Raw genomic sequence first — 64,159 nt, forward strand, 5'->3', positions numbered from 1 at the left:
TCTGGGAGTTCCCCCATCCTTCCCCCTCCCTTCCCCCCCTGGTGGATTCCTCCACCTTGATGCAGTATTACAGTTCAAATTCAATCAAGATTCTTTCTTTGCAAACATATACCAAGCGTAGAGTCCAGCTACTTATTGTCCAGATGGGTTGAACAGTTTCTTGGGGAGACCATTTCTGGTCTGAAGTTAGAGCTGGTAGAATATCATCACAGTCGATTAAGAGTCCCAATATAACATCAACAGCAATTTGCAATATTATGGAATTCACATGGTTTTGAGTAACCAGTAATCACATTTATTGTTTTGCGAATGATGAATCATCCCTGCATGCCTGGGATGAATCCCACCTGGTCTGGGTGAATAATCTGCCTGATGTGTTGTTGGATCCTGTTGGCTAGTATTTTATTGAAGATCTTTGCATCTATGTTCATCAAGGATATTGGTCTGTAGTTCTCTTTTTCTGTTGTTTCTCTCTCTGGCTTTGGTATTAAAGTGATATTAGCTTCATAGAACGAGTTTGGAAGAATTGCCTCTTTTTCTCTATTGTTTGAAAAAGCTTGTGTAAGATTGGGGTTAGTTCCTCCTTGAACGTTTGGTAGAATTCAGCAGTGAAGCCATCTGGTCCCGGGCTTTTCTTGGTTGGGAGGGCTTTAATTGTTGATTCAATCTCAGTGCATGTTATTGGGCTATTTAGATTGTTAATTGCTTCTTGATTCAATTTTGGTGGATTGTGTATGTTCAAAAATCTGTCCATTTCCTCTAGGTTTTCTGATTTGTTTGCATATAGTTGCTTATACTAGTTCCTGATGATTCTTTGTATTTCTAAGGTATCTGTTGTTATATCTCCATTCTCATTTCTAATACTATTGATGTATATTTTCTCCCTCCTTTTTTTAATTAGTGGAGCTAGTGGGGAGTCTATTTTGTTGATTTTCTCAAAGAACCAACTCTTTGATTGATTAATCTTGTGTATAGTCCTCTTGGTCTCTATTTGGTTTATTTCCTCCCTTATTTTGATGATTTCTTTTTTCCTACTAGTCTTAGGATTGTTTTGTTGTTGTGTTTCTAGTTCCTTCAACTGTAAGATTAGCTGATTTACTTGGTGCTTTTCTTGTTTCTTGAGATAAGCACTAATTGAAATGAACTTTCCTCTCAGCACCACCTTGATTGTGTCCCATAAGTTCTGATAAGTTGTGTTGATGCCTTCATTTGTTTCAAGCAATTTTTAAATTTCCCCTTTGATTTCCTCTCTAACCCATTGCTCATTTAGTAATATATTGTTCAGCCTCCATATGTTTTCCTTGGTGTTTCGAATTCTTGGTCTCAAGCTTCACTCCTTGGTGGTCTGAGAACGTGCATGGTATGATTTCCACTTTTTTAAATTTGCTAAGACTTGTTTTATGGCCTATAATATGATCAATTCTGGAGAAAGTTCCATGTACTGATGAAAAAAACGTGTATTCTCTGTCAGTAGGATGAAAGGTTCGATAGATGTCAACTAAGTCCATTTGCTCTAGAGTTTGAATGAGTTCTATTGTTTCTTTGCTGAGTTTCTGGTTTTTTGATCTGTTCATTTGTGTTAATGGGGTATTAAGGTCCCCCACTATGATCATATTGGAGTCTATTTCTCCCTTTAATCCAGTTAATATTTGTTTCACGTAGCTAGATGCTTTGGCATTTGGAGCATAAATATTTATTATGCTGATCTCTTCTTGCTGGAGGTATCCTTTGATCATTATGTGGTATCCTTCTTTATCTCTTTTGATGCTCTTCACATCAAAGTCTATGTTATCTGATATAAGAATGGCTACTCCTGCTTGTCTTACCTTACCATTTGCTTGAAATATCTTTTTCCATCCTTTCACTTTCAATTTTTTCTGATCTTTGTTGGTGAGATGTGTCTCCTGTAAGCAGCAGATAGTTGGGTTTTGTTTTTTGATCCAACCCCCAATTTATGGCATTTGATTGATGAGTTTAAGCCATTTACATTCAGCGTTATTATAGATAAGGGACAGTTTGGTCCTGTCATTTTAGCGATGTGTTGTTCTAAATTAGGTCTTGTGTTAGCATTTTAGTTGGATGTTCTCCACATTTGCCTTTGTTTCTGATGGTTGCTATTTCTTTTTTCTTTCATAGGAACTTCCTTGAATATCATTTGTAGGGCAGGTTTAGATGAGACAAAATCTTGAAGTTTTTCTTTATTGTGGAAGAATTTTATTTCATTTTCAAAGACAAAGGAGAGCTTTGCAGGGTAAATTATTCTGGGCTGAAAATTTTTCTCTTTTAGAATCTGGAATATGTCACTTCAGTCTCTTCTGGCCTGTAACGTTTCCTCTGAAAAGTCAGCTGTGAGTTTAATTGGGGTTCCCCTATATGACACTTGATTTTTTTCTGGTGCACATTTAAGGATTTTTTTCTTTTTGTTCAACTGAAGAGAGCTTGATTATCATGTGTCGTGATGAAGTTCGTTTTTGGTCAACTCTGTTGGGAATTCTGTAGCCCTCTTGTAAATTATTTTCTAATTCTTTGCTCAGCTTAGGGAATTTTTCCTGTATTATTTCATTGAATACACCTCTAATCCCAGCTTCTCTTTCTGCACCTTCTGGAACACCCATAACTCTTATGTTAGACCTTTTAATCATATCTTTTAATTTTTGGATACTTTTTTTTAGCTTGACCTAACTCTGCTTCCAGCTTTTTGTTTGTTTCTTCGTGGTGGTAGGAAATATCTTCTAATTCTGAAATTCTTTCTTCTGCCTCATTCATTCTGTTTTTGAGACTCTCCACTGTATTTTTAATTTGCTCTACTGTGTTCTTCATTTCTGATATATCAGGCTTAATTTGATGTATTACTGCTATTTCTTCTTTGAACTCTTGTTTGTACTTCTCATTGTTGACCAGCAGCTTTGCAATGAGTTTTCTGAGTTCTTTGTCCCCCATTTTCTCAATGTCTTCCTCAGTTAACTCTGAGAATGGGCGAAGCTTTTGCTCCTTTGTTGGAGAGACTTCAGTAACATTCATAGTGTTTTTTTCTTGTCTTTTACCTTTTGTAATTGCCAATCTGTTTGACGACATCTCTATGGTCTGTTACCTCAGGTGTATAAATTGACTTTAATGTTCAATCAGTGCCCTGAGTTTAGGAAACACAGCTGTCTTGAATAATTGCTTTGTCCGTGGCACTGATTTTATAGGCAGCCCTGAGCTTGTCGCCCCCTGCTAGCCAACACGTCTAAGTACCACCTGAGGTCACCCTGGGCAGACTTGGTGGCCAGAAAGATCAGGGGGCTGTCGCAGTCAGCTCCAGGGACTACACAGACCCCCCAGACTGCAAGATTATTGCCGTGGGCTCAGCTCCGCGCAATTAACCAACAACACGCCCACTCTGGATCTCCACTTAGGGTTCACACCTGCTGTCCTACCACCCGATATGGCTCCAGGTGGAGAACTGCAGTTGCTAGTTTTCAGTTCCAGGGACCACACCGACCCCGCAGGGAGCAGAGCCGGTGCTCCCCTCCACCCCCAGACCAGATCCGTATGAACAGTCAGAAAGGGGCCTGTGTGTTGTTCTGTCAACTTCGCTTTGCGCCTCTCCACACAAGGTGGCTCCCTGAGTCCCCCTCTGCTTGCAGCTGGTCCCAAACACCCAGCTCAGATTGTCAGGTCCCGGACCACACTCGCCTTTCCAGCTCCCCACACAGACCCAGGCTCTAACCTGGCAGTCACAATGTCCGTGTGGAGGCCACCGCCGGATGTCTGGCTGGCGCTGGAAACGGATCGCTGGAGCCCGGATCACCGGAGCCTGTGGTTCCGAAGGCTGGCGAGTCCCTGGTCGGCCACAAGGTCAGTCCGAATAAATCTTTTTCTGCATTCCTTGGTTTCAACCCTCTTGCGTGGTCCTCACAGCCAACAGCGAAGTCGCTTCCAGCTGGCGTGACGATGTACACCAAGTGGCTTCCTGGCAGCTCCAAAGGGTAGCTCTTTGCGGATGGTCACGCTGGCTTTGCGCAGGTCGCGGTTATCCTCCTGCAGCGCTTTGCCTTGTTTAACATTTTGATTTAGTATTAGACATTTTGATTTCCAAGTTCCCGGTTAGCACTGCGTGAGCTGAAAACAGCAGAAGTACTGAGGTTTATTCCAGCAGGGCAGGAACAGGGGGAGACCGGAAGCAGGAGAGAGCCGCACCTGGAGGCCTTTTCGTCTCTCAGGTGAGCCCCCCAATTCTGGCTCTTGTGAGTACCAGTGGATGCTGGAGGTCAGCCCTGTCTAGCGCACCTCCAAACCCAGGCCAAAGGCATGCTGATGGGTACTGCAGCCTTGCCCAGCCTGGTCCTCCCACAACCCTGGTTCTCACATTCCCCAAAGGGAGCTGAAGCCTAGCAGGAGTGTCTCATGGTTCTCCTTCCAGCCTTTCCCCGACCCTGGATTTTGTGTATGTTGGTAATACTCCAACCCAGTCTGGCATGCCCAGCCCCAGTCTCAGCTCTTGCTGGTGGGTTTTGCAGCCTAGTCTAGCTGGGCACGGCCCACACCTATCCTAGCTCTCATTCTGCCAGTGGGTGATACAGCCTGTTGCAGCCTGGCCTCCTCCCAGTCCTGGCTCCTACAAATGTCAGGTGGGTTCCTGTCAGGTGAGTTCTGTGGTCCAGCCTGGCTCAACCCTTTACCACTCCCCAGATCTGCAAGCACCACACAGGCAAGCCCACAAGTTTGGTTCTCTCATGTTCTGGTGGGTGCTATAGCCCACCCCCTGCTCTGACACTAGCAGGCAGGCACTGTAGCCTAGCCCAGCCAGGCATGTCCACCGGCCCCAGCTTTTGTGTGAGCTAGTGAGCAGCAGGCAACGCTGCATAGCCCAGCCCAGGTCTCCCTCGTGGTTGGGTGCCTTAGCCTGACTTAGATATGCCCTGCAGCCCCGCCCACCTGCTAACCTGTTTGTTCTCAGCTCCCTCGTCTACCTGTGAATTCAGTGGTCCAGACTGTGGAAGATGCCAGAAGTCAAGCCTTCCCTGTGAAACATGGCCTCAGGTCTTCCCATTCCAACACGTCCCCAAATCCTCTTCCCTGGGGCAATTTGCAGCGCCTCTCCTCATCTAAGGGCCAGGGTGGCATGTCCCGGCCTGGCATTCCCCGCCTTCCCCACATATATCTTTAAGAAAAAGGAATTAGAATAGGGAACTATGCTGGCAAACTGGTATAGTTCACACAGGTTTGGCATTCACCAATTTGGCTCAGAATGCCCACCAGCTACTGGCTGTTTTTTTTTTTTTCCCAACAGTGTGACACTTGCCTAGGTGCCAAGCAACCTAGGCAGTGTCTACAGCTGGGGGAGAAAAATTATTTAAAAAAAAGAGTCACATCATAGTGGCAAGGAAAATGTTTGCACACAAGTCCTTTAAAAATTATATATACATTCTTTTTAAAAAAGATTTATTTATTTTTATTGGAAAGTCAGATATACAGAGAGGAGGAAAGACAGAGAGGAAGATCTTTCGTCCTATGATTCACTCCCCAAGTGGCTGCAATGGCTGGAGCTGAGACAGTCTGAAACCAGGAGCCCCAGAGCCTCTTCTGAGTCTCTCATGCGCGTGCAGGGTTCCAAGGCTTTGGGCCGTCCTTGACTGCTTTCCCAGGCCACAAGCAGGGAGCTGGATGGGAAGTGGGGCCACTGGGATTAGAACCGGTGACCATATGGGATCCCAGTGTTTCAAGGCGAGGACTTTAGCTGCTAGATCGCTAGGCCACTGCACTGGCCCTGGTTCAAAATTGGCATATAAGTGAACAGATCTTTGAGCAAAAAAGATCCACAGATGACAAACAAGAGCATAAGAAGATTCAGTTTATTTTGCATTTGGAAATCCACAGTAGTATGCAACAAAATGCTCTTCCACACTTTTTAGCGTAGTTAAAATACAGATCTGGTAATATCAAGTGCAAAGACAGAGGAGCAGCTAGAATCCTCACACATTTGCAGGAATGCAAACTGTATAGTCACTTAGGAGAGGAGTTTAGAACTTTCTTATACAACAAAAAAAAACACTCTAAGGACCTATAAATTCCACTTGAACGTGTTTACCCAAGGAAAATGAAAGCACCTGTGTATGCAAAAACCTATGTGTAGATGTTTACAGCAACCTTATTTATTTAGTTTTACATTTTTATTTGTTTATTTTGGAAATCAGAGTTACATAAGGAGAGGGAGAGACATCTATTCACTGGTTTACCCTTCAGATGGCCCAACAGGCAGTGCTGGGTCTGCCCAAAGCCAGGAGCTTCATCCAGGTCTCCCATATGGGTGACAGGGCCCCAGAATCTTTGGACAATCTTTCACTGGTATTCCCAGGCCATCAGCAGGGAGCTGGATCAGAAGTGGAGCAGCTGGGACATGAACTGATGCTCATAGGAGACGCCAGATGGTGGCTTTGTCCACTGTGTCACAGTGCCTGCCCCTTCAACCCTATTCAGAATCCCCAAAGCTGGAAGGAAACTAAAATATCCTCAGCAGATGAATGCATAAAGCAAATGATGATACAGCCATAAGAAGGATATGTTTCTGATAGCTGTGACCTGGGTTAATTTTAAAAGTGTTATTCTAAGTGAAGTGAGTATATAAAAGGCTATATGCTATGCGATTAATTTATGATTTTCTGGAAAAGTGGGAAGCCTGTTGGGACAGAACAAGTCAATGGCTCAGTTCTGGAATCCGAATAGGACTGGACATGATGTTCTTCCTCTCGGTGTTCTTTAGAGAAACCAGTAGGATCTATGTGAGGATGCTGAGAGGGTTTCATTTTGAAAGAGTGGCCCATGTGTTTATTGGAGGCCGAGAAGTCCCACATCTGTTACATCTAAGCTGGAGCCCAGGAAAGCCAGTTGTTTTGTTCCATTTGGGTTGCCACAGCCAAGATGGGGTGACTCATAGATAGTGGATGTTTATTTCTCACAATTCTGGCAGATTATCAGGAAATTGGATTGGAAGAGCTGAGTAAGCTGGGGCTCAAACTAGGCACTTCAGTGTGGGATAGAGGCATCCAGGCAGCAACCTAACTCATTATGCTGCAATACCTGCCCTGTTTTTCTTTTTACATATTTATTTTCTGCCGGGGCAGTGGAAGAGGATAAAGGGAGAGAAAGAGATTATACTTCCATCTGTTGGTTAACTCCCCAAGTGCCAACAGTGGTTGATCCTGAGCCAGGTCAGAGCCGAGAACCCAATCCAGGTGGGTGGCAGGAAGCCAAGTCCTTGAGCCAGCCCCTTCTGCTTCCAATGGGTGTGCAGTAACTGGAGACTTAGAGCCAATATTTGAACACAGTGTGGGACATAGGCATCTCAACCACCATCCTAACTGCTAGGTCGAACACCGACCCTTGGATTGTTCGAATTCCTTATATATATCGAATATAACCCCCTTTAGCAGATGTATGGTTTGTAAGGCTGTGTTTTGGTACTTGAAAAAATATAGTAGATGGATTTTGTGATATTTTTATCTTACCCCAGACTTTTTTAAAACACTGATTTAATGATAGAGTTTTTGTATTACAGGGGTTCAACCATAACCCTGTCCTTCTCTTCCTATTTTCCCTTAAGTTGTCATAATAGCATAGTCTCTTAGTACAAGTTACAATTTTTTGTTGGCTTTAATAGTTTTTCCGTTTAAAATTTCTTACTTCTATTTGTTTTATAACACAGTTTAATAGACACTGGGCTTTCCCATCCCCCTTTCCAAGTTCCTCCCCCTCCCAACTGATTTCCCCTTTACTTTTACAATGATGTCCTTCATGAACAGTCGTAAGTCATCATGCTGCCACTGAAGTGTCTCCCGACAATGCAGGCATGGACCGTGTCGGAGGGTCCCGCACCCTGCTGTCAGGACATCTTCAGCCATTTCACTGGGAGTCCATCCTTGTCCTGGATGCATGGAGACATGCTGCTCTCTGTCTCCACCTCTGAACATATCTGATTCCACTATACTTCCATTATCATCCCTTTACATACAGAGCCAGCGTACACAGTCCACAACAGGGGGAAAAGTAGTAAATTGTCATCAACATGAAGTTAATGAACATGCAACACAAATACCAATGCATTGCTAGAGTGGTGAAAAAGAGAATCAGGAACCCTCATGTAGGAATAGATGCCAGGGCGTGACCCATGTGGTGCTAAAGAAATTACAATAAAAAGTAGAAAATCATTACTCATGAGATGTAGCAATAACAGTGATAAAAGGGACATCAACAATCTCAGGTGTTTACAAGCAATTAGTCTCTTATGGAAGATTGATTAATGAATCACAAGATCTTACTGAGAAAGATACTATTATTTGTATAACTAGGAAGTGTGAAAAGGTAAAGTTCATAGGAAAAATAATTTAACGCCATAAAACTGCAAATTGAAGTAAGAAAGAGTCCTTCCCTGAGAAGATGAGCAAAACACCCCCTAGCCATGTTAGCACTGAGCATCAGCAGGACACAATCTGATAAAATTAGAGAAGAAAGAGAAATGGTTCTGAGCTTTTGCTCTCTATGTGGGCCTTGACATTGTTGGCATGTAGGGATTGTAATATATATATATAAAATTTTTTTTGGTCTAGGTATATTTGGAAGTTTCATTGGGAGTCTACCTTCATTCCTTAGTAGAGATGCATTCTGTTGATTTGGCTGGATTCTTGGTAGTCTGGTCTCTGTTCCATCCTTCGTTTTTGGGGTTACATGTGTTTGGTTTTGTTGTGTATTTTTGATGGATGTTATATTAGGGCAAACGTGATATCTGACTTTTTGGGATTGGCTGATTTCCCTTAGCATAATGGTCTCTAGTTTGGCCCATTTAGCTGCAAACAGTTGTATTTCATTCTTTTTAATTGCTGAGTAGTATTCCATAGAGTAGATTAGCTAGTTTTTATCCAGTCCTCTGTTAATGGGCATCTAGGATGCTTCCATGTTTTTGCAAGTATTGATTGTGCTGCCATGAACATAAGGGTGCATGTTGCATTGTCTCAGGACCTATATATACTTCCAGAAGTGGGACTACTGGGTCATTTGGTAGGTAAATTTTCAGTTGCCTGAGTATTCTCCATACCAACTTCCATAGTGGCTGTGCCAGCCTGCAATCCCACCAGCAGTGGAGTAGGGAGTACATGTTACAAGTTTAATTTAAGATATTTAAATGTATCATGACATGGTAAGTATAGACAAAGATGGAAAACTTAGTGTTGTAATATAGAGGTATATTTGTAAGTCTCATTGGGTGTCCTGCTTTAAATCTGTGGTAGAAACACGTGTTGCCTGGTACCTTCCTGATATGCTAGTCTCCCTTGGATAGTTCAGAGAAACTGTGGTCGCAGACTTCACTAAAATCATACCACACCCACCAGAGTTTCAGGACTTACAATTTCAACAATGTTGACTTAAAACAGTGTTTCTCAAAGTGTGATACAAGACCATTTGCATCAGAATCACAGGAAATGGGGTGGGAGAGGGGGTGCTTCTTGCCATGTTCTAGGGAAATTTTGAATCTCTTGGAGATAATAACTAGAATTTTTGATTTTCATCAAGTCGCCAGGTGGTTCCTGTGCCCATTCAGGTTTGGTGATCACTGGTCCTGCAGCACACTGGGTGTCCTATCAGTTTTCAGCTCCAGGCTGTGGGTCATCCCTGGATTCATTGTGTAGAACTGACCCTAAGAAGTGTCTATAGGGTGCTCCTCATGATTTGTGTGAGAAATCACGTGAGAAGTGGGTTCCAACTCCTAAGAAACAGACGTGAAGTTTAAGGAAGGGAAAGTCCTTGTGGTGGCGTTTTCTTGGTATCATGAGGTTAATAAACTTCTGTCCAAGGGAGAAGCACAGAAGAGGATTGGCTCCCTCTAGTGGTAATGTTTTGCTCAGTTGACCCTGAGCAAAGAAGTGCAAAAGAAATTCAGCTTTTCCACGCACATGTTGAAAAACTCGGCAAAAATGAAATGATCCTGAATTAGGCTACACAAGCTAGAAGATTATTATCAGGAAACATGTTCTCATTTCCTTGGAGGAGGAGGAAAAACCCCACATTTTCATGAGAAATGGATTTTTGTGTGTACTTTTGTCCTTTATTTATGTATTAGAAAGGCAGATTTACAGAAAGGAGAGACAGAGAAAGATCTTCCATCCACTGGTTCACTCTCTTAATGGCCTCAATGGCCAGAGCTGTGCTGATCTGAAGCCAGGAGCCAGGAGTCTCCTCAGGGTCTCCCACATGGGTTCAGGATCCCAAGACTTTGGGCCATCCTCTACTACTTTCCCAGGCCACAAGCAGGGAACTGGATGGGAAGTGGAGAAGCTGGAATACGAACCAGCGCCCATAAGGGATCCCTGTGTGTATAAGGTGAGGATTTAGCTACTGAGCCTTAGCATCAGGCCCACAGATAATTATTTTCCATGTTAACTAGTATAGATGTAGTCACATATAGAGACAACTCACATACGTATGTATATGAACACACATGCACCAGATAACCTCATGAGGGGAACTCCATTATTTACTTCTGGAAAGTAAAAAAATGGATTTTAGAATAAATTAAAAAGTAAGATGCTTTACTTTATTAAAGCATGGCTTTTAAAAAATAAAAATGATTTACATGATTAAAAAAAAAGTCTGTTGTTGATAGATAAAGACACCAACTGGATGTGGAAGAAAGAGATCCTATACTCTGGTTCCAAGACAAGTTTCATTGACTTTCGACGTTTTTTTTTTTTTTTTTTTCTGTTTCATGAATAATAAATAAACCAAGTTTGGGAGAAAAGTCAGAAGCGTGAGTACTTTGAGTTCCAGGTACGAAGTAACTGAAAGAAGCAGGTGCAGATTTTTGAAAAATCTTCTCATTATGGGGTGGCGTACCCTTGTACTGGACACGTGCACGCATGAAGAGAAAGAGAGAGAGAGAGGTTGAGGTATCTACCACCCCCTGGTTAATTCCCCAAACGCTAGTAACAGCAAAAGCCGGGGCAGGCTGAAACCAGGAGCTGCACTAGATCTGGGTTTTGCATGTGAGTGGCAGGGATCCGCCTTCCTGGGGATCATTGTTGTCCCCCAGCCTAGGCATTAGCGGAAAAGTGGAATCAGAGGCGGTGCTGGCTGTTAAACCCAGGCACTCTACTACGGCATCCCAAGCAGTGTCTTAACTGCTGTGCCAAAGGCCCCCCCATTAGTGTTCCCGAGTTCTCTCAGGGCACATTAAAGAGAGGGGTCTCATGTTGTAACAGGTTAAAGCACATAAATCCAAGGGTTTTATTTTTTAAATAAAATTCTTGTTAAGGTGGCAAGCTTTTATATAATTTGCTTCCTCCTTGAAAATTCACTAAATTGGGAAGTGAAGAGACTCTTGCAATGTGTTTAATTTGGTTTCATAAAAGGCCACTCCTCCTCCGCTCAATTGCTGCACTAATCCTGCACAGCGTTGGTCTTCCAGACAGTATTTGGGAAGAGCAGGAAACATACACTCTGTTCTGTTTTCCTTGTAAAATAGAATTCTTTGAAATAACTGCAGTTATGAGCAAACTTAGCTTTTAAGAAGCAGTTATGTGTCGCACAATGGAATGTTATCCAACAATAATAGGAAATGAACCATCAAGCCATAAAGAGACACGGAGGAAGCTTAACTGTCGATGGCTACCTGGAAGGAGCCAATTTGCTGAGGCATATAATATATGGTTCCAATGGCATGATCATTCCAGAAAAGGAAAGTTATAGGGCAGATAAGCCATTGGTGACTGCCAGGAGCCGGGGAAGGGACTCAGGGGTGAGGAGAGAGGACCCAGGGATTTTTATGATACTGTAATAGTGACGGCGTGATTGCTGCATGGGTCAAAACTGATAGGATGGGGCTGAAATTGTGATCTGAGAGCCATGTCTCTGAAATGTCATCACTGGAATCGACAGGGCCCAACTTTGGTGATACCATTGCATTGGCACACCAGCTCCTGGTGCTTGTGTACTGCTCTCACCCTCCGGAGCTCCTCAACAGCCCCGTTCTTCATTCGGCCTTTTAAAACGCCCAGATAAGCTCTACACAGATGGAGCTCAGCTTTCTGAGCTCATCAATAGTGACTGGATAAAACCTGTTTTCACCCCTGGCTGGTGTCTGGCTGTGCTGGTCTTCGACAGGCCTTGGTACTCGTTGCCTTCCTGTTCTGCTGTGTGGAGGCCATGCTCTGGTCTGCGGCTCATATTGAGCTTCCCAGATGTCACTGCATTTGCTTCTGATTTTCTCATCACAGCCGAACTTCTCCCGGGAGAACTACACCCTCTGTGCTCTTTCCTTTGAGACCCAAGCAACAGACTGGAAATTACCTAGGCTTACTCCTTATTATCTATTAATCCATCAGTAACTCAAAGGATTTCATGCTTTTTTAGTCTTTAAAAGGGCCAGGTGGGCCTGGTGCCGTGGCCTAGCTGCTAAAGTCCCCGCCTTAAACACGCCGGGATCCCATATGGTCACCGGTTCTAATCCCAGCAGCTCCACTTCCCATCCAGCTCCCTGCTTGTGGCCTGGGAAAGCAGTCGAGGACGGCCCAAAGCCTTGGGACCCTGCACCCACATGGGAGACCTAGAAGAGATTCCTGGTTCCTGGCTTCGGATCGGCATAGCACTGGCCGCTGTAGTCACCTGGGGAGTGAATCACCAGATGGAAGATCTTCCTCTCTGTCTCTCCTCCTCTGTATATCTGACTTTGTAATAAAAATAAATAAATCTTAAAAAAAAGGGCCAGGTATTTCTTTGGAGTAGTTATTTTTAAAAAAGCAAAACACATACAGGTTTTATTTTATTTTATTATTTTTTTTGGATACTGAGTGGTGTTTTTGCTTTTGATTTGAACTGTGATAGGAAGCAATGTGGTACAGAGAAAAGACATCAGCTGGAGAGACCTGAACGTTGCTGCCACCTCTGAGCCTTCATAGAGCGACAGTGGATCCTTACAGGCACCTGTACCCTGGGAGCATCAGGCTTTCATCAGTGAACATGGGAGCATTTGCTGTCTTGAATCCTTTGGAAGGTAACACAGGTCTATGCACGAGTATTTATTAAATGGGTCCACTAAGCCTCTGTGGCTTTAATGTTCAATGGTTTCAACCATGCTGTCCTCCATTTACTGTATGGCTCTGTGACCTTGTATTCTGCCCATTAGCCTAGTTAAACATCAATAGCCGTAACCCTCAATTGATAGGCATTGTTTCTAAACCTTTAACTTTCAGCTCACTGTGGTGGCAAGAAAAGCAACTGAGGTCAAGAATTTTCTGGAAGCAGTCTAGGGTAGGGGTTAGAAGAATTGACTTTGCAACTGAGAATGGCCACATTAATACCTTGGTTCTGCTCTTTTGTAGTTATTTAATTCTTGGTCATTTATTCATTGTTTCTATATTTACTCATCTGAAAAAAAGTCTAGAAGTACATCAGGTTTCTTTGGTAAATGCTAATTACTTTTACTATTTTAGGCTGAGTTTTGATAGGAATTTCTTGTACCTTCTAAGTCACCTCTTCGATACTATGCCATTGGCATTGATATTTAGATTTATCCTGATTCATGGCAAGACTTACACGAGTCTTGAAGTGTAACAAGTGATGGCAAACAATCACAATTTATTTTTCCACACAGTTCAGGAAAGTGAGATCATCCGGTTGCTTCTGGCTCAGGATGCCTCGTGAGACTGGAGTCGAGATGTCAGCCAGGCCAAATGACTCAGTCCCTGGAGGCTTGTCTGGCATTGAGGGCTTGCTTTCCAGTTTCATTGATGTGCAGTCTGGTAGCAAGCCTGACCACAGGGTCTCTCTGCAGGGCTCAGCACACCTGACCTCTCCCAGGGCTGAAGGAGGGAGAAGGCTCCCAAGACCAAGTCCATTTCAGCAGTGAGGCCCCATCACTTGCTCAGTGTTCCATCATTTGTGTGAAATAGCCACGGTTTCTTGTGGGAGAGTGACGGTGAGGAGCTGGCGATCACCTGAGGCTGGTTGGCAAAGATACTTCAAATACTTTAAATATCCCAAATAAATGTCTGCAGCTTAGGCCCTGCAATGGGATCCTGAGTTCAAATTCTGGTGTTATTATTAATTGCTTGTGGGGGCCTTGCACCAGTTATTTGGGCTTTCTCAGGTCCGTAACCACACCTACCTTCTAGGGATGTTGGGCGATTGAAATACGGTAATGAATAGAAAACATATATATTTTATCTTATTGCTAGAGCACAGGAAGTTCTCACTGCCAGCTCTTGTTATTCTTAACATGCTACAAGGATATGTCAAGAAGTTCAAGCAAAAAAGAATTAAAAGATAGGGATTCGAATTGGTGCCTGTATAGAATGCCATCATTGCAGATGGAGGCTTAGCTGACTATGCCACCATGTCAGCCCTGCAAGTTAATAGAATGATCTGGAAAAAACAATTTACCCAAGGTGGGACTCAAACCCATGACCCCAGAACTAACAGGCCATAGTCTACCAGCTGAGCCAGCCAGGTAGCCAAACCCATAGTAAATTCCTCATATATTTACGAAGGCACAAAAATGAAAGCAGGGCGGGCACCTGACCTAGCAGCTAATATGCCAGTGAGGAAACCCGTGTCCCACTTTGGAGTGTGAAACTAATATCCAGCTCCAGTTCCAAATTCTAGCTTTTTCCTTTTGTGTCTCTGGGAGATGGTGGTGGTGGTGGTTCAAGTAGTTGGGCTCTTGCCAGCCATGTTGGAGGAGTAGATTAAAGTTCTTGGCTGCTGGTTTCAGCCCTGTCGCAGCCACAGCCATCACAGAAATTTGCAGAGTGAACCACTGAATAGAGTCTCTGCTTCTCAAATAAAAAGACAAAATCATAATATAAAGTAGATGTATTTTTAAAAAGATTTATTTATTTTTATTGGAAAGGCAGATATACACAGAGAAGGAGAGACAGAGAGGAAGATCTTCCATCTGTTGATTCACTCCCCAAGTGACCACAATAGTCAGAGCTGAGCCGATCTGAAGCCAAGAGCCAGGAGCTTTCTCGAGTTCTCCCACATGGGTGCAGGGTCCCAAGGCTTTGGGCGATGCTCGACTACTTTTCCAGGGCACAAACGGGGAGCTGGATGGGAAGCAGAGCGGCTGGGATTAGAACTGGTGCCCATATGGGTCCTGGCATGTGCAATGTGAAGAATGTTAGCCACTAGGCTACCGTGCTGGGCCTCAAAATAAACAGAATGGTAAAATAATATGCTTTTGGAAGATATTTAGCAGGGTGTGGTAGGTTGGGCTTAGCTCTAACATTCAAAGATTTAGAAATCCCCGCATTAAGAAGCAGCCAGCAGGTTGAAGCATGCTCAGTTTGTCACACCTTAGATCTCACTGGAAACTCTCATTCCCGGGGTTTCAGCCAAGCTAGCATCCCGGTCCTCTTCTTCCCATTCCAGAATCAGTGAAGGATTTCATCTGACTTGTGCAGATGCCATTTTGGAATGTAAATGTGCTTTGCAGGAGAGACTACTTGATATTAATATATTCACAGCTCACATTTATTCAGAAATAAAGCAACCTTTTGTTTCTTCATTGGTATCTTTACTATGAAACTCCAAAAGGATGAAATTTAAGACAAGTCCACATTGGTACGTTGGAGCCAGGGCTCAGGAGTAGCTCTGGCGTGGCTGGAGGATTATAAGTGAATTTCTTGTGAGGCTAATGGAGCTTACGCCTCAGGATTCTTCATTTACTTGAATCTCTTCCAATGCCTTAATGGAGCGCTTCCAGTGTATTCACATTTCCACATGTTTTTGTAACGTTTGTGAAAGCGAAACATGGCAACCACAATTAGTGAAGGCTCCTGTTTCTTCCTAGTCTGATCTGCCTTCCATGACTACTCCTCAGTTTAGGTGGTTTTCAAGAGTTACAGACATTAAACAATTATTTATAACTGTAATTAGAAAACAGAATAGGTTGACAGATAAATAGACCATCTGCTGGCTCACTCCCCAAAGGCATGTAACAGCCAGGATGGTACCAGGCTGAAATCAGGTGTCAGGGTCTCAATCTGGGCCTCCAACATGAGTAGTAGGAATTCAGCAACCTTCGGCCATCATCTTCTTTCAGAGGACACAGTAATAAGAACTGGAAGTAGAGGTAGAACTCAAACCTGGGGCCTCTGATATGGGGTGTGAGCATCCCACACAGCATCTTAGTGTGCCAAAGGCCTAATCCACCAGCAGTATTGTGCCAAAGTGATACTGAGTTGGAATATGTCTATTTTGGCTCTAGCAGCATATATTTATATGGTTTGGAATTACTGCTATGTATTGATGGCAGAGGTTTCATATGTCAGATATTGATAGAAGATGCAAGTTAGGTTTGATAGTCATTTGCTTCACATTTCATCAGCAGACTTTGATCCCTTTGCTTGAAGGTTCAATAACGTGATCCTATCAAATTCTCAGCATTTGATCCCAATTCTTACCTTTCTGCTGGGTCCCAGCATTCTCTCTCTCTCGGTCCCAACACCTCCCCCCTAAACTCCCCCGTGTGTGTGTCTTTTGCCCATTGCTACCCTACTGTACAACATACTTTCTCCAAACTGGGTTTTGCTGAACCATTAGCAATGATTATGCGTAGGGCTGCAGTCAATCACATATATAGGGGTCTTTATTCTTTTATTTGAAATTCTGGAATCAGTGAAGATGAAATAAAATGCAGCCAGGAATATATTGATAATCAAGTGACTGATGCGTTTCACCAATTCCTGGAGTATTTATTGCCCAAGAAAATTGGAAATGTCCTGAAGTCTTGCAACTCAGCTAAGCAAGGAAATGGACAGTGATTTCCCCCTTTTAATTATGATTTGAAATATTTACATGACATTATGAATAACAAGTTGGAAGCTGTAGGGAACTTTCCTGAACTATCAGTGATGATGATGTCGATGTGGCCTTTGGTGCTGTAGTTAAGACTTCTTGTGACATGTGCATCCTCCAGCCCTTGCTCCCCCGTTGATGATCTGGCTTCCAGCTTGACCTGGCTGGGCTGTCGTAGGCATTGTGGAATGAACCAGTAGATGACTCTGCATCATTGCCTCTCTCTCGGTCTCTCTGACTTTCAAATAAAATACACAAACAAAATTATTTATTTATTTATTTATTTATTTATTTATTTATTTATTTATTTATTTAAGATTTATTTATTTTATTACAAAGCCAGATATACAGAGAGGAGGAGAGACAGAGAGGAAGATCTTTTGTCCGGTGATTCACTCCCCAAGTGAGCCGCAATGGGCCGATGCGCGCCGATCCGATGCCGGGAGCCTGGAACTTCTTCCAGGTCTCTCACGCGGGTGCAGGGTCCCAAAGCATTGGGCCGTCCTCGACTGCTTTCCCAGGCCACAAGCAGGGAGCTGGATGGGAAGTGGAGCTGCTGGGATTAGAACCGGCCCCCATATGGGACCCCGGTGCGTTCAAGGCGAGGACTTTAGCTGCTAGGCCACGCCGCCGGGCCCAAATAAAAAAATTTATTTTATTTATTTTAAAGATTTATTTATTTATTTTGAAAGTCTGAGTTACAGAAAGAGAGGGAGAGCGAGAGAGAGATCTACCATCCACTGGTTCACTGCCTAGATAGCTGCAAAGGCCAGTGCTGGTCCAGGCTGAAGCCAGCATCCAGTAGCCAGGACCTTCATCCCGATTTCCCACACAGGAGACAGGGGTACAAACAGTGGAATATCTTGCTGCTTTTCTCAGCTAATAAGCAGGGAGCTGAATTGGAGGTGGAACAGCCAGGAAATGAACTGGGGACCATATGGGATGCCAGTGTTACAAGTGGCAGCCTTACCCATTGCACCACAACCCCTAACTCCAAATGAATGTTTTTAAAAGGCCTTTTTGATATGCCAGAGGGAAAAATGTTTTATCTTAACATTCTTACTATGCAAGGTATAAAAATGTTGATATCTAAAGAAGCTGAGAGATACAGTTTCGTAGATGGATCAGTTCACAAGACTACTGTGTTCCCGGTCAGTTGTGTCTTGGGCTGGGACTACAAGGGTAGGGGTATTAATATGGGTACGGTATGCCTAGGGGTAGGAGTAAGGTAGGGGGAGATGGGGAGGGATAGAGAAAGGGAGAGGGAAAGGAAGAAGAGAGAGGGAGAAGGAGAGGGAAAGGAAAAGAAGGAAGGAGAAAAGAGGGGAAAAAGGAGAGGGGAAGGAGGAGAGGGAGGGAGAGAGGAGGAGAAGAAAGGGAGATGACCATAGGCTGGTTCATTCCCAAAACGGCTGCAACAGCAAAGGCTACACCTGGCTAAAGCCAGCAGCCGCTAACTCAGTTAGGTCACCATGTGAGTGGCAGGGACGCAGCTGGTGGAGTCATCACTGTTGCCCCCAGCAGGAGCACCAGCAGGAAGCTGGAATCTGGAGTGAATCTGAGGTTAGACCACAGGTTCTCCATTATGGGTATCCCAAGTGAGATCTCACCTGCTATGCCAAGTGACGACCCTATATGAAGTCTTCAAATGTGTGTTGTAAGAATGTTCATGGTGTTGGGCCCGCGGCGTGGCCTAGCGGCTAAAGTCCTCGCCTTGAACGCACCGGGGTCCCATATGGGCGCTGGTTCTAATCCCGGCAGCTCCACTTCCCATCCAGCTCCCTGCCTGTGGCCTGGGAAAGCAGTTGAGGACGGCCCAATGCATTGGGACCCTGCACCCGCGTGGGAGACCTGGAAGAGGTTCCAGGTTCCCGGCATCGGATCAGCGCACATCCGCCCGTTGTGGCTCACTTGGGGAGTGAATCACCGGACGGAAGATCTTCCTCTCTGTCTCTCCTCCTCTGTGTATATCTGGCTGTAATAAAAAATGAATAAATCTTTAAAAAAAAAAAGAATGTTCATGGTGTTGTATAATAACTACAGTGAGAAATACACGGAAGCATATTGATTAATCACATTTTGGTAGACATATTAAACAACATTAAAAAGATTGTGGAAGTTTATTATGGTAGAAAATGATTTGCATGTGAAAGAAGGAAGTTGTAAAAAAGTGTGCACAGTAGGATTTGGTTGTGGAAAATGGATATTTATAAAAAGCCTCAAAGCAGGTGCTGACTAGTGGGGCTAGTATGATGGTTCTACTGGCTAATCCTCCACCTCTAAGCACCGGCATCCCATATATATATGAATGTTGGTTCATGTCCTGGCTGCATTGCTTCCCATTCAGCTCCCTGCTTGTGGCCTGGGAAAGCAGTCAAGCATGGCCCAAAGCCTTGGGACCCTGTATCCATGTGGGAGATCCAGAGGATGCTTGTAGGTCCTGGATTTAGATCAGTTCAGCTCTGGCCATTGCCACCACAAACAAACAAATAAACAAACAACAAAATAAACCTTGAATATGTAAAGTTTTATTTAAGATGCTCTCCACAGGGACATGTTATGAGAAATGCATGTTATGGTGTGGCATCATAGAGGATGATCGTATACAAACCCAGATGGCACAGCCAGACCATGCAATGTGGCCTTTTGATGCAATCAAAAGATGCAATAAATGCTAGATGTATAAGACTGCTGCTAATGTTACATGACATACTGGTTTATTGTAAGCTTTATTTATAAGTAAAATGTGCTGTAAAATAATAAGACATACAGCATAATAAATAGATTAGTGAAGCAGTTGTTCATTGTCAAGTGTTATCTACTGTACATAGCTGCATATGCTATGCTTTTATATGACTGGAACCACTGTGGATTTACCTACATCACATCACCACAGGCATATGAATAATGTATCATGCTGTAACAGAATGATGGCTGTGATATTATTAGGTCAAAGGAAAGTTCCAGGGCTATGGCAATCTTTATACATGTTCATTTTTTTGTTTTCATCTAGTTGAAATGAGGAAAGTACAAGAGCAAGAGCAAGCAAGAGAGAGTGTGAGAGAAAGGGAGAAATATCTTCCATCTACTGTTCTACTCCCCAAATGCTGGCAGTAGCCAGGAATGGGCCAGGCTAAGGCTAAGAGCCAAAAACTCCATCCAAATGTCTCATGCGCGTGGTAGAGATGGAAGCACTTGAGTCACTGGCTCCCTCCCAGCATGCATTAGAAGGATTTCCTTCCAATCCAGCTCCTGCTTATGGCCTGGGAAAGCAGTGGAGGATAGCCAAGTGCCCGAGTCCCTGAATCCCCATGGGAGACTCAGAAGAGGTTTCTGGATCCTGGTTTCTGGCTTCTGATCAGCTCAGCTCTGCCCATTGTGACCATTTTGGGAGTGAGCCAGCAGATGGAAGATCTTTCCTTTTTTGTCTCTCCTACTCTCTGTAAATCTGCCTTTCTGATACAAATAACTAATAAAATCCTAAAAAAAAGAGTTCTAGGACTGGAACAGGCATTTTGATATGAAGTGAGGGTGCCCCAAATAAAAGCTTAACTCACTATGCCACAATGCCTGTTCCATTATAATCTTATGGGACCAGCATTGCATGTATATAATCCATTGTTGACTGAACCATTGTTATGCATCATATGTAGGCAAGTACTTCAAAAAGTTCATAGAGAAATGAAATGGAATATATGAGCTTATTTTGTTGCAAGTGTTTAAAAATTATGTATATTTATGAATCAAACTTTAAAAAAATTTTATTTTATTATTTTATGATACAATTCTATAGGCTCTGGGATTTCACCTCTCCCTCCCCTAATCTCCTCCCCCGCCAACTAATTTCCCCAATATCATTACAATAGTATAGTCCTTCATAAACAATAATATGTCTATCATTCTGCTATTTAAGTGTATCCTGGCATTACAGGTATGGACAATAGCAGAGAGTTTGTCAAATGTTATGAAAAAACTTGTGTGAATTTCAGCTATTTTTCTATAATGCAATAGCCTGACACCTGAAATTTCAATTCCAATGAGATTTTTAAAGTACTCTTATATCTAAGTTATTTTATAGTTTATAATGATTTGCTTAATTTATTTCAAGAGTTTGTCAGTCTTTGCCCTGGTGTGCCTACATTCTGGTGTGTATGTATTTGTGGGCTGAACCTAGTGAACTGCTTTTAATGAACTGGCTGCAACAAAAATGTGAGGCAGTCACTCAGACTGGGCTGTGTAAGACTTGCCGCTTGTGTCTTGTTCACATGCTCTCTTGCTTGCTCTGATGATACAACCTGCTGTATTGGAGACACCACAGGATGATGAACTAAGAATAGTCTTCAGCCAATGGCATTTGAGGAATTGAAGCTCGTGGGGCCGATAGCTCATGATTTGGGACAAGGTACTGTGTGTGAGTTTAGGAACGGATGTTTTCTCAGATTAAGCTTGAGATGAAACTGCAGCTCTCAGCTGATAGATACCTAGATGGCAGCCTGGTGAAAGACATTGAAGCAGAGGATCCAGGCAAGTCCAGGCCAGGGTCATGACCCAAAGAAGCTGTCTATTACATGAAACCACTGAAGTGTGCTTCAAGCCATTGAAGTGCGGGATAAATGTTATGCAGCAGCAGATCACTGTGTTGTCCAATCTGTTGGACAAGAATGATGCTGGCAACCTTTTCTCTCAGTCTTGAAAGACAAGTAATACAATAACAAAAACCAAACTGCCTCATGACTAAGATTTCATGGACATTTGAATATGGTTTTTGGTGATAGTCTTAGATGTCCTTTTATTTTTTTATTTAGTTTTTTTTTTACTTCAAAATGTTCCCATTTTGAGAAAGTGAAATTTAATATCTACTTTTAAATCTGTTACTATCTCACCTTCTTTAAACTCTGTCTAAATGTCCCAGTTGTTTCTTGAGTTTCCTCATGGCTGACTTCATTTCTTGGTTCCTCAGGGTGTAGATCATAGGATTGAGCAAAGGGGAGATGACAGTGAAGGTGACCGAGATGGCTCTATCTGTTGGGAGGGCGGTGAAGGGCCGGGCGTAGACATAGATGCAGGGCACAAAGTGCAGGGTCACCACCGTGATGTGGGAGGTGCAGGTGGAGATGGCTTTCCTCCTGCCCTCTCCAGCATGAGATCTCAGCATCATCAGAATGACCGTGTAAGATATGATGAGAAAGAAAAATACAAACCAACTGAGTAAGCCATTGTTGGAAATCATGAGGAGCTCAAGGGTGAAGGTGTCAGTGCAGGCAAGCTTGAGGAGCTGGGGGACATCGCAGTAGAAAGTGTCAAGGACATTGGGTCCACAGAAGGGGAGTGGGAGTAACAAGGAGATCTGTACAATGGAGTGGACAAATCCCCCCACCCAGGAGGCCACGATGAGGCCAGTACATCTCCCCTTACTCATGATAGTCATATAGTGCAGCGGCTTGGAGATGGCTACATAACGATCAAATGCCATGACAGTGAGAGAAAAAACATCTGCTCCTCCAAGAAGATGAAAGAAGAAGATCTGAGTGACGCAGCCATGAAAAGAGATGGTCTTTTTCTCTGAGAGGAGGTCAATCAGGACCTTAGGAGCTGTGATGGAGGAGAAACAGATGTCAAGGATAGATAGGTTGCGGAGCAGGAAGTACATGGGCGTGTGAAGGTGAGAGTCATAGGTGACTGTCACCATGATGAGGAGGTTTCCCATCAGCGTTGTCATGTACACCGAAAGCAAGAAGACAAAGAGCACCCAGCTCAACGCCCGGGACTGAGTAATTCCGAGAAAGATAAATTCTTTCACTCTGGTATAGTTTCCCTGATCCATTGGATCACAGATCCTTTTCCAAGTTCATCTCTGGAAGAAATAATAGCGAAATTAGTAAAGACTGTGTTCTGATACCTAGTGTTTTGGTTTACTGAAATTTTTCTTTCAACGTTGGAGGAGGTTTCTTTTCCTTTTTCTATTCATGTACCATTCCTGTAATTCACAATGCCACCAAGCAGGTGTTTGGCATAGTCATCTCAACAGACATGTCTTATCATTGCAACCACTGAAAGAGTTTATAGGTCTATCAGCCTATTCAGTTGTAATTTTATGGGATTTTTTTTGCATAACTAGATATTTTAGAATTGTATACATATTTATGTAATAAACCTTTAAAGAAGGAAGTACACCATTATACTCCAGAAGGAATCAACAATATCTTAATAGTAACCCCCTGGAGATCCACATACTGTCCATGATTTTAACATTAAGGAAATGTGGGCAAGATAATTGAACTCTGCGAATTTTTGCTTGCTTTTAGAAAATGTTTATGGGCTAATTCTCATATGCCATGCCAGCTGCTTCATTTTATCTCTTTCAAAACATATTCTATTTGTATGAAACAGATGCTTATCCTGATTCTATAAATGAAATAACTGAAGCATAGAAGCATTAACTTGATCAAGGTCTAACAGCTGGTAAATCATTTTCTCAAGCCAAGATTTGTCTTACTCCAAAGACTAGTGTTAGTCACTATTGTAATTCTACTTTTTCCTATTGCCAATCAGTACTTCCCAGAAAACACTATGAAGGAAAGGGTTCAGAGAAATTCTTTGCAAATCAAGTGAGCATGTGGTGTAAGCTGGCAGTTAGACACAGGTCTATGGGGAGTGAGAGGAGTTGCAGAGAGGGACTTAGCAAGAGAAAATACCAGTAGTGAATTTGGAAGAGCAACTGGCTTTGAAAGATCGGAAGCAACCTTTAGTTGCACCTTCACAAAGAACCAGTGTCAGCCAAGTGGTGCTCCCATGACAAGGTATGGAAGTGAGTACTGAGTAGCTGTAGCTGAAATAAGAATTTCCCTTGAGGAAAATGGATCTGGTGGGTTCCCATGGATGATGTTTTTTACAGAGTGGAAGAGATACCTTGAAAATATAATGTTTTGCACATTGCTTTGAACTGCATGCACAGCAACCATACAATCAGGACAAAGAAACACAAATTGTGTGCATCCTTGCAAGATCAAAAATAAGAATCACAAGAACTTCCTAGAAATTGCTTTCAGAAGGATCACCCATAGGAAGCAACCTTATCAAAGATCTTGGAAAAAGTATAAAACTGAAGGGTCTCTTCATACCTCAGCACGTTGAGTTGACTTTCTAGGATAGCCCTCATATCACTGTTTCCTTTGCTCTTGATCAAATACCTACAAGTTTTGGACAAATTAATTGTTATCCAGTGGCACAGGAGGGTATGGATAAGTCAGTCATTAGAATCCCTTACTCAGCATCTTCAAGTTTCTATTTCCAGTCAAGAAGCACAACTGGCCTGAATGCATGTACAGAACCTCGGAATTGTGGTTCTTTTATCCTGTTTTCCGAAGCAGGTGTCTTCCTGATATGAACAGTTTCACCACCACCTTCCAGTTGCCCTTGAATCTCAGTAGCCACAAGTAACATGCTACCACATCTCCTAGATCTTTTTCTATTTTCCAAGCCACGCTTTCCCTCTTTTCTGTGTTTCATCAGGAGTTGTGTCCACAGAAACATCTGTGCACTTGTAGCCTATCTGAAAAGTCAGCTTTCAGTTTCACAAGTTCACACACACTGAGACGAACACTAATGGCTGGCTTACTCTCCCAAGAATAAAATGGACCCAAGTATAAAAGTAGAGTCCCAGCTACCTTGCAGAAGCAGTGGGTATGAGACATTCTGAGTTTAAAGTGAAGCCCACCTTAAGGCTAGTGATTTTGTTATCTTCTTCCTTCAGATGGGAAAAGACAACTTCAGAGAATCACATTGTTCTGACTCTTCTGTCCTGCCCTGCAGTGCTTGTCCAACTGCATTAGTCTGTCAGCTACAAGCTCCATATAGGAATTAGCAAAGGGACTATCGTTGGGGATAAAGGTGGAATCTGAGTGGCCGAGGCAATGAAGTTCCTGTGGGAGTCATTAAGGTGCCACCAAGTTAACCCTTCTCCTGTCTGTCTCTTCTCACACATCCATGCAGAGGCCCCAGTGCACTTAAAAAAAACAAACTAAACCTTTTCTCTAGAGGAAGCACACAAGAGCGAGCATTTTCTGCTTTGAAACAAATTGTATTCAACTACACAAAGGACTATGCAACCTTTCTCTGGATCAAAGTAGCTTTGCCTGCAGTCTACTTGGAAATGAAACCTAAGAAAGTAGCAATGGAAAAATGAATGCTTAGTGGCTCCAGTAGAGCAACTCTGAGACTGGGTATTACAGACATGTGTATGCACTTTCTGTTTGGGTATTGTCTCTGTATACTTATTTAATATACATCTCTGAGATGCACAGTCCACCTATAGTTGAAAGAGGGAGAGAGATGATAACTCTTGATGTTCATCTACTTTAAAATTATTTTACTTTGTTTTTAAAGAGATGCTTATCATTAAAATGTTTGAAGCAGGCAATCCATGTTTTTAGTTGATTCTTCCGAGGGTCTCAGTAGCAGAACTTTAGAAACCCAAGCACTCATTTCACAATATGTACATAATGCTGAAATGTCACTTTGTACATCATAAATGGATGCAACTTTATCAATTATACCTCAAAAAAGTAGGTAAAAACTGAATTAAATGAAAAAAATAGCTCAACTTGGTATTCATGTCATCCAGGTAAATATTTATGAGATGAGATGCATCTGTTTTCTCCTTCCGGGGTTGACTCAGGTAACATTGTGTGTTTAGATGTGGCCTGGAGAAGTCATTAGGGGCAATGATGTGGCAGGGGTTCCTGGGTTCTTACCCCCTTGTGATTAAACTTCTGAGATACAATAATTGATATCCCATAGGAAAGTGGGACCGGTTTGCCACCCATTAGAACATTGTAATATTTGGAATATTTGATGCCATTTGCTTTTGGTAAAGAGATAATAAATTCATTTGGATAAGCCATGAGGCAAGAAAGGAAGGGACACATTTGCCTGAAATGGCTGTTAACTGGTTTGTCGTGTGCACCTTTCACAGATAATTTCTTACAAAAAAACCCCTCAGAATTCCTGAGACTATTGCTATTTGGGCAAAGGTAGCAGGATCCTACGAATAGTGACTTGACAAGTGTGGCTTGTGCTTATGATTTCCATAGTTTGTTGGGAAGTATGTTAATAATTATAAACAGATTTTTTTTGACCAGGCAATGAGAAACAATGGCAACTGTGGCCTGTTGTTCATAAGCACAATGAAAGCTTAGTGGGCCAGGCCGCATTCAAGGCATCACTGAAGTTTGTCTTCAACTGCGCTTTGGTGAGCTCTGTTCCTGCTGGTCTGGGCTTCCTTGATCTCTGGTAGCTTCTCTTGGAGCCAGTGCTTATCTTTGATCCACTGTTTTCTTTTGATATGAAATTCCTTTGTGATCCAACTCTGCAGGGTGATTTTTTAAAGCTTTATATTTAACAAGAAGCCCATAGTGCTGTTTCGATGATGGGAAGGTAGAAATTTCAAGGTGGTCAAAGAGTTGGGATTTTATGGGAGTTGCAATGCTAGCTGCATGGATTTTTTTCTCTAGTAATGAGGAATAGGTGCCATAAGGTTAGGGCTTTAAGAGGTCAACGAGATACAGAGGTGTGCTAAGCCAAACAATATCGGTAATATTAATAGTCACATTGACTTTTCACTGAGCACTTATTGTCAGGTAGCTTATGCTTCAAATCTGCTACCTTGTTTTAACCTTCACAAGAACTCCATGGGATAAATGTTCTGAATATTTGTGTAAGTGAGCTGTGACCTCTAGAGAGACGAGGCAATCTACCCAAGATCACCCAAATGATGGGAAGGCAGAAATAGGATTCAGACTTCAGTATGTGTAACTCTGGAGTTACTGCTTTCAGCTGTCATCCATTATGATGCTCTCAGATAGTGACTCCCATCTATACTGCCTCTACACAAATACTGACGGCTTGAAAAATATGTTGTTTAAAATTTTATATTCTTTAATATTTTTTCTCGTCTCTTCCACTGCTGCTCCCCAGTGGGGGGAAAATGTGTTTTTAATGGTGAATCCCAGTCAAAATTGACTCAACTAAAGCTTCAACTGGAAAATCAGTTTTTGAGCAGTAAGAATGGGTTGAAGACCCATGTATGAATTTCCCTGAGGTTCTGTGTTTGTGTAAACTCATTGTGAGGGTATGTCTGACATGCCCTGTTCTGCATAAAGATTGGTGCCTTTGAGTCAGTGTGAAAAATCTTCTTAGGCTTTTTTCTTGATAGGGAAACAGAAAGGCAGCATTGCTCATTTATAAGCCTACAGGGAATTTAATTAAGAAGAAAAATATGGCCCAATCTGCGACAGGCCACATCTACTCAGACGTGTTTAAACAGAGACACTGATTATGAACAAGATTATAAGTTACTATAGACAGGTGCCACAATATAATAAATCACATTCATGTGGTAGTAGAGCAATGGGGTTGAGCTTTCTGAAGATGTATTTGTAATTACCTTGCTATAAGACTTTGGACAAATCACTTTATTTCTATAGGCATTTTTTTCAAATCTTGTAAAATGAAGGATTCTGTTAGCCTGACTAGAATTGTCCTGACATGTTGTTACTTTGATGTTTGAGTGGATTTGTGTCTTTCAGTTCAATCCTTTAACACTTGGTTATGTTATGTTGAAGAGAAGCTAGAGTTATCAGTTATTTGATAATTTAAATAGAAAATAAATGGTTATGTATTAGATATAGTTGCTTTATTGGCAGTGCATTTGAGTGTGTAAATATTAATCTATGGGAAAATAATGAAAAGAATTCTTGATGAGGAAGAGTTGGGGATTTTTTTTTCAAAATATTATTTTACTATTTGCATGACATCTTCTAGACATATATTTTCTGGTTATTTCTCTTCCTACTCACCTTGCATAGTTTACTATGTTGTGTCATAGCCCTGAGTGCTAGCATATCAGTTGGCTGATACATGCAAACATGCGGGGGTCATTTTTTTATTCCCTTTCAGAAGGAACAAGTCTTCTTTTCAGTCTTCTCATGGCTGACTTCATCTCATGATTTCTCAGGGTGTAGATCAAGGGGTTCAGCAGAGGAGAGATGACAGTGAAGGTGACCGAGATGGCTTTGTCAGTGGGGAGGGCGGTGAAGGGCCGGGCGTAGACGTAGATGCAGGGCACAAAGTGCAGGGTCACCACCGTGATGTGGGAGGTGCAGGTGGAGATGGCTTTTCTCCTGCCCTCCCCTGCCTGAGACCTTAGAATCATTAGGATTACTGTGTAGGACACAAGCAGGAAGATAAACCACAGGGTGGTGACCAGACCATTGTTGGAAATCATGAGGAGCTCAAGGGTGAAGGTGTCAGTGCAGGCAAGCTTGAGGACCTGGGGGACATCGCAGTAGAAAGTGTCAAGGACATTGGGTCCACAGAAGGGGAGTGGAAGCAACAGGGAGATCTGCACAATGGAGTGGACAAATCCCCCCACCCAGGAGGCCACGATGAGGCCAGTACATCGCCTGATGCTCATAATTGTTACATAGTGCAGCGGCTTGGAGATGGCTATGTAACGGTCAAATGCCATCACCGAGAGAGAGAAAATGTCTGCCCCACCCAAGAGGTGGAAGAGAAACATTTGCATCATGCAGTTTGTGTAGGAGATGGTCTTTTCCTTTGACATTAGATCCACCAAGACCTTAGGAGCTGTGATGGAGGAGAAGCAGATGTCAAGGACAGCTAGATTGCGCAGCAAGAAGTACATGGGCGTGTGCAGGCGTGATTCACAGGTCACTGTGACCATGATGAGGAGGTTTCCCAGCAGAGTTGTTAAATACACCAAACTTAAGAAAATAAATAAGACGAAGCTCAGGTTTTGGGACTGAGTAAGTCCCACAAATATGAATTCGTTTACTCTGGTGCCATTTCCCAACTCCATTGAATCATGCTCCTTTCTCCTTGTGTATCTTGAAAAAAAATTGTAAGTATTATTTCATAAAGTTTTTAATAAGATTCATGTTTGTGGAATCGGGTGCTAAGTTTGAAACTCAAGGGGTGTCAAGCTTGGTTATGCTTCTGAGATTTTTGCTAATATGTACAAGATACGATTTTATTACAAAATATGCATTTAGTTATTTCTTCTAGAAATTCCAGGTAGTTAAGAACATTCATAAAAATAATGACAGACATATATGCAGATGTTTTACACAGATACAAAGTGATCTTTAGAAAGTTCCTGGAAACAATGTTATGAAAACATTTCACAAATGGATTTCACAAAATTTATGTCAAAATAAACTTATCCTTTTTCCATTTTCCATGTATTTTAAAAATTTTAGTTTTTTTTTCCTTTCAGATTTTATTTATTCTTTTGGTAAGGCAGATTTACAGAGAGAAGGAGAGACATAGAGAAAGATATTTCATTTGCTCGTTCACTCCCCAAATAGCTGCGACAGCCAGAGCTGAGCTGATGTGAAGCCTTCTCATGGTATTCCATGTGGGTGCAAGGTCCTAAGGCTTTGGGCCATCCTCAGCTGCTTTCCTAGGCCATAAGCAGGGAGCTGGATGGGAGGTGGAGCAGCTGGATATGAACTGGTGCTCTTAAGGGATCCAGGTGCTTACAGAGGAGTATCAGAGAGTTGAGCAGTTGTGTTGGTTCCCCCAAATTTAATTACTCTTAAAAATTGTATTTGAATGAGAGAGAGAGAGAGAGAGAGAGAGAGAGATAGATAGAGATAGAGAGAGAGAGAGAGAGAGAAAGAGAAAGAGAAAGAAAGAGAAAGAGAAATCGGGCACTGGTTTGTGTCTCGGCTGCTCCACTTCCATCCAACTCCCTGCTTCCGGCCTCGGAAAGTAGTCAAGGATGGCCCAAAACCTTGGGACCCTGCACCCACACGGGAGACCTGGAAGAGGTGCCTGGCTCTTGGCTTTGGATTGGCTCAGCCCTGACTGAACGGTTACTTGGGAGTGAACCAGGGCACAGACTTTTTTTCTCTGTATCTCCTTCTGTCTGTATATCTGCCTTTCCAATTGAAAAAAAATCTGGGAGATTTGCACTTCGTCCTGATCTCTTTTGTGGATTGCAGGAGCCCAAGTACTTGAGCCTCAACTTCTGCCTCCCAGGGTGCACAGTAGCAGGAACTGGAATTGGGAGGAGAACTGGATGTCAAACCCATGGTGCTCCAGGATAGGATGCAGACTTCCAAGGTGGTGTTTTTAACCACTGCTCTAAATGCCCACTTCTCCATCAAGTTTTTAAAGTTTCCTCTTGTGATTTCTTTTTGAGAAAATATTTTATTTTGATAATTTTTAAGTAGTTGATTAAGGCACAAAGGGTCAAGGGCTACAGGAAAAGTGGGCGAGACCATTGTTTCCACATCTTTTTTTTTCTGTATCTGGGATAAATGGGGAGCTAAAGGAAGAAGCCTCACCCAACCTCCCACCCATCCCAGGGTCCCCAACCTGGGGCATGCTCTAAGGACACTGCTCAAGTTCTTTTTTTTTTTTTTTCTGGTTTCTTTCAGTTGCGAAATTTATCATGACTTTATATGTGCTACTATTTTGTTCTTTTTGATTATATTTATAAGTCATAGTTTGTTGATCCATTCACTTGTATGAACATTTCTAGTATTTGACTACCAAATATCAAGCTACTTCATTTGTGAGTCTTTCTTTATGTGGACAAGTGCTGACATTTGTCTTTGTCGATGGCTAGGAGTGAAATGACTGAAACTCTTCAAATTCATTCATAATAAAAACGTGTGACCTAGCTATAAATGAAGATAAATGTTTCTAACAGACTTTTCAATGGAAAGATTTAGGAATGGAATACAGAAGCATGGGAAAGATGGTAATGTCATGTATCAGATAGGAAATAAGTGAAACCAAAGGGAATTCGTATCAGTGTAAGTTTAAAACAATATATGGTATGAAGATTGACTTATGCTCCTCAATTTGATAAAAATTTTTTCTACTTCCAGTAGCAGCATACACTTATTAGAATGAATAGAATAAAAAAGGCTGATATATATGGAGCTGGCACTGTGGTTCAGCAAGAAAATTCTCTACCCTGTGACACTGGCATCCCACATGGGTGCCGGTTCATGTTACAGTTGCTCCACTTCTGAGGAGCCTAGGGCCTGGGAAAGCAGCAAAAGGTTGTCCAAGTCTTTGGGACTCTGAATCCACACGGGAGACCTGGAAGACACTCCTGGCTTTTGATCAGCTCAGTTTTGGCCATTGCAGCCATTTAGGGAGTGAACTAGAGGATTTTTTTTTTTTAATTTGAAAGGCACATTTTACAGAGAGAGAATGAAACATAGAGAGAAGGTCTTCCATCCACTAGTTCAGAGGGAAATAGTTGAAATCTAAATATTCCATGGGAGTGATGGAGACCACCTAATGACAGATGAAGAGCTATGCATGACAAAAGGATTTCTCATCATATTGTGGAGGAGTTGACATTTATATCGGGACCGCATGGAAATAGGAAGAAAGGGTGCCCTGCATTAAGTGAATAACTTGAATATACGAAAATTACTTTTGAATGGGAAATTTGACTCGAAAGAAAGGGTGTGAACAGGAAGGCATGGAAGATAGGAAAGGAAATCATTGATGTGAGAGTCGATTTTTTGATAAATCTAAAGAAAGACATGCAAGCGATCATTATGCCATTTCCCCCAACCTTTCTGTGAATTTAAAATATTACATTTTCTCTATAAACCTAAATTTAGAATAAGAGGATGGGAACCTGGCGGCAGTTGTTATCCCTGCATCCCATATCGCAGTGCCCAACTTTGCTCCTGCTATCAGCTTCCTGCTAATGAACACCCTCTGGAACAGCAGGTGACTCCTAAGCACTTGAGTTCCTACCATCCATATGGGAAATTTGGATTGAGTTTCTGGTATTTGGGGAAATGAAGTGGTGAATGGGAGCTTGCTCTATTTATATACCTTTCTCTGCCTCTCAGATTATATATGTGTGTGTGTATATATATATATATATATATATATATATATATATATGTATAGACAGACACACACACACATATATATATATTTAGAGTAAGAATTACATATGTTGATTTCAGTATGAAAAAGGCAGGCAGGAAGCCTAAGAACCCCCTCTTCTCATACCACTCAAGGTCTTGTTCAATGAGACCTACCTTTTCTTCAGTTCCAAGCTGATCTCATTTTCATGCCTGTCGTTTCACAATCACCTCCTTCTTCATGTTTCTAACCTGTGCTGTTATGAAATATTCTCTTTGAGAAGCAGCATCTTGTGTACATGTTTATTATTTGTGGTTCCAACTAGATTTCAATTTTTTCTCTCATTTTTTTGTGTGTAGACACCTGGACATCACAGCACAAAGTCATACAGAGTTGTATTCTCTTACCTAAAGGTTCGAACTGTCTTTTAAGCCTCCAGCATTTTAAAGTTCACATGGAGCTTGGGGCTCATTAGCCTCAGAAAATCCTGCTGAACCCTTCTCTCGAGGCTGGTGATTTTAGTGTCCTCTCTTCTATCTTGATGTGACAAAGGGCAGATGAAGGGACATGGTGTCCTTGATTCTGTATGCTGTTTCACAGTGTCCCATTACATTTACTGATTCCTTAATCCCAGAACGCATGTGAGAATTGCCAGAGGGGTTCTAATTGGATGTGGCTAAAGAAAACTTCTGCCGATGGCGAGATCGTTTCATTGGGAATAATTAATATTATTATGATGAGGTGCATGTGTTTAGGAATATGCATTCTGTCTAGGGTCAAACATTTTTTATAGGTCATTGAGTAAATCCCGTTGTTCTCTGGCTTCAAAAGGAAGGATTGTGTCAGCATATGTCAAGTTCTCTCCCTTCACCCAAATTGTACTGTTATCAGTCATCCAAGGGTACCCAGCTCCAGATTACATGTGCTACAGACAGACTTGAAGCTGATGCAGAGGAGAAAGAATGAAATAAAGCTATCTTAGACCTGCTGCTTCACTGCCCCAAAACCTACAGTGACTGGGCCTGAGTAAGGCTGAAACCAGGAGCTGAAAACACCATCCAGGTCTTCCACAAGGGAGTTACCTGAGCCATCACTGCCGCCCGCTAGGATCGACCTTAATAGCAAACTGAAGCCAGGAGCTAGAGCTGTGAATCAAACCCTCTTGTGGGATACTGGCATCTTACCACCTAGACTTAATGCCCAGTCTCCATCCATATACTTTAAATACATCTGTATACTCAAAATGTGTCTAATGCAACATGAATGCTATGTAAATGTTATACTCTATTGTTTCAGGAATAATGACAAGAAGAAAGCCTGTACATGTTCAGTATGGGTGCATTTTTTTTTTTTTGGTTCTGAATATGTTGAATCCTTGGATTGTTGAATCCATGCATGCAGAACCCAAGGATATGGAAGGTCAACAGTAGCCACTGTAACAGTGTCTATTGGGATGCTTCAACAGTTGAAGATTGTCTGTTGGTTTATTTTCTTTAGTAGGCTTAGACAACCTCAGGCAACATGGTTCAGTTTCCTGCTGCAGGCAGCAATATCCTTTTTGTCCTGAATACCTAGTCCTCTGCCTCTCCCCAGCCACAGCCACAACTAGATTCTGTACATGCGTATTGGTCCCCAGTGAAGATCACCAAGCAGAACACTTAATTCTTCAACACTAGTTTTGAGTTACACTTGGATTCAGGACTTTTTCAACTGCAGTAGAGCAGGATGTCGTTCACATCTGCTTAACTTAGTAAAAGTGTGTCTATCAAAGTGGCAAATCTCATCATCCAACCGAGATGAATGAATGAATGAATGAATAAATGAAGGAGGCAGACGTGGCTTCAGGCTGTCCAAAAGGCAGTTTGTTAGGAAATTAGTTTGCAAAGTTAAACAGAATTATTCACCATAAACTTCTTTTATTTATTTATTTATTTATTTGTTTATTTATTCATTTATTTATTTATTTATTTATTTTTATTGGAAAGGCAGATGTACATAGAGGAGAAGAGACAGAGAGGAAGATCTTCCATCTGATGATTCACTCCCCAAGCGGCCGCAACGGCCGGTGCTGCGCTGATCCAAAGCCAGGAGCCAGGAACCTCTTTCCAGGTCTCCCACGCAGGTGCAGGGACCCAAGGCATTGGGCCGTCCTCGACTGCTTTCCCAGGCCACAAGCAGGGAGCTGGATGGGAAGTGGAGCTGCCGGGATTAGAATCGGCGGCTCATATGGGATCCCGGGTGCATTCAAGGCGAGGACTTTAACCGCTACACTATAGCGCCAGGCCCCACCATAAACTTCTTACTCCCAAAGACAAAAAGGGAAGAAAACCATTTTTAACCTTAATGAAATGTTTAGAGAAATGCCCTTATACCAAAACAAAAGTTGGGATTGAGTGGTATTTATTGAGACTTTCTCTTTTTCAAATACTTTCCAAAAACCAAACTTTTAGTTTCAGAGTGGATTTATAGAATCTTCAAAAAATTATTCAGCTCCCATACTGCACTTCCCCTATGATATTATTATGGTATATTTGTTTATTTATTTATTTATTTATTTTACTTTTTTCTTTTTCTATTCATTTATTCATTAATTGCATTGTATTACATGACACAATTTCATAGGTACTGGGATTCTCCCCCCTTCACTCCCAACCCTTTCCCCATGGTGAATTCCTTCACCTTGATGCATAACCACAGCTCAAGTTCCGTTGGGATTCCCTAATTACAAGCTCACACCATACAGAGTCCAGCATCCCACTTGTCCAGTCAAGTTCAACGGCCTCTTAGGGAGGCCCTCTCAGGTTTGTAGGCAGAGCCAGCAGAGCGTCACCTCGATCAATTAGAAGCTCCAACATATCATCAGCAACAGTCCAGGTACGATGAGGCTGGTGCAGAGTCCACTGATTGACATAGTCCATCTTAGAGTTTCCCCTTGTCCAGTTTTTCGCTAGAAGCATATAGCTGAGGTGGTTGATTGATCTACTCCATCTTCCATCTTTTCTTGGTTAATGTTTTGATTCCTCCATTTTGTTCAGGGGAATCCCCAAAGAAACTTTGAGGTGTTCCCAGTCCAGGCTCCTACATGCACTACTAGTAAGCACAGTGCCCACCACAGTCCATCACTCCGATCAGCTGGTGGTTGTAACCCCTGGGTTGGTTCTGTTCTGAGACCTGACCTCCATTGGAACCAATGAGTATTGCAGCTCTTCCTGGCTCTGCCCATCACACACTCGTCCCTCACCTAAACCAGTGGGAGGTGTGCTGGTTGGGTGCTGCATTCCCTACTGGCACAGGCCATTTCGCCTTGGCATTTGGTGTTTTGTACTGTTGTTATCGCAACCAAACCTGGCCAGGCCCCCTCACAGTTCCAGCACTCGGATTTGCCAGTGGATGACGTGAACTGACTCAGCCTGGTCTGCCCCCAACCTGAGCCAAATGTATGCCAGTGGGTCACTTTCCAAAGCCTCTTCTGGGTTGTTTACCTCCATACTTCCTGCGTTTATTTGTAGGGTCAGTGTCCTGTCAGAGGAACTGTTCAGATTCCTCCATCAGACCCCTTCCTGGTGTCAGGCTTCATGCATATATTATGGTATATTTGTACAACCACTTAACCATATTGACAAATTACCATTAAATTAAGCCTACACTCTAAATTTCCTAAATCTCTTTTTTCCACTCCTATTTCTTAAGCTTTTTTCCCTTTCTTTTTAAAATAAATTATTATCATTTTATGATGCAGTTCCATAGACTCTCGGATTTCCCTTAGCTCCTTCCCATTTTTCCTCTCTCTCTCATCACGGAGTTCCCCTATATAATTACTATAGTTCAGTTCTTCACAAACAGTCATTATGTCCATCATTGTGGGCATGGACGATGGCAGAGAGTCCAGCATCCTATTGTCAAGATATAGTGAACAGTTTCATTGGGAGTCCATCTTTGTCTGGAAGTAGAGATGTATATTGCACTGTATCCTCACATCTGGATATGATAGTCTCCATTTCACAGCTACTGTACATCCCCTTTTAAGGAAAAGTCACAATACAAAATCAACAATAGAAAGAAAAATAGAAATTCATAATGCCATGAAGTTAAATAACATGTTACTAGATATGACATTCTGTTACACAGCTACTATACATCCCCTTAAATGAAAAGCCACAAAACAAAATGAATAACAGGAAGAAAAAAAGAAATTAACAATGCCATGAAGTTAAATAACATGCTACTAGATATGATAGTCTCCATTACAGAGTTACTGAGTTACTGTATATCTCCTTAAGTGAAAAACCACAAAACAAAATCAACCACAGGAAGAAAAAAGAAACTAACAATGCCATGAAGTTAAATAACATGGTACTGAATGACTAATGTGTTGCTGAAGAAATGAAAAAGAAACTCAAGAACCTTCTTGAAGAAAATGATGCTACTGTATGATCTATGAGTCATTGAAGAATTTAATCAGAAGAAAGTGTTTTGAAGAGATGAAACTAACAAAAAAATCAAAATCTATGAGATATACTTTCCATTGATCTTTGTTGGTGAGATATGTCTCCTGTAGGCAACAAATAGATGAGTTTTGGTTTTAATCCAATTGACTAATCTATGATGTTTGATTGATGAGTTTAAGCAATTTACATTCAGGGTTAACACAAATAGGTGGTAATTTGGTCCTGTCATTTTAGGAATGGGTTGTTCATTGGTTTAGTCTTCTGTTGTCATTTTACTGAGATGTTCCTTGCATTTGCCTTTGGTTTTGGTGTGCGCTATTCCTTTTCTCTATCAAGAGAACATCTTGAAGTATCATTTGTAGGGCAAGTTTGGAAGAAGCATTCTTGTGGAAGAGTTTTATTTTATTTTGAAAGACAAAGGAAAGTTTTTCTGGGTACGTTGTCCTGGGCCAACAATTTTTTTCTTTTAGAATCTGGAATATGTCACTCCATTCTCTTCTGGTCTGTAGAGTTTCCTGTGAAAGGTCTCCTGTGAGTTTAATTGGCATTCTTTTATATGTCAATTGATTTTTTTTTACGTGCACATTTAAGGATCTTTTCCGTATGTTCAATTGAAGAGAGCTTGATTTTCATGTGTTTTGGAGAAGATCGCTTTTGGTCAAGCCTGTTGGGAGTTCTGTGACCCTCCTGGATGTTGTTTCCCAATTCTTTCTCTAGACTAGGGCAATTTTCTCTTATTATTTCATTGAATACACTTGTAAACCCAGCTTCTCTTTCTGCACCTACTGGGAGTTCAATAGCTGTTATATTTGACCTTGCAATAGTGTCTTTCAATTCTTGAATACATTTTTTAGCTTGACCCAGCTCTGTTTTTTCTCCTAAAAATATGCAACCTCTGTCTGTTGTGAAGAAACCATCCCACTAACCCAAAATGAGGGACATTCTACAAAACACCTTCTCAGAACTTCTTAAACTATGGAGGACTTTAACTGCTATGCTATCACTCTGGGCCCCAGGTCTGGGTTCTTATGTTCGATTTCCACCATGGTTTCTGTAGTCCCAGCTCCTGACTTACCACTCTTCACCTCTTGTGTCCCATGCTGAAGTGCACTGTTGTTTGTAGAATCTTTTTCCCACTTCCAGTTGGAGCATGTCCCAGGATTAGGGAGATTCCAGATGTCCTATGTAGCTAGGTTTTTGTGGTGCTGATCTTGCTGGAACCTTTCGGTTGTTAGGTCTTGAGGGCTATGCTGACCTATCTTGACCTGTACAATGCCAAAGTCAGTACTGTTCCCTGTGGGACCAGTGCAATCACTGCACTAAGTTTGCTCGCAGCTCACCATTGTTCCTGCAGTCTTTTTTTAAAAAAAAATGTAATTCGAATTAATTTTATTTGGGATTACCCACCCCGCAAAGTCCCATCCCTGACAGATTTTCACCATCTTGCTACAATAGTATAGTCCTTCATAAGGAATCATAATTCCATCAGTTTCTTATTTAAGTGTGTCCTAACATTGCTGGTACAGTGTCAGACAGTCCGGCATCCCATTGTCTACACATTTCCAACAGTCTCATTGGGAGTCCATCTTTTGTTTGGAAGCAGGAATCCATGTTGCATTGTACCCCCACATCTGGTTATGGTAGACCCCAGTACTCCATCACTATACATTTTCATAAATGAAAAGCCCTGAAACAAGGTCAACAACTGGTGGGAATTGGTAAGAACAACAAATTACAGCATCATGAAAAAATATGCCATTGAGTAACCAACACATGGGAGACAAAAAGGAAACAGAAAAATCTCTTGGGAAAAGTCTTTCTACACTGTGCAAAATGGCCCCTGATATGCTACTACTAGAGTTTTTAATCTGCGGGCCGTCAAATCTTAGGGCTACCTGGACCTAGGCTGATTTGGCTCTAGGGGGCAGTCTGGGCTGTGAAATCCACTCTGTTCCAGCATTGCCCATCTGGGACTTGCCACTGTCTGCTGCTGGTCAAATCGAACAGACCAGCAGGGTGAGCAGTTCTTTGTCTGGGTTCACCTCTGAGCTCCCAGTGAAAGTCCCTTCCCACCTTGTTGCTGGTGGAGTTGCGGCTGCTGGTGCAATTCAGATTGCCGCTTGCTGAATGCCACTGGGCTGTTGGTCACTGAAACACCACACCATTGAGTCTGCTGCTTTTCTGTGTTCTCAGTCTCCAGGTGCCCCTCTGCTATTGTTCTGTCCTCTCCTATTTCTTCAAATGTGCCCTCTCTGCTTCACACTGGCTAATGTTTTTTCTGTCTGTTTAAATGTGTCCATATCCCATTTTGCCTTCTTGATTCTCGAATTTTCCTAAGTTTCTAACTTAATATATTTCTTTCCTTTCAGGATGCCATTCATAGGCTCCACTAAACCGAGACAATTTCTCAGATGTCCCTTGTTTTTGACAGCCTCCATAGTTTAAGAAGTTCTGGGAAGGTGTTTTGTAGAATGTCCCTCATTTTGGTTTAGTGGGATGATTTCTTCACAACAGACAGAGGTTGCAGTTTTTAGGAGAACAAACACAATGGTAAAGTATTATTTTCATCACAACATGTCGAAGGATCGTTGCGATGATCACAGTTATCATTGATGACACAAACGTTGAATACCTGGCTGAGGGAATCTTTGTTGTTTCTTCAGGCTTTTCTCCCTCCATTTGTATATTGTACCCTTTAGGAGGAGACCATTACTCACAACTTACCCTTAAGAAGTTGGGAGTTGGACTGACCTGATGGCTGGTGGCTAAATCCTTGCCTTACATCCACCAGGATTCCATATGGGCGTCATTTTGTATCCCGGCTGCCCCACTTCCCACCTAGCTGCCTGTTTGTGGCCTGGGAAAGCAGTCGAGGATGACCCAAAGCCTTGGGACCCTGTACCCACGTGGGAGACCTGAAAGACGCCCCAGGCTCTCGGCTTTGGATCGGCTCAACTCCAGCTGTTGTGGCCATTTGGGGAGTGAACCAGGAGATGGAACATCTTTCCGTGTCGTTTTCTGTGTATCTGTTTTTCCAATAAAAAATATGATAAATCTCTAAAACAAAACAAAACAAAAAAGAAGTTGGGAGTTATACTTCACCTGCCTGAGGGTGGAAATTCTACTTATTTAGAATTCCTTTGTATGTGAGACTTGTCTACTATAATCCATTTAATTTTTCAATCATTTATGTGAGAATGGGCTCATGAATATTTAATTTATACTTTGGGTTATAATCTAATACATTTATCTATCTATCTATCTATCTATCTATCTATCTATCTATCTATCTATTTATTTATTTATGGTGTGTGCCAGAGGCCTGCTCTGGCTGACTTGAGAGCTTGCAAAGGATGTGTGGATCGGTGAGACGATATGAAGAAGAGATAAGACGTGGCACACTATGTCATGATACTCATAATGGACAACTTTGCCTTCTTTATTTATACGCAAATCATCACAAGCTTTTGTACAACATCCAGTTGTTTCATTTTTACTTCATGATTAACAGAATACAAAAACAACCCTAAAAAAATATTTTACTTCAAAGAAAACATTTTCAACAAACCATTACTCATTCAAACCTGAAGTCACCCGGCTGAAGCCAGGAACTCCATGGTTGGCAGCACATGTGGTTACATAGTGACAAGTGGTTTACTTATATCCAAAATCAATTTTTACTAAACACAAACTAATATTGCTTAGAATATTAAGAGTACAGAGTTAAAAGATCATAAATGAAAGGATTTTTAAAAATTTATTTATTTTTATTACAAAGTTAGATATACAGAGAGAGACAGAGAGGAAGATCTTCTGTCCTATGATTCACTCCCCAAGTGAGCCCAACGGCCGGTGCTGCACTGATCCGAAGCCAGGAACCTGGAACTTCTTCCTCCAGGTCTCCCACGAGGGTGCAGGATCCCAAGGCTTTGGCCGTTCTCCAGGGAGCTGTATGGGAAGTGGAGCTGGATGGGATTAGAACTGGCGCCCATAATGGGATCCTGGGCGTTCAAGGCAAGGACTTTAGCTGCTAGGTCACTGTGCCGGGCCCAAATGAAAGGATTTTATAAAAGCATATAACATAGATTCTTTGCTAAATCTTATAATCAAATCAAGCATAAATTACTGTCGCCTTCACCTAGTGCTGATTCAATTGTTTTTTGTTCTTACTGTTGATCTAATTGTTTTTTGTTCTTTTGTTAAAGGGCAGTGAAAGGGATCAAGGCAACTCTTCAAACACAAACAGAAGGCCTTTACAAGAAACTTCCTTTTATCTTTATAAACTGTTATTTCCCCCTAAATATGAGTGCCAATATAAGGTTGAGATTTTAAGCCATTTTTAGGGGTTCACGTTTATTTCCCTTTAGAAGATACCCCATATACTTTGTGCTTTCCGTGGTGTGAAACCAAAATGCGTCATATCATGTGTTGTAACAGTTTGAGGCGCATTGTAAACAAACTCTTTGCACCTCCATGATTGCCATCTGTTCCAAGATATTATCAAGCCATTTCTTAAGGAAAACATTACTTATATTAGGGCAAACTTCAGGACAAAACTGGGCACATAACAGGATGTTTGGAGACATTGTGGGCTCAATTGTACTATTGTATACTTTTAGCTGTGTGTCATAGCCTTACATCACTAAAGATGTTTTTATCATAACATGATTGAACAATTTGAGGTGTTATACCAGTTACAGGAATAACTTCACATTAGCAGAAAAATAACAACAACACCCTCAGGAGAATTCTATGAAACATTAGAGAGGTGATTGAGTGTCCATACAATGGGGTGAGGCAGCAGTGAGGTTACCAGAGACATTCTGCCAGCCTTGCCTCACTGCTAGAAACTCCTCGTAGCCTTGCTAACCCAGGAGCGGTGTTCATCACACACCCATGCCATCCGACCCAACTGTATGGCTCCCCACAGATGTGGATTGTTCCAGTTTGGGCCATGGAAGCTCTTTTGGTTAGGTGCTGTATCAGTTTGACATTTTCCCAGTGATTTGATATTTTGAGTGTTTTTCTGTTGTTTGGCATCAGAAGATGCTCTAGACTCATGTTGTACATTCATTTTCCCAGTTACAGTGTTAGCTATTTCTCCAAGAAAATTTGGCTCTCATTATGTAAAAGATGTGCTTATTTGTATTCATCTCCTTGACAGTAACAGCAACAGTGTTTAGGGGAGGTAGAGACATACACAGACATACACAGCAAGGGATAAAAAAATTCTTCCACAAGCACCTGCAGGAAACAGGGCTTTGCCAAGTTGAAGCCAGGAAGTTGAAATTTCATCCAGGTCCTATGTGGGTGGCAGAAGTGGAAACACTTGAGTGCTTATTTGTTGCACCCCCAGATGTATTGTCAGGAAGCTGGGTTAGATGCAGAGCAGCCCAGTACTTGAACCAGGAATCTAATTCAGAATTCTCACATTTGAGACAGAACCTGCTGGCCACACTTTTACCCTAAATTGACTGTTTCCTTAAATATACCTTCTAAAGATTTGAAAAGAAGGGGTTGAGAGACAACATTAATTCATTTACTGTTATAATTAATCAATTTCTTAGTAGTGTTTATGATATTCCACACGTGCCAAGAGATAGAGCAATAAATAAAGCATAATTTTTCTGGGGAAGATGCAAAGAAAGAAAACAGAATATTCCAAGTAGGTTCTTGAGTGTTGCACTGTCTTTAAATATGGGCTGCTGAGGGATTGCATTGGACAGGTGGTCAGAGACTTTGCTTCGGAGGGTTCAGGAAGGACCCTGTTCAGATGACCTAACTCTGCTTCTGTGAGGTGTTCTAATCCAAGCTGTGTTAGCTCCAAGGCACTTTCTGTCAACCACTGAAGTGTGGGCTTTACATTTGAAAGTCTTCAGGTGACAATTATTTAATTTGTTCCCATTATAGACTTGGAATAAGAACTTGACTTGGTTGTTTTTAGTTAACAACTAACCTGTGATTAATTAGTGAAAGGCCTTATGGAATTGTAATGCTCAAGTTATACTGTTTTCCTAACATGCTGTTTTTGCTGAAGGGAAGTGATGAGAATGACTGAGAGTGTTTTAGTTATGTTTCCTTTTTCTTTTTTCCCCCCAAGGCTGTATTTCAAAAGCAATATAATATCTCCTGTAAACAATTTTATTTCTATACAAGTGTGACAGGAAATTTAGGTTTTTACTTATATTGGCATGATAGAATCACGGATAGTTTCTGTTTCTTAGAAGAAACAGAAAAACGAATTGGTAAAAGAGAGTGCTGACACTTTAAAGGTGATGATGATGGGTTTATTCCCTGTCATTTGGTCTGAATCTTTTTCTGAGCCTCCTCATCGCTGACTTCATCTCATGGTTCCTCAGTGTATAGATCAAGGGATTCAGCAGAGGGGAGATAATGGTGAAGGTGACCGAGATGGCTTTGTCAGTGGGGAGGGCAGTGAAGGGCCGGGCGTAGACGTAGATGCAGGGCACAAAGTGCAGGGTTACCACCGTGATGTGAGAGGTGCAGGTGGAGATGGCTTTTCTCCTGCCCTCCCCTGCCTGAGACTTGAGTAATGAGAGTATGACCAAGTAGGATACCAGGAGTAAGAAAAACCACAGGGTGGTGAGCAATCCATTGTTGGAAATCATTAGTAGTTCAAGTACTAAAACATCTGTACAGGCAAGCTTGAGGACCTGAGGGACATCACAGTAGAAAGTGTCAAGGACATTGGGTCCACAGAAGGGGAGTGGAAGCAACAGGGAGATCTGTACAATGGAGTGGACAAAGCCCCCCACCCAGGAGGCCACGATCAACATGACACAACGGCTTCTACTCATGATGGTCACGTAGTGCAAGGGCTTGGAGATGGCCACATAACGATCAAGTGCCATCACCGACAAAGAAAATACATCCACCCCTCCAATCAGGTGGAAAAAGAACATCTGAGTGAAGCAGCCATGGAAGGAGATGGTCTTTCTCGTGGATAAAAGGTCGACCAGAACCTTGGGAGCTGTGATAGAAGAAAAGCAGATATCGGCAACTGATAAGTTACGGAGCAGAATGTACATGGGAGTGTGGAGGCGTGACTCACAGGTCACAGTGACCATGATGAGGAAGTTCCCAAGCAGGGTTGTCATGTACACCAAGAGGAGGAAAAGAAATAGGACCAGGCTCACGTCTTGATTCTGGGTCAGGCCAAGGAAAATAAACTCCTTCACTTGGGTTGAGTTGCTTATCTTCATTGTTTAATTCCCTCTTTCTCCTCTTTTGTTTCTAGCTATATTTTATGAAACTACTCAGTGACTATCTTATGGGTCCCTTAAACACCTAAAAAGTGATGCAGAAGTTTTCTTACATGACTGTCATGCTTACAATTTGTTGAATTGTCCGCAATTTTAAGATTGTGATCAGTTGAGTGATTAAATAAAATTATCACATGTAAAATCATTCAGTTGTTCTTTTCCTGTAGAAGCATTTTGGGAAAGAAAATATAGTAAGTAGAAATGAAAAGATACCGTTACCAAAGTTCAATATGTTGCTTTGGGTACGAAACTTCCAATAAAATAATTTTTCTGTTTTGCTCTAAGTAAATATTTTCATTTTCCTCTTGTCATTTAACCCTGATTTGAGAGTCAGAAGTTCCAGATTCCCTAAAAGAAAGGCAAAGTACCATTTGTAGGTTCTTATGCTTTTTTTTAACATTTGCATTCCACACTATGCAGGAATACATTTTTTTTTTTTTACAAGAATCTACACAGATTTTAAGAATCTTAAAGGTGATTTCTTTTTTTTTTTCCCACCGCAAAGAAAGAATTTCCCTGCCAGAGAGCAGGAGATTTGAGCATTTTTTTCACCCTCTTCATCCTGTGCCCACTTAGCTCATTTACGGGGATTCTGACTCCTCAGCTCTGAACTACGTGGCATGGATCCTGTGTGCCTAAGATCAGTGTGAGCCAGGAGGGCGTGGGAGGAATCTGGACATATGAGGAGATTCACTTGAGAGACTAGAAGATAGAAGACTGTAGACGTCTGTGATTGAATTTTAGGCCTTAGTTTTTGCAAAAAGGCAGGAATTAACTGATGACCTGTTTTTCCTTCCTGCTCTTCTCCTTCTGTCTCCTGTCTCCACCATCACTAGATCCACCTGCAGGTGGCTGGAAAAGGCTAAGTGTGAAATTGGGATGCCCCGACAAGCTTTCACATCCTAGCCATAAAGAGATGTGCAAATGGTTCTCTTACGTATTCCGGTGAAGAAAGGCCTTTCCTTTCCTACAGCTGAAGTAATAGTGTTCAGAAAGGTGAACTCGTTTTTCCAAACACACACCGTAAACGGTGGAACTGGACTTCAGATGTGATTCTGATAAGCTCACATCTGTGTTTCACCGGCTACAACACATGATCTCAAGCGTTCAGTTGCTAATTATTTTTTTCATCTTAATTTTAAGGATAAGGTGGCAGAAAAACAATTCCTGATGAACTTAAACAATCATGGTGTCTTCAGCTAAGTTTGAACCATGAGTAGTTTAACCCAAAGCATCTCTGTCATAGCAGTCACAGTAAGATTTTGCACTTTTACGTGGGCAGATTTTCTCTCTCTCTCTCTCTACCTGTCCTATCAGGAGGCTAGAATGACCTAGTCTAAGTAAATAACTGTGTTACCTCTTTTTCTTTTACACATTGTACACTAAAATGATTATGAAGCAGAAACATCATACTTTCCAATTACTTTGATTAATTGGACTCTTGAAACTTGTGATACCAAGCTATGCCTGTGATGCTATTTTGTACATTGGTATTCATTTTTCATGGATGTTCTCTTTATGGCTTCAACAATCCCTCAAAATTTCATTAAAACTTTACCAGGGTTTGATTTTTTATCTCTCCATCTCTGTCTATCTATCTATGTGCTATTCTTTCCTTACCTATAGTTGGCCTATTCTAAACCATTATTTTTGCATTTGTGCTTTTATTCGTTTGAAAAGCAGAGTTATAAATAGAAGAGTGAGAGGAGAGAGAAAGAGGGGGGAGAGAAAGAGAGAGGGAGAGAGAGAGAGAGAGAGAGAGAAAGAGAAAGAGGCATAGAGAGAGGTGTGTGTCTTCCATATGCTGCTTTCCTCCCCAGATGGTGACAGCAGCTGGTACTGTGTCAGACTGAAGCCTGGAGCACAGAGTTTCCTCTGGGTCTGGATATAGGTGCAGGATCCTAAGTGCCTGGGCCACTTTCTGCTGCTTTCCCAGGTGCATTAGCAGGGGTCTGGCTCAGAAATGGAGTGGCTGGGTCAAACTGATGCCCTTATAGGATGCTGGTATTGCAGGCAGTGACTTAACATGCTATATAAATCCGGTCCCAATCGGTCTGTTCTTGCCCTTTATATTTCTGTTTCTTCTTCTTCTGTTTTTTTTTAAAAGATTTTTAAAATTTTTATTGGAAAGTCAGATATACATAGAGGAGGAGAGACAGAGAGGAAGATCTTCCGTCCGATGATTCACTCCCCAAGTGATGGCAACGGCAATGCTGCGCCGATCCAAAGCCGGGAACCAGGAAACTCTTCCAGGTCTCCCACGCGGGTACAGGGTCCCAAAGCTTTGGACCATCCCCGACTACCCTTCCAGGCCACAAGCAGGGAGCTGTATGGGAAGTGAAGCTGCCGGGATTAGAACCGGCGCGTATGGGATCCCGGGGCATTCAAGGTGAGGATTTTAGCTGGTAGGCCATGTGCCACGGGCCCCTATATTTCTGTTTCTTAAAAGCCTAATGTATCAGGCCTGGTGCAGTAGCCTAGTGGCTAAAATCCTCACCTTGTGCGTGTTGGAATCCATATGAGTGCTGGTTCTAATTCCGCTTCCCATCCAGCTCCCTGCTGCTTGTGGCCTGGAAAAAAAGTAGAGGATGGCCTAAAGCCTTGGGATGCTGCACCTGTGTGGGAAATCAGGAAGAGGCTCCTGGCTTTGAATCAGCTCCACTCTGGCTGTTGCAGCCACTTGGGAAGTGAATCATTGGATGGAAGATCTTCCTCTCCGTCTCTCCTCCTCTCTGTATATTTGACTTTTCAATAAAAAATAAAAATAAATCTTTTTAAAAAAGATTTATTTATTTTTATTACAAAGTCAGATATACAGAGAGGAACCAGGAAACTCTTCCAGGTCTCCCACGAGGGTGCAGGATCCCAAAGCCTTGGGCCGTCCTCGACTGCTTTCCCAGGCCAAAAGCAGGGAGCTGGATGGGAAGTGGAGCTGCTGGGATTAGAACCGGCGCCCATATGGGATCCTGGCACGTTCAAGGCGAGAACTTTAGCCACTAGGCCACGGTGCTGGGCCCCCAAAATAAATCTTTTTTTAAAAAGCCTAATGTGTCATTTCAAAAGTGAAGCATAGCCATATTTATGTGTGTGTAACATGCAATACTATTACTTTATAATATTCAGAGTCAATGAACACATCTTGCAATCTTTAAATGTTTGTGGATGCAGTGGGCTACATTGCAGAAGTGTTTATAGCCTAAAAAGAGTGGTTGACTTTTGTGAATGAAGGTACGCCATGGATGATTAAAAGCGAGACATTAGACATATACTTGGGTGGCATATAGGCTATCACAGGATACGGGTACATTTCTGACACTAACAAAAGCTGCTCTTTTGGTCCTTTGTATATATAAAATTGTGTAGAAGTTGACTTACTTAGTTCTTATCACCACCTTTTAGATTAGTACTAGTCTTAATCCCTTTGTTTTTTTTGCATCAAATAGGCAGGGTCTTCTAAAAGTCCTGAAAAATGCACATTATTATAATGCTACTTTGCCATGAACTTCTGAATTACCCTCAAACCTCATGGACCTGTGCTGGGTGAAAGGAAGTCAGGATACGTAAAATGAAGAGTGGAAGGTGCAGTATTTTATTTTCCCCAAATTCAGGCTAAATAGATGAAAACTTTGTATTGAATGGATATTTCAAAAAGTCTCTCTGAAGATGAGCATTTGACAGGAAGGACTTCTCTTATCATACTGATTGTAGTCTGAGTTGCTCCTTAAGCAAAACATCAGAAGTCACACAAATGCAGGATGACTTCTCTCACACCCGAAAGACTGCATATCTGCATCCCTCTGCACACAGCTTCCCTCTTCCCACTATCTGACACTCACCTTTATTCCGCGTGCTGTGAGATGATCATCTTGCCTCTGCATTCTTTAGTTTACCTTGAAAATACCAAAGCCAAATTTGTTATTCAGTATCAATAACAGCATCTCAGTTTTCACGATGCAATCTTAACCTTAGCTGGCAGTTTAATGGATTTACTTAGTTCCTTTGTTCCTGAAACTCCAAATGAAAATTGTATGCTCTTGGGTATAGTGCGTAACAACCGATAGCCTGAATTATTGAAAACTGTGATTCTGAAGATCAATTCTCCATTGGAGCAGTAAATATCTTAGTGTTTTTGCTCCATTTTCAGGAGAGAAAGGGCACACTCAAGGAGTCACATATTTAACGGTCTTGTACTGTGTGCCTATTTTTTGTCCAAATCCCTCAGCCTCGGGCTTAGTGTAGGAATTGTAAAGGGATTATTATTGGTTGAGAAGGTGAAGTCAAGTGATTGATGCTAGTTCAGTGGGTGAGGTAGCTTCAATGGGAGTTATTAAAATGTTGCTAAGATGTACACATGTGCATAAACACACCCAATAGACATAAGTTGGTAGGTTGGTGTCCAAATTCTTTAGAGGAACTAGAAGAACTATCCCCTTATGTATGATTCAATCACAACTCTATAAACTTGCCAAATTCTGTGCCCTGGAAACATTAAGAGTCCAATTTTTACAGCTTGCATGGCTCAGAAGATATTATATACTCATGGGTTTTAATCAGACTGCCAAAAGCCTAAATGAAAACAGACCTCAAATCATTTGCTGCCAGTCCAGTTCCTAAGTAAGTACAGGATGATTGTAATTCCATGATGTGATCAGCGATATCCACACAACTTAGATGATGTTTGGAGAATATGCACTCATACTCTACAGGCATGCACTCTTTCCATTTGGAAACAGCCACACTGGCATAACAATCTGTATGTGAATGGGAACCATGAACCACATTCCTGTCATTGATTTTGTGATTATGTAAGCTTTTTGCCTTTGTGAATTATGTCAAACACATAGCAAAATGTACAGAATTAGCATCTCAGCTTTTTTTTTTTTTTTTCTGAAAAGCATGTTTTACCTTTGTTCCAACTTTGGATCCCCACCCTCTCTTGCAATGACCATCAGGGCCGCTCCGGAGGCTCCCCCCTCAAAAAATTAAATTAGAATATATAGACACAGAAATACAAGGAAAGCTTAGCACCAGACAGGAAACGGTCAGCGTAGATCCACATATACCTTACTAGATAGGACACAAATGATTAGTTATTTCTCAGTAGGGTATTGGAGATTTCTCTGCACACCTCTCCTAAAACTGTTCTGCACCTCAACTGTAGACAAAGGCCTGGTTGGATTTATAAGCCAGTTTAGACTATCCTAAAATCTGCCAAGTTCAGCAAAATTATGCTTCAACACTATAAACTGCTAAATACTAAAATGAAAATAGACATGAGAGAGCTGAGTAGTACCCTATAGCCACTTTAAGGTGTATAGCAGCTGGTTCTGTGTATAAACAAAAAATGAAATGTCAATGAAGTAGTCACAGGATGTGGTTAAGAACTTGCATGAACTCGCATTTACTTTTAACATATTGGTTACTCATTACTATGTCAATTAATTCCATAATGATGTAAATTTTTGCTGATGGTATGTTGGAGCTTTTAATTGATCGGGATGAAACTCTGCTGGCTCTGTCTTCAGACCAGAGAGGGTATACCTAAGAAGCCGTTGAACTTGACTGGACAATAAGATGCTGGACTCTATGTTTGGTATACGCTTGCAATGGGGGAATCTCAACTGAACTTGAACTGTGGTTATGCAACAAGGTGGAGGAATCCACCATGGGGGGAGGGTTTGGGGAGGGGTGGGGAGAATCCAAGTACCTATGAAACTGTGTCACATAATACAATGTAATTAATGAATTAAAAATAATAAATAAATAAAAAAGAATACATATATATTTTAAAAAATAATAAAATAAATTAAAAAATAAAAAAAAGAACGTGCATGGTTTTAACATATTGATTACTCAATACCATGTCAATTAATTCCATAATGTTGTAAATTGTTGTTGATGTTGTGCTGGGGCCTTCAATTGATCAGGATGATATTCTGCCAGCTCTGCCTTCAGACCAGGATGTTCTCCCCAAGAAACTGTTGAATTTACCTGGACAGTAAGATGCTGGACTCTATGCTTGGTATATGTTTGCAAAGAAAGACTCTTAACTTAATTTGATCTGTAATACTACAACAAGGTGGAGGAATACACCATGGGGGGAGGGCACGGGGAGGGGTGGTGGGAATCCCAGAGCCTATGAAACTGTGTCACATAATGCAACGTAATTAATAAAAAAAGCATGTTTTACATTATACTCAAGGCATAGCAAAAAGTGAAATAAAATTGCTGTCATCATGAAACTTACATTATTTTTAGGGGGTTCGGATACTAAATAAATAAGTAAATAAAATACTTAGGGCATGTTGGTGTTGAACAAGATAAAAAATAATGTGGCAGGGTAGTGGAAAGGAAATGTTTGGCAAGGGATAAATGTCACTAAAGTGTGTTAAGGTGAAGTGGTAGGTAAGGAGTTAGGCAAATGATATCGAAGAACCTTAAATGGTCAGACTAGTAGAGCATTTAACAATTGGGTTTAGGGCCCGGCGCTGTGGCCTAGTGGCTAAAGTCCTCGCCTTGAACCTGCCAGGATCCCATATGGGCTCCGGTTCTAATCCTGGCAGCTCCACTTCCCATCCAGCTCCCTGCTTGTGGCCTGGGAAAGCAGTCGAGGACGGCCCAAAGCTTTGGGACCCTGCACCTGCATGGGAGACCTGGGAGAGGTTCCTGGTTCCTGGCTTTGGATCGGTGCAGTGCTGGCCGTTGCGCTCACTTGGGGAGTGAATCATCGGATGGAAGATCTTCCTCTCTGTCTCTCCTCCTCTCTGTATATCTGACTTTGTAATAAAAATGAATAAATCTTAAAAAAAGAATTGGGTTTATATAGGTTTATTTATTATTATTGGAAAGTTAGATTTATATATATATAGAGAGAGTGCAAAGACAGAAAGATTTTCTGTCTGTTGCCTCACTGCTCAAGTGGCCTCAGTGACTGGAACTGAGCCAATCCAAAGCTAGGAGCCAGGAGCTTCTTTCAGGTCTCTCTTTCCAGTGCAGGTCTCAAGGCTTTGGGCCATCCTCTGCTGCTTTCCCAGGCCAGTAGCAGGGAGTTGGATGGGAAGTGGAACAACTAGGGTATGAACCAATACTCATGTGGAATCCTGGCACATGCAAGGCAAGGACTTTAGCTACTAGGCTCAAAACTGGGTCCTGTAGTGTTTGTTTTGTTGTTGCTTCTTGAGCTTTTCATAGATCCTGGATATTAATCCTCTATTGGTTGCATAATTTGCAAATATTTTCTCCCATTCTATCAATTGCCCCTCACTTTGTTTTTAATTTCATTTGTACTGCAGAAATTTCTCAATGAATACTATTTGCTCTAATTGCCTATGCTTCTGATATCTTTTCTAAGAAGGCTTTTCCTACGTCTGTATATTGCAGAATGTCCCCAATATTTTCCTCAAGTACTTTAATGATAATACATCATAGATCTAAGATCCTTGATCCTTTTTGGGTTGATTTTTGTACAGCTTGTAAGGTAGGGGTCTCATGTCACACATCTGCACATGTAGACCTAACTTTCCAGCACCGCTTGTTGAAGATACTATCTTTTCTCCTGGATTGATTTCAGATGATTTTCAAATGTTGGCTTTTGATGCATTTGTTTATTTTTGGGATTTCTGTTCTCCAATAATCTTTATGTCTGATTTTATTTTAATTTTTAAAAAAATTATTTTTTTTATTGGAAAGTCAGATATATATAGAGGGGGAGAGAGAGAGACGAAGATCTTCCATCCGATGATTCATTCCCCAAGTGACCACAATGGCCGGAGCTGCACCGATCTGAAGCCAGGATCCTGGAACTTTTTTCAGGTCTCCAACACAGGTGCAGGGGCCCAAGGCTTTGGGCCATCCTCGACTGCTTTCCCAGGCCACAAGCATGGAGCTGGATGGGAAGCAGAGCAGCCTGCATTAGAACTGGTGCCCATATGGAATCTTGGTGTGTTTAAGGTGAGGACTCTAGCCGATAGGCCACTGTGTCGGACCCTAACGTTCTCTTTCATAGTCTTTGTTTGCAGAGACACCAAGTCACAGGATGCTGGGGATGCTGTCAGCCCCATGAGCCTGTGTTACCCACACAGACAGCAGAGATGACTGCTCCACCTTGGCATTGGTGCACTGGGACCTGTGGTACGGCAGGGGTGTATGTATCAGAGTCCCGGATGGGTGTGTATCTCACTGCCTTGCCAGGCCACTAGCCCAGACTCAAAGTCTGTGCAGAATGTGCCTTTATCCCTTTGATAAAATCATCTGGACATTGGGGTCAGTGCGTGGCATGTAGGTAGAGCTGCTGCCTTTGGTGTGGATTCAACACCTGGCTGCTTCACTTCTGATTCAGCTCCTTGCTAATTTACCTGGATAAACATTGGAGGATAGCCAAGTTGTTGGGCTTCTGGACCCACTTCGGAGATCCAGAGAAAGCTCCAGACTCCGAGATTTGGTCTGATCCATCCTAGGATGTTGTGATTATTTGAGGAGTGAACCTGTGGATGGAAGATCTCTCTCTCTTCCTCTTGCTGTATAACTGTTTCAAATAGATGAAACAACCTTCTAAAAACTCGCCTTCTCACATGGGCATGCACAGACACAGATAGGAGCTACAGCTGCCACAACCTTTGCTGATCCTAAGATAGCACTATCCGCTGGCTGGCCCAAGAGCCCCTGCAGGGCGATGGGAGGAAAGAAGTGGGCTCTCCCTTCAACGTGATCTATGGGCTCCCTATCCCTGCTTTGGCTTCAGTCTGAATCTGTATTCAGTGCTGTCCACAGCATTCTACATCAGCCGAAACTGCCAGCAACGTTGATTTTGAGAATCAGCATAAACTGAAACTGCAGTAACTTTTGCTGGCTTTCAAATAGTGCTGTCTCCCTGCTGGTTGAGATTGGTTGTGGGAATACAAACTACAGAAGTATGATTCCCCTTGTGATGATGTGGGTACCAGGGTACCAGCCCTGTGCTCTGGCTCCCATCTGCACCTGGCGTTTGTGTGGTCCTTAGAGTCTATGTTAGACAATATCCTCAGTGACTCTGAGTGTGACTGTTTCTGCCTTGCATCTGGAGCCAAGTCCTATCCAGTCACAGGAGTGGTGTCCCTGCTCACTGCTATATGACTGCACTGTCCACACTTCTCCATGATTTCTGTCTGTCTTCTGTACAGTTTCCACTGCAGACTTGTCTCCAACTCTCCCTGCCTAATGCACTACCTCTGCTTTTCTTTCACTAGCTTTGCTGGTTAAAATCAGCTTCTTGGAATCAATGTTGGGGATTTTAAACAGAGGACTGATACAATTTGTCATTTAGCAGAGCTTTTATAGTTATGTAAATAACAGACTGAAGGAGAGTCCTGCTAGCCTATGTGTATCCTATTAAAATAGTAAATGTTAGTCTATACATTTTTAAACTATTTTTAAAATATTTGACATTCAGAGGTGCAGAGAGAGAAGAGATAGAGATATAGATAGATAGATAGATAGATAGATCGATCGATCTCCTATCCATTGTTCACTTCCCAGGAATCCCCAGTGCCAGGGCTGCCACAGGCTGAAGCCAAGAGCTAGGAGTTCCTTACAGGTCTCCCTGGTGGGTGCAGGAGCTCAAGCCCTTGCACAATGTTCTGCTGCTTCCACAGGACCATTAGCATGGAGCTGTGTTGTTAGTGAAGCAGTTGAGACTCCAACTGGTGCTCTTAAGGGATGCTGGCATCACAGGTTGGATGCTTTACCTGCTTTGTGATAGGATGGTCCCTCACATATTTATATATTCTAAATATTTACTTATTTACAAATCACAGTCTTTCCCCGTACTCCCTACAGATTGAGAGAAATCCTTGTTTGATTCATTCCCTAAAGCCTGGCAACAGCCATAGCTGAGACAGGTGAAATCTAAGAACTGAGAACTCTACCTGGGTCTCCCATGTGGGTGACAGGGACCCAACAACCTGAGCCATTACCCGATGCTGCCCAGAGTAGGCGTTGACATGAACTTGAATTTGGGCATGGAGATGTGGTTTGAGATATGGGCATCCCAGGCTAAGTGACATCTGAGTCATTAGGCCAGTGTCTACCCAACCATATAAAAAATCCATGTGTCTACTGACAGCTTGTTGATTCCACATCTTGGTGACTGTGAGTAGTGCTGACGCTACGTGATGATTCAGCTATGTAATGATTTCGTGTCTTTGGATACATACCTTGTAATGGCATTGTTGGATCATATGGAAATTCTATTTCTGTTTTTAGGGATTCTCCATACTGCATGAGAGTTCCCATTTTCCCACAAGCAAGACAAGGATGTTCATATTCACTACTATTATTCAATATAATATTAAAAGTCTTAGCAAGAATAATTAGAAAACAAAAGGAAACAAAGAGCTTTTTAAAAAAAGATTTATTTATTTTTTTACATTGGAAAGTCAGATACACAGAGAGAGAGGAGGAGAGACAGAGAGGAAGATCTTCCATCCGATGATTCACTCCCCAAGTGAGCCCAACGGCCGGTGCTGTGCCAATCCAAAGCCAGGATCCAGGAACTTCTTCCAGGTCTCCCATGCGGGTGCAGGGTCCCAAGGTATTGGGCCGTCCTTGACTGCATTCTCAGTCCACAAGCAGGGAGCTGTATGGGAAGCAGGGCTACTGGGATTAGAATCAGTGCCCATATGGGATCCTGGCACGTTCAAGGTGAGGACTTCAGCTCTAGGCCATGGTGCCAGGCCCAAGAGCTTCTATATTAGGAATTCAGAAATCAAAATATTCATTTTTGCACTGATAGAAGGATTCAGTAAACTTGCAGGATATAAAAGCAACACACAAAAGCTACATTTTAAAAAAAGATTTAATTATTTTTATTGGAAAGTCAGATTTACAGAGAGAAGGAGAGACAGACAGATCTATCTTCTGGTTCACTCCCAATGTGGCTGCAGTGGCTGGAGCTGAGCCAATCTTAAGCCAGGAACCAGGTCCCCAGGCCTTGGGCAGTCCTCTACTGCTTTCCCAGGTCACAAACAGGGAGCTGGAAGGGAACTGGAGCAGCAATGACATGAACTGGTGCCCATATGGGATCTTGGCACATGCAAGGCAAGGACTTCAGCCAATAGGCTATTGTGCCAGACCCTGAAAGATATATTTTTAAAGATTTTTAAAAATTTTTACTGGAAAGTCAGATATACATAGAGAAGGAGAGACAGAGAGGAAGATCCTCCATTCACTGATTCAATCTCCACGTGGCGCAATGGCGGAGCTAAGCCAATTCAAAGCCGGAAGTCAACAGATTCCTTCTCGTCTCCCATACGGGTGCAGGGTCCCCAGGCTTTGGCTCATCCTCGACTGCCTTCCCAGGCCACAAGCAGGGAGCTGTATGGGAAGCAGGGCCACCGGGATTAGAACCAGCACCTGCATGGGATCCTGGCCTGTGCAAGGCAAGGACTGTAGCTACTAGTCTACCACGCTGGGCCCAAGATACAGTTTTTAAAGCTTTAGTGAAATCACCTTGTTTTAGACTCCAATTGGAATGAGGTCATCTGACATTTATCTTTCTGTACTTAATTTATGACATGTCACATTAATAACCCTTAGTTCCATGTATGATGTTGAAAATGACAAGATTTCATCCTTTTTCATACCACATTTTCTTTTTCTGTTTACCAGGGGATGGATGGACACATACGTTGTTTTCACTTCTTCGCTATTGTGACATGGGAATACCTTTTGATTTTATACCCAGTAATGGGATTGCTGGGTTACAGGTTCGCTCTCCTTAGTTTGTGAAGAAACTCTACAATGATGGTACTAATTTGTATTCCCACCAACAGTGTATAAGGGTTTCCTTTTCTCCACATCCTTGCCAACACTTGTTGGTACTGTTTTTTAGTTAACAACCAGCCTGATTGGACTACGATGTTATCTTAGTGTAGTTTTTATTTGCATTTACCCAGTGATTTGTGATGCTGAATGTTTTTCATGGTCATATAAACCATTAGTATGTTTTCTTTTGAGAAGTGTCTGCTTAAATCTACTGTTAATTTTTATATTAGATTTCTGGGAATTGAATTGAATTCCTTACACATTCTGATTATTAATCCCTGGTCAAATGAATGTGTTATGCCGATTAGCATCTTGGAGAAGGGAGGATGCATATTGAGAAAAGACAAGACAGACTTTTTTTTTTTGAAAGCTGAGCAAATACAAGAATCCTCTTTGAGAGTAGATTCACCACAGTGCATGTCCCAGTGGTTTTTACTCATTTGGGGAACTCTACGTTATGTTGATTTGATTCAGTTGTGTGTCTTTGTTTACTGACTAATCACCATCCCAGCCAGGAAGTCCTCAGGTGGAACATCACATACCCAGGGGATGAAGTGTGCACCGCACTGGGCAATTATCTTAGGAATGTGTGCTGCCTGAGATTCTGGCTTTGCAGCCATGGGCCCTGTCAATGCAATATCATCTCAACAGTTTCTATTATTAGACACTTGGCACTATTTCTTCTCTGTCCCTCTGTGGCTTGCTGGTGTCTTTCCTTAATGACCTCCAGCGTCTGAGCCACAATACTTGTCTCAGAGAGCTTTGGCTTTGGGCCAACTGCTGCCCAGTATGCAGGACACCACTGCAGAGTTTCTGCTCAAAACAGTGACGTTTCTGCCTGTGGCTGCTTGCAAATGACTTTCCCATTATGCAGATATTTCTTTCCACACTGATTGTTTCCTTTGTTGTGCAGGTCTTTAGTCAGGTTTTAAAAATGCAATGTGTGTGTGTGTTTTTAAAGGATTTATTTATTTTGATACAGTTATATAGAGAGGCAAAACAGAGTGAAAAAGAGAGAGAGAGAGATCTTCCATCCTCTGGCTCATTCCAGTGCCAGTTCCAGGACACTCTGCAGCTCAGAGCCCAGAGCTTCCTTTAGGTCTAAAACATGGGTGGCAGGAGCTTTCTTTTGTGGCTTGGGCGATTATCATAGAGATGGATTGAATGTGGAGTATCTGGGACATGAGCTAGCATCCATATGTGATGCTGGCATGGCAGGTGACAGCTTTACCTGCTGTGCTACACTGCTGATCTCACCTCTTTTTTGTTTCCTGTGCTTTTGCAGTATGACCCAGAAATCGTTGCTCATTGCAATGCTTTGAAGTACTTTCCATAGGTTTTCTTATGGCCATTTCAAAGGTTCAAGTCTCAGGCCCGGTGGCATGGCCTAGCGGCTAGAGTCCTTGCCTTGAACGTGCCAGGATCCCATATGGGCGCCGGTTCTCATCCCGGCAGCTCCACTTCCCATCCAGCTCCCTGCTTGTGGCCTGGGAAAGCAGTTGAGGACGGCCCAAATCCTTGGGACCCTGCACCCGTGTGGGAGACTTGGAAGAAGTTCCTGGCTCTTGGCTTCAGATTGGCACAGCGCTGGCTGTTGCGCTCACTTGGGGAGTGAATCATCAGATGGAAGATCTTCCTCTCTGTCTCTCCTCCTCTCTGTATATCCGCCTTTCCAATGAAAAAAAAACTTTAAAAAAAAAGGTTCAAGTCTCAAATTTTAAGTTTTTAATCCATTTTGAATTGAAGTTTGTAGTTTCATTATTTTGCATGTGGATATCCAGTTTTGTTGCTCCATTTGCTGAAAAGACTACCCTGTTTCCAATGCACATTTTGTCATTTTCATCAGTCAGTTGGCTGTAGTTATGTGAATTTACTTCTAGAGTCTAGAGTCTATTCTGTCAACTTGTCTGTGAATCTGATTTTAAGACAATGTCGTACTGCTTTAATTATAGCAGTGTTGTAATGTATATTACAATCATTTAGTGTGATGCTTCTTGCTTTGTCTTTGTTACTTAGAATTGCTTTGGATGGTCTTCCATGATTACATACAACTTTTCACAGTGTTTTTTTCCAGTTGTATGAAAACTGTCATTGAGCTATTGATACGAAATACATTGCATCTTTAAATCACTGTGGGTAGTTTGTTTGCACTTTTAAATAATAGCAATTGTTCCATTCCAAGAACACATTATTTTCGTTTGTGTCCTCTTTAATATGTTTTATTTATTTCAAAGGAAGAATTACAAATAGATTGACACAGAGAGAGAGAGAGAGAGAGAGAGAGAGATCCTCCATCCTCTAGTTCACTTTCCAAATGGTTGTAGTGGTCAGGGCTGGGCTACACCGAAGTCAGGAGTCCGACACTCCATCTGGGACTCCCATGCTCCCATGTGTGTTACAGGTGCCCAGGTACTTGGGCACCTTCCACTGCCTTCTCATATGCATGAGCAGGGACTGCAGCAACCAGGATTCAAACATTTGTTTAGGATACTGGCATCACAGATGGTAGCTTCCCTTGCTAAATCACAATGCTGACTCCCTCTTCAATTTTTTTTTTATCAATGATTTCGTTTTCATCATAGAAGTCTTTTACTTCATTGGTTGAAAATATCCTTAGAAACCTTACTATTTTTTGCAGCTTTGGGAAATGAGTTCTGTTTATTAATTTTTTTTCAGATGGTTGATTATTGATGTACAAAAATTTTACTCATTTTTCCTTTTGAAGATTTTTATTTTTAAAAATTTGAATTGCAGAATTAAGGAGGAAAGGCAAGACAGAGAGACCTTTCATTCTACTTCATTCCCCAAATGGCTGCAACAGCCAGAGCTGAGCCAATCTGAAGTCAGGAGTGAGGAGCCTCCCACAGGTTCTCCATGTGAACGCATGGGCATGAGGACTTGAGCCATCGTCTGCTGCCTTCCCAGGCTTCAAGCAGGGCTAGATCAGAACTGAAGCAGCTAGGACGAGTGCTGGTACCCATACGGAAGGCCAGCACCACAGAGATGGAGGTAGCCTACTTTGCCATGACACTGGTAGAGTATCTTGAAATTCTGCTGAATTTCCTTTGTTGTTGTTTTTTAAACACATTTTTTTTTTGGTGGAATCTTTTGAGTGTTCTATATATGTCACCTACTAACAGTGACGATTTGATTTCTTCCTTTCTCATTTGAATAACTTATTTCTCTTGTCAAGTTGCTCAGCCTAGAGCTAGTGTTGTGTTGAATAAAAATGATACAAGTGAGTCTCCTTGTCTCATTCCAGATCTTAGACAATCAACTTCATTATTTTGCACAAGGATAACCAGTTTTCTCATCACCATTTATTGAAGAGACTTCTTCATTGTGTGTCCTTGGCATCCTTGTAAAAGACCAAGTGCCCACAAGTGCATTGGAGTTATTTCTAGTTCTTTATTCCTTTACCATTGGTGTCCATGCTGGGTTTAATGCTAGTAGCTTGCTGTTTTGATTGATAACTTTATTATATTTTTTGAAATCAAGCAGTGTGATGTATCTGTTTTTCTTCTTGTTGTTTAGGATGCATTTATTTATGTACTTACCTGAAAGGCCTGTTCACTTTGTTTCACTCCCCAGATGGCCACAATGGCCAAAGATAAGCTGATCTGGGCCCGGAGGCGTGGCCTAGCGGCTAAAGTCCTCGCCTTGAAAGCCCCGGGATCCCATATGGGCGCCGGTTCTAATCCCGGCAGCTCCACTTCCCATCCAGCTCCCTGCTTGTGGCCTGGGAAGGCAGTTGAGGACGGCCCAATGCCTTGGGACACTGTACCCGCGTGGGAGACCCCGGAAGAGGTTCCTGGTTCCCGGCTTCGGATCGGCGCGCACCAGCCCGTTGCGGCTCACTTGGGGAGTGAAACATCGGACGGAAGATCTTCCTCTCTGTCTTTCCTCCTCTGTGTATATCTGGCTGTAATAAAATGAATAAATCTTTAAAAAAAAAAAAAAGATAAGCTGATCTGAAGCCAGGAGCCAGGAGTTTTTTCTGCGTGTCCCATGTGGGTACAGGGGCTGAAGGACTTAAACCATCCTCTGCTGCTTTACCAGGCACTAAGCAGGGAGCTGGATCAGAAGTGGAGCAACTGGGACATGAACTGGCACCCATAAGGCTTAGCCTACTTGTTTCTTTCTTTCTTTAGATTTATTTATTTTATTGGAAAGGCAGATGTACAGAGAGGAGGAGAGACAGAGAGGAAGATCTTCTGTCCGATGATTCACCTCACCAAGTGAGCCGCAATGGCCAGTGCTGTTCTGATCCGAAGCCAGGAACCAGGAGCTTCTTTCTGGGTCTCCCATGCAGGTGCAGGGTCCCAAGGCTTTGGGTCATCCTTGACTGCCTTCCCAGGCCACAAACAGGGAGCTGGATGGGAAGTGGAGCTGCCGGGATTAGAACCAGCGCCCATATGGGATCCTGGCACGTTCAAGGCAAGGACCTAACCACTACGCTATAGCGCCGGGCCCAGCCTACTTGTTTCTTTGTTCTTTTTTGCTTGAGATTGTTTTGTCTATTTGATGTATTTCTGGTTTTTTTTTTTGTAAATTTCGGATCACTTTTTCAGTTCTGTGAGTTATGCTATTTGTTTTGATATTTTTCCTTGAGTCTATAAATTATTTTGAGTTTTGTGAACATTTTAGCAATGCTTATTCACAAATATAATCTTCTGATATCTTTCCTTTTCTGTCTTCAACTTCTTTCATTAATGCTTTGTAAAATTGGGTATATATTCCTTTTCATCCTTGGCTAAATTTATTCTTAATTTCTTAATTTAAAAAGTGCTTTTATAAGTAAAACAGTTTTACTGATTTCTTCAATAGTTTGTTGTTGGCAAGTAAAAATGCTACTGATTTTTAAAGAGTCATTTATTCTTATTTGAAAAGAAAATTTACGTACACACAGAGATAGAGAGAGGCACATATTCCGGCTAATGGCTCATTAACCAGTGACTGTAATGGCTGGAACTGGGCCAGTCTGAAGCCCAAGCTTGGAGTCTTCTGAGTCTTATACCTTGGTGCAGGAGATGAAGGACTTGGGCCATCTTTTTAAAATTTTAATTAATTAATTAGTTAATTAATTAAAAAATTGATTACATTGCATTATGTGACACAGGTTTATAGGCACTGGGATTCCCACCACCCCTCCCCAACGCCCCCTCCCCCAATGTGGATTCCTCCATCTTGTTACATTACCACAGTTCAAATTCAGTTGAGATTCTTTCATTGCAAGCATCTACCAAACATAAAGTCCAGCATCTTATTGTCCAGATAAGTTCAACGGTTTCTTGGGGAGACCATCTCTGGTCTGAAGGTAGAGCTGGCAGAGTATCATCCTGACCAATTAAAAGCCCCGACATTACATCAGTAACAATTTATAACGTTATAGAATTAGTTGACATGGTATTGAGTAACCAATATGTTAAAAGAGAAAAAAAAGAATTTGAGTTCTGAACCACATCCTATGACGTCTATGTTGACATTTCAATTATTAGTTTATATACATCTGGGTTCTATACACCTTAAAATGGCTATAGATTGCCATTCAGCTGTTTCATGTCTATTTTCATTTTAGTATTTAGCAGTTTATAGTGTTGAAGCACGATTTTGCTGAACCTGGCTGTTTTTCGGGTAGTCTAACTCTATAACTCTAGCAAGACATATGTCAACAGTTTAGGTGAACAGTTTTAGGAGGGGTGTGTAGAGAAATCTTCCATACCCCAGTGAGGAGTAACTAATCTTTGTGTCCCATCCAGTGAGTTATAATTGCAACCCTGCTGACTGTTTCCTGTCTGTTTCTAAGCTTTCCTTGTTATTCTCTATCTATTCTAGTTTTTTTGTTTATTTGTTTGTTTGATTGTTTGTTTTGAGGGGTTTTTGGAGCGATCCTGATGGTCATTGCCAGACAGAGGGTGGGGACCCGAATTGGAACCAGGCAAGGACCAGAGAAAGCTGCTCTCCCTAGTCCCAAAGGAAGTTTACTGTTCTTCTGTTTCTGCAGGCTGCTCTGGGCTCCTGGTTGTTGTTCTGATGACCTTGGATCCTGCAAGGCAGGATTTGGGCTTCTTCCATCCCATGTGGGACTTGGGCCATCTTGTGCTGCTTTCCCAGTATCATTAGCTGAGATGATCTGAAGCCAGGAGCCTGGAGCCTCTGTTGGGTTTCCCACGTGCTCACAGGGTCCCAAGGCTTTCGGCCATCTTTGACTGCTTTCCCAGATCACAAGCAGGGAGCTGGATGGGAAGTGTGGTCGCTGGGATTAAAACCAGCGCCCATATGGGATCCCAGCTATTGCAAAGTAAGGACTTTGGCCACTAGGCTATGGCGCTAGACCCGCTACTCCACTTTCTATCCAGTTCCCTGCTCTGGGCTGTAAAGCAGAGGAGGATGAATCAAAACCTTGGGGCGCTACACCTGCATGGGAGACCCAGAAGAGGCTCTTGGCTCCTAACTTCTGATTGAATCAGTTCAGCTATTGTGGCCATTTGGGGAGTGAACCAAGAGATAGAAGATTTCTCTCTGTCTCTCCTCTCTGTAGATCTATCTTTTCAATAAAAATAAATATTTAAAAAAGTGTATATATTTGAGAGAATCAGGATGGTGGGATAGGGTCAGGACAATTTTAAACAGAGGGAGAAATATTAGACAGTGTGAAGCAGAGAGGGCACATTCCAGGAAATAGGAGAGGACAGAACAACAGCAGAGGGTACCTGGAGACTGACAGACACAGGAAAGCAGCAAAAAAAATGATGTGGTATTGCAGTGACTGATATTCCAGCAGCATTCAGCAAGCAGGAATCTAAACTCTGCCGGCAGCCAGAACTCCAGCAGCAACAAGGTGGGAAGGGACTTTCACTGGGAGCTCAGGAGGTGAATCCAGGCAAAGAACTGCTCGTCCTGCTGGTCTGTTTGATTTGACCAAGAGCAGAGATTGAGCAGCAGATCTCAAAGAGGTGGGTTGGGAACAGGGTGGATTTCACACCCCAGTCTGCCTCCTAGAGCTGAATTAGGTGCCATTTTGTTTAAGGAGGCAAAGGCTATACGGCAGGAGTGCACATGCACTGAGCTGGGAGTGAACTCAATGCTGGCTCAGTGTACTGCCACAATGTGGCATTCTACAGGTACCACGCAAGACAGGTCTGGATAGCCCTCAAACCTGACAGCCAGAGGATCATGAACTCTAGCTGTGGCACATCAGGCGCCATTTTGTACAGTGTGGCAAAGAACTTAACGCTGCAGGGGACAACAGTGAACTTTGCATGTGCTGAGCTCCCGAGAACTCATTGAGCTCAGTGCACTGCACTGGTCCCTTGGGAACTTAATACTGACTATGGCATTGTATGGGTCAAAATAGGTCCGTTAGCCCTCAGGCCTAACGGCCAAGAGGTTCCTACAAGATCAGCACCATCAACAACCAAGCTGTATAGTACACCTGGTATCTCCCTTATCCTGGGAACTGCTCCAACTGGAAGTGGGAAAAAGGTTGCAGAGACAATGGTACAGCCTCAGCACGGTATCACAGGAGGTGGAGAGTGGTGAGCCCGGAGCTAGGACTACAGAGAACTATAATGGAAATCTAACATAAGAATCTAGACCTGGAACTCACTGGAGGGAGTGGTACAAGTGACTGCAAACAAAGAGCCATGTATCAACTGCAACAAATATAATTGAACTGTTGACCTGTGGGTAACAGAGCTTAGAAACTTGCCTGAAGAAGAATCTGATAGCCAGAAGTACAACGACTAAGAGCAAAAGAAGAAACAGAGGCACAATGAATATTAGTGAAAACTCCCATGCAAAGGAGAAAAACCCTTTGCCAGCTTCAGAGTTAACAGGGGAAGATATCGAGTAAATGGGGGATACAGAATTCAAAACACTTGTTATAAAACTTATCAACAACGAAGAGCACGTAAAACAGGCATTCAAGGAATTCACAAGGAATTCAGGGAATATGTCACACAGGAAATGAATCAAATGAAAGCTGAAATCTCAGAAATTAAGAATATAGTGAAGTAAATTAAAAGTAGAGTGGAGAGTATCCAAAATACAATGAAGCAAGCAGAAGAACGAATCTCAGAATTAGAAGATATTTCCTGTCAACAAAAAGCTGGAAGCAGAGATGCGTTAGGCCAAAAAAAGTATTGAAGAATTGAAAGACACTACTAAAAGGCCAAATATAAGAGTTATGGGAGTTCTAGAAGGTGTAGAAAGAGAAGCTGGGATTAAAGGTGTGTTCAATGAAATAATAAGAGAAAATTTCCCTAATCTAAAGAATTGGGAAACAGCATCCAGGAGGGGCACAGAATTCCCAACAGGCTTGGTCAAAAGCGATCTTCACCAAGGCACATGATAATGAAGCTCTCTTCAACCAAACATAAGGAAAAGATCCTTAAATGTGCACGTGAAAAAATCAATTGACATATAAAGGAATGCCAGTTAAACTCACAGGAGACCTCTCATAGGAAATTCCTTAGGCAAGACGAGAATGGAGTGACATATTCCAGATTCTAAAAGGAAAAAATTGTTGGCCCAGGATAATGTACCGAGCAAAACTTTCCTTTGTCTTTCAAAATGAAATAAAATTCTTCCACAGTGAAAACACCACTGTTCCTGCTAGGACAGGAGGTGAACTGAACAGGGCTGGCTCATGGACCCACTGGTATGCGCAAAACCTGGCACTGGGAGAGTTTCTGATGGAGGAGCCTGGGCAACTCCTCTGGCAGGACACAGTCCCTGCAGGTAAGCGCAAGAAGCACAATAGGAAACAGCCCAGAACAGGCTATGGAAATTATCCCACCAGCATACACATGGCATGGATTGGGGGCAGACCAGGCTGAACCTGTTCACATCAACCGCTGGTGAGTCCGA

General features: G+C 42.2%; 3 protein-coding genes across 3 annotated transcripts; all 3 read right to left on the reverse strand.

Annotated features, from left to right (window-relative positions):
- Positions 1–21,718: 21,718 nt before the first annotated feature.
- LOC101531811 (olfactory receptor 4D9) lies at positions 21,719–22,654 on the reverse strand. The gene has a single exon (XM_004585277.2). The coding sequence runs from the start codon at positions 22,652–22,654 to the stop codon at positions 21,719–21,721; it is 936 nt and encodes a 311-aa protein (XP_004585334.1).
- A 5,118-nt stretch (positions 22,655–27,772) lies between these two features.
- LOC101517820 (olfactory receptor 4D11) lies at positions 27,773–28,708 on the reverse strand. Its single transcript, XM_058662424.1, has one exon. The coding sequence runs from the start codon at positions 28,706–28,708 to the stop codon at positions 27,773–27,775; it is 936 nt and encodes a 311-aa protein (XP_058518407.1).
- A 13,785-nt stretch (positions 28,709–42,493) lies between these two features.
- On the reverse strand, positions 42,494–43,429 carry LOC101532049 (olfactory receptor 4D10). Its single transcript, XM_004585278.2, has one exon. The coding sequence runs from the start codon at positions 43,427–43,429 to the stop codon at positions 42,494–42,496; it is 936 nt and encodes a 311-aa protein (XP_004585335.1).
- Between the last annotated feature and the right edge of the window lie 20,730 nt (positions 43,430–64,159).

This window comes from Ochotona princeps, chromosome 4 (assembly GCF_030435755.1).
Source record: "Ochotona princeps isolate mOchPri1 chromosome 4, mOchPri1.hap1, whole genome shotgun sequence".
NCBI classification, from domain to species: Eukaryota; Metazoa; Chordata; class Mammalia; order Lagomorpha; family Ochotonidae; genus Ochotona; species Ochotona princeps.

What these genes read in the sequence shown, in the direction of transcription:
- LOC101531811 (XM_004585277.2), bottom strand. Translation starts at nt 22,654, where the DNA reads ATGGATCAGGGAAACTATACCAGAGTGAAAGAATTTATCTTTCTCGGA.
- LOC101517820 (XM_058662424.1), bottom strand. Translation starts at nt 28,708, where the DNA reads ATGGAGTTGGGAAATGGCACCAGAGTAAACGAATTCATATTTGTGGGA.
- LOC101532049 (XM_004585278.2), bottom strand. Translation starts at nt 43,429, where the DNA reads ATGAAGATAAGCAACTCAACCCAAGTGAAGGAGTTTATTTTCCTTGGC.